General features: G+C 45.2%; 2 protein-coding genes across 2 annotated transcripts; one reads left to right on the top strand and one right to left on the bottom strand.

Annotated features, from left to right (window-relative positions):
* Positions 1 to 37,166: 37,166 nt before the first annotated feature.
* Positions 37,167 to 38,300, top strand: CLAFUR5_06233 (Vegetative catalase; the record flags this gene model as incomplete). Its single annotated transcript, XM_047905381.1, has 2 exons — positions 37,167 to 37,639; positions 37,691 to 38,300. 2 exons carry the CDS (start codon positions 37,167 to 37,169, stop codon positions 38,298 to 38,300), a joined length of 1,083 nt encoding a protein of 360 aa, XP_047761767.1.
* A 957-nt stretch (positions 38,301 to 39,257) lies between these two features.
* On the bottom strand, positions 39,258 to 51,450 carry CLAFUR5_06232 (Hybrid PKS-NRPS synthetase lepA; the record flags this gene model as incomplete). Its single annotated transcript, XM_047905380.1, has 2 exons — positions 39,258 to 43,533; positions 43,631 to 51,450. 2 exons carry the CDS (start codon positions 51,448 to 51,450, stop codon positions 39,258 to 39,260), a joined length of 12,096 nt encoding a protein of 4,031 aa, XP_047761768.1.
* Between the last annotated feature and the right edge of the window lie 20,639 nt (positions 51,451 to 72,089).

Here is a 72,089-nt window from a genome sequence, read left to right as displayed (position 1 = left end):
GACCTTACAGACGTGCTCGCGGTGCTCCTCCTTGGTCTCGCTATAGACTAGGATGTCGTCGATGTAGGCAGTGCAGAACTGATCGAGGAACTCCTGAAGGATGTCGTTAATGAAGTTCTGGAAGGTACTAGGCCCGTTACAAACGCCGAAGGGCATAACGAGCGACTCGAACAGCCCGTAGCGAGTACGGAAGGCTGTGAGATACTCGTGTCCTTCTGCCATTCGTAACTTGTTGAACGCAGCGATGACATCGAGCTTGGTGAAGTACTTGGCCTTAGAGAGGCGCTCGAGCGTCTCCTGAATCAACGGTATTGGGTAGCGGTTCTTCTTTGTAACAGCGTTCAAGCCTCGGTAGTCTACGCAGAAGCGTAGACCACCGCCGGGCTTCTTGACGAACATGACGGGACTGCTAGCGCTGGAACGGCTCGCTCGAATGAACCCCTTCTTTAGGTTCTCTTCGAGGTATCTCTTGAGGACGATAAGCTCTTCTCGGGACATGGAATATAACGGTCCGAACGGTGTCTCTGCACCTTCTTCTAGCTCAATCTTGTGGTCGTGAGGGCGATGAGGAGGCAGCTCGTCTGCGGCTTTAGCATCGAATACGTGGAGGATGTGGTGTGCCCAAGGAGGGACCTTCGTAGCAGGGTCGGTAGGTGTACGCTTCTTGTCGAGCTTCTCGAGGGCGATGTCGATATCGCGGAGAGAGGCGGCGAAGACTTGAGCTTTGGGCTGCTTAGCAGCAGTGGTGAAGGCAGCGGCGTTCACCTAGAAGATCTTGGTATACTCAGGACCGCGCTGAGGCGGCGGAGAAGGCGGAGGTGCCGGAGGAACTTCTGGAGGGAAGCTGACAGTAAGGGAAGTCCAGTCGATGATAGGTCGGTGTCGTCTGAACCAGGGGAGGCCGAGGATAAACTTCTGATGCGGTAGGGACGTAAGGAAGCTGGTGATCGACATACGCTTGCCTCCGAGGGTGATTGACGTGTGTACAACATGAGTAATCTTACCAGTGGTAGTCTCCGTGCCGTCAAAGAGTTCAAGGGTGCGAGGGTACTTCAGTTCCTGGGGTTCGAGGTTGAGAGAGGTCGCGAGTTTATAGTCCATAAAAGACTCGCCTAGTGCGCCAGTGTCCATGAGAGTGAGATTGGAAGAAGAGAGTTTCTTTGAGCCGATATTTACATTCGTGACGAACGGTTTGCAAGCGTGGTCCTTGCCCGTCTCGTCGTACAGGTCTAGCTGTGCTGTATTGATCCTCAACTTCTTTCCTCTCTTCACTTTCGGTAAACGTTGTTCTTGGTCTTCATCGCGTCGATGAGGAAGACCTAGGCTTTTTCCTGCTCAGCGGGAGCAGCAGGAGCAGGCTCGATAGCGCCGACAGCGCCGCGAACCGGGTTGCGGGCGTTACGGGCAGCGAGCTGCGGACAGTTGGCTGCGATGTGGCCTGGACCGCCGCAGTAGGTGCAGAGTCCGGCCTGGCGACGGCGAAGCTTCTCTTCGGGAGTGAGCTTACCGTTGACGAGGCCCTGGACTCGAGGGACGGCGGCACCAGCGCTGAGATCCATAGCGTCACCTACAGAGACGGGAGGGAGAGCCGTAGGAGCGGCGGCGCCTAGTGGAGCAGCGAAGTGGCTTCCGGGACCACGAGGCTGACGACCTTGAGAACGGGAAGCGAGGAGAGAGGCGGTGTGTTTCATGTTGGAGTCGAGGCGCTGGCAGGTCTCGACGAGCTCACGGAAGCTCATAGCACCGACGTCCTTGTCCTCGAGGGCTCGAAGAAGCTCTGCTGACAAACCACGGCGGAGAGTGCTCTTCTTGGTCTCTTCGTTGTAGCCGGTGAACCCGATGTCGCGGTTGAAGGCCGCGAGGTACTCGGCGAAGCTCTTGTTCTTCTGGAGGAGGTTGTGGATGGCGTTCTGGGCGGTGGCTCTACGGTCTGGATCACCAAAGGCAGCACGGAGGTCCTGCATCAAGGTGAGGACGTCCGGGCAGCCGATAGTCTGCGTAGCGTTGTCGATGTAGTGTTGTACCTGAGCCGCGGCGTCTCCCCGAAGGAGGGAGAAGACGTACGTGACTTTGTCCTTCTCTTGCGGAAAGTGGTCGGCATTAGCCAACAGCTTGATGGTGAGCTGTGTCTCAAATGCCTCAAACTTGCTCTTGTTGCCGTCGAACTCGTCTGGGTCGTTGACCTTCTTGGAGAAGTGCTGGCGGCGGTTGTCGTCGGCGTGCGGGGCGAGGTTCTGGAAGGTGTTCACAATACCTTGAAGGTATGTTGCTTGGTTGTTTGCTTGCTCGACCTGCTGGGCGGTCTCGCGGAAAGAGGAGACGGTGCGGTTGATGAGAGCGTAGGCGGTGTCGGGGTTGGCGTTTGCCCAGGCACCGAAGGCAGCGGCGTTCGAGAAGGGGATGTCAGTCCACTCACTGAAGTGGAATGGAGTGTCTTGGTTGTCGAGGTTGACACCTCTATCGGTGGCGTGGTCACCCATGAGGATGACTCGAGTGGTTGACGGTTTGTTGGTCTTTTGTGATGTCAGGGCGAGAGCCTGGCCTGTGAGATGCAAGGGTGAAAGCGAGAATGCAGGTGCGAAGTGCAGATGCAAAAGGGTATGGTATGATTGCTACACAAAACAAAAGACGAAGAAAGCAAGAGAGGCCTGGGGAAGGCCAGATATTTATACGCGACCCTCGCGAGTGCGTGTCCCCGCATCAACAGGGCTAACCCGTGCGAAGCCGCGCTCAGCAGCTTTGCTCAAAACCTTATTCCAACCTGCCCTACGTTCCGAGTCTTCCACGTGCTTCAAGGTTTGGTAGAGGGGTGAATTTGGAGGGCTGGGTCCCGTAGTGAATGTTGCGGGGCATGTGATTCTTGGCGCTCACACACCAAGCTGGACTGTCACTTCTTGACGACTTCTGAGCGCTCTGAGGCTCTTCTGTCCCCACCTTCTGTACACTCTGTGGGGAGACCATGACACCTAATATAGCCTAGCGTTAATCCTTAACCCGCGTATACTAACTATATAAGATAACGGCTTCCCGTTAGCTAAAGGGGAGTTAGTAGCGCTACTTCCTAGAAAGCTAGGCTATAGTTACTATTACTCCGCGACACGTACTATATATAATAGATAAGCTCTTAAAATAAGTAATAATATGTTACGGTTCACTACTACCGTGACGTCGCGCGTCTTAGCGCTTCCTTATATATCTCGCGCGCTTTGCGCTTCTCTTTCGTAGCCTTACCGAACAACGCTTATTTTACGGCAACCCTATACTATCTTATAGATCACTACCCGTAATAGTTTGTTCGGTCTTATAAGCGGCCTATCTAGTTAGGCTAGTAGTTATAATTAACTCGTACTAATAACAACTATAGTCGCGTAAACAAGCGTATTAGTTAAGTTAATAGATCACCTCTCTCCTTTACGTAAAACGCGTTAAGGTAGGTCAAGTTTACTATAGTTACTAACCGTCGAGTTGCGCGTATAGGCGTACTAATAATAACTATAGTCGCGTAAACAAGCGTATTAGTTAAGTCAATAGATCACCTCTCTCCTTCGCGTAAAACGCGCGCCTCCCTACTCTTATAGGGCCCTTATATACCTACTAAGAGAGCAGTCTTATCTACTACGTAATAGTATAAAAATAGCTATACCCGGTAGTACTACTAACGGGGTGCTCTTGCCTAAGCAACCTCTTTATCTAGATCTTAGTAAGTATAAGCGTTAGTCGCTCGTATATGCTAAGCTTTTCCTAACCGTATCTACTAAAACGTAGACACTTAATAACCTAGGTATCGATACCGCCCTAGGTACCTTCCCTTCCGACGACGACTCGAACGCATTCGCCGCCGAATAATAAGAGATCGAGAAGGATCTACTACCTAAAGAATAGTAGTTTGCCTTAACCTCCGACCCTATTAACTTCGTATAATTCCTCGATAAAGAATAGATCTTAGAAGAAGGAGGAATCAAGGTGTATAAGAATAGAGCTAAGAGATGATATATCTACATAAGATAGTGAAACTAATAATATACGCTAACCTAAGGAGTAGGCAATCGCCTTAGAGTATACTACTATTAAGAGCCTAGCCGAGTTCGCGACTCGTACTATAGTATACCCGGAGATTATGTTTCACCTCGTTCGCTAGATATAGTTAGACTTTATTACACTTTTTAACTAGGTCGAGTCCCTTAAGAAGGCTAATAAGGTTATATAGCGTAAGTACGCCGATATAAAGAAGGAATGTAATATTATATCCGAGAGTCTTAGTTAACTCGAAAAGGATAAGGATGTTAAGGGCCTCTTTATATCCTACTTTAATAAATACTAGAAGTATAAGAGTTAGATATAAGACCTTAAGGAAGCTAATTAGCGCCTCCGATAGGACAACGATACGCTCTTTAGATAGGTCGAGGAGTCGTAGGTAGGTATATTACCTAAGGACATTAAAGCCCTGTCTAAGCGTAATTAGGCTCTAAATAAGGAGGAAGTAGAGCTAAAGGCTTAGCTAGTAGCTAAGGACACGAACGGTACTAGCGATACTAGCGGTACTAACGGTAATAATAATAAGAACCGTAGCCGTTAGGTCCGCGTCGACTCCCCTCGTCGTAACGGTGTTTTACGATTACCTACGCCTCCTACTTAGTAGGACCGTATAGGTAGAGGCACCCGACGAGGAGGTAGTAGAGGTAGTAGCGATAACGACGGAGACAACTCTAATAACGATAAGGGTAGAGATAATAGTCGACTACGCCGTTACCTACGCCGTAACTCCTTACGACGAGAACGCTAGGACACACCTAGTAGTACTTCTAGGGTAACTAGTAATACCGCCGTTAGCCAGTTCACTACTATCGAACTCTCCGTTAATGTTATATATACTAATAAGTCAGTTAAGGACCTAGGAAGTAAGTACGATAATAAGAATATAAACTTTAACCGTTAGCTCGATTAGCTAGAGATTAAGCTATCCGTAATATAGTTCTAGACTATCGAGGACGGACTACGCTACATCCTTAACTACCTCGACGGGTACCCGTACTAGCTATACAATCCGCGAGTACCCTCTAAGCGTACTAAGCGTAATTACGTTAACCCCTTTAAGTCTATTAATAGGATAATCCAATTCCTTATCGATCGGTATAGTAAGAAGGACGTCGTAGGCAAGGCCTTCTAGAAGCTTTAGGTCTTATAGTAGGGTAAGAACGAGTCATTTTCTATCTTTATCGCTAAGTACAACGAATAGCGCAACTTATACGACCTATTAGCTAAGACTAATCACCGCCTACTCGAGGGTAAGCTTAACTACAAATATATAGAGGTACTACCTATAGAAACTAAGGACCGCGAAGACTTAGTCGACCTATACTATAAGCTCGAAGCTAAGTTCGAGCGCCTAAAGTCAAAGACCCTAGCTATACTACGACTACCTCGTAGTACTAGCGGTAGTAACGGTACTATATCTACCGCGCCCGGCGTAGCCGAAGGTTTAGGCCTTAGGCTATACGCTTAGATACCGCGCGAATTTAAGGAACTTAAGAAGCTCGAGCCTAAGGAGAAGGCTAGTATTATCGTAGTAGGCGGTTATGTCCGCTACCGCCGTATAGACTATAACTTATACTCGCTAGACTACCCTATTAAGTAGTATAAGCGCCCTCCGCCGCGCGTAAATACTAGCTCTATAATATAGACACCGGCTAATCCTTAGTAATAGGGAAATAGCTAGACTAACGCTTAAGTACGACAACCGTTAGTCCTACTTATAAACATAATACTAAGAAGGAAACATAGCGAGATACGGTAATATAAGGACTAGAGTACGCTTTACGTATATTAGTAAGCTCTCTAATACCGCCTATTATACGAGGGGCACTACGGCCGAGAGTATCCCCCTACCTTATAATGCCTAGTAGTATAGATAGTAATTAAGCTCTTGCCTTCCTTAATTATAGTACTACTTCTTAGTATATAAATTCTATATACGCTCGTATATATAATCTTCCTCGACTCTAGGAAAAACCTCTTTAATTAGGACTAGCTAATAGCGGCTCCGCTAACGAGCTTATTACCGAGTCTACGTACTTTCCTTTTAATGTCGGCGGCTACGTCGAAATCCTTAGCTACTATTTAGTAGAATTACAAGAGTATAACATCGTACTTAGCTCTAGTTAGTTCGTAGACTACGAACTAGAGATATAATAGGAGAAGGGCATTATAATAATAAATCATTTGAAATGCTATACCTATAAGGTAAACTAGAGGTCTAATAAGTACCTAATAGTATAGTCTATTAACTATCTAGCTACGCTAGTACTATTAGGCAATTATCGACCGCCGATAGTAGAAGATAACCCCGATAAAGTCACCGCTCCTACGCTATCGTTACCTAAGTATATACCCTAACTATAGTTCTATACGACGTTCGAGGACGAAGAGGATGACTTCCGTATATATACTCGATAACCGTTACCGGTAGACGGCGTTAAGACGTTAAAGCGACCGTACCGATATACGAAACAAAAGTAACGAGTTGTCGAACTAGAACTAGAGATCGATATCGTAAATATCTCCGCGGCCTACGTAGTAAAACTAGCTCGTAAGAAAGGAGCGGAAGTCTATATAATATAGATTATACTACCTAGTCAGAAGTACTACGCTAACCTATTACGAGCCTACGTAATAGTAGCGACTAGGTAAGACTTCGATCCTACTAGGCTCTACGCTATAAACCTTTAGAAGGTATAGTTAGTAAACCCCTTAACAGTATATACAATAATAGTAAATAGCGACTTCGATAGATTTATAAAAGGCAAAGATAAGGACTAAGATACTAAGGTCTACTTACCCTAGGAACTATACGATTTCGAGGACTATTTTAACCGTTAGGATATATCGAAGATCCTACCTTACCGCCCTAGTAAAGACTATAAAATATATCTTAAAGACGAAACTAAGTCACCTCCTTTTAAGCGGCTATACGTAATATCGTCTCGCGAGAATAACGTAATTAAGATATAGGTCGATAATTAGCTAGAATCTAGAGTAATATAACGAAGTACGAGCCCGACTTCTATACTAGTACTAATTATACGCAAACTAGGCGGCGGTCTACGGGTCGATATCGACTATAGAGCTCTTAATACCCTTATAGTCAAAAGTAGATACCTAATACCGCTATTCTAAGAAACGCTAAACCGCCTAAATAGGAAGAAGTACTTTACTAAACTCGATATTATCTCTACCTTTAACCGTATTCGTATTACGGAGGGCTACGAATAGAAAACTACGTTTAGTACTCGCTATAGTCAATTCGAGTATATAGTAATGCCTTTCGGCCTATATAATACTCTAGGAACATTCTAATTATATATTAACGATACGCTTAGGGAGTATCTCGATAACTTCTGTTTAGTATACCTAGATAATATCCTAATCTTTACCGACACATTCGAGGAACATATATAATACGTACGGTCGACGACGAGAATCACCTGTACGTGGTGTCGGCTACGAACCTCTCGTCTAGCTACGAGAGAGCCAAGTATTCTCACGCTGGAGCGTCGTGGGCGCGACGGGCGCGTAGCGTAGGCGAAGCCGCGGCGAACAGAGGACTACCAGCAAAACGGGTATGAAAACCATCCGACGAGCGTGTACTCGTGTCGGGAGCGAGTCCCTCTTCTTTCTACGTGTAAGAAGGGCGCGGAACCGTGGCCTATACGCTCGACAGGACACCTCTGGTATGAGTGCAGAATTTTCACCTCCGGAGACCGCAAACCGAGCGGGCTAAGCGACGAACATTGGACGAGCGGACTACAGAACAACAACTGAGCGGACTATGCAACGGCGTCGAGCGGACTACGAAACAATCTGGTGTTTGCCAGCGGGCAATGCGGTGGGTAGGTGGACACGCGACGAAGCCTGTAAGGGCCTGTTGAACACCCGGTATGGGAACGAGGGTTTTGCCTGAGGCACTGCCTGTCCCGCTACACAACGCACCTAGTCTGACATGGTAGATTGCGACGAGGAAAAGACGATAGCCTAAGCAAGGAAAAGACGGCTGTTAGGACGGGGAAAAGACGTACAATGCAAGTGGATTAGTTCTGTGATCGGGGAGGATCGAGGGCAGGGTGATAAGGAACTTCATATTGGTTAGTAGGTGGAAACGCAAGGAGTACGCTGCCCGGCGTGGTGTGTGCCCCGAGCAAACCTGCGAGGCATGGACGGCCGCTTTCTAGAGATAGGCTGCGGTAACGCGAAGGGCGTCAAAACCTGGGGCGTGGTGTACACTGGCAGCGACGGCTGACACTGTCTGTACAGCCCGAGAGGACGGATGCGCATGTCGGTCAATAGAGAGCACTAAAGGGCTTAGGCCTATGGAGGTGGATATTGGCTTAAGGAGCAAACAGGGAGGGAGGGCGTAGAGGGAAGCTTTTGCTCCGGGCTAACCTCTCGAAACGAGGCTACACGGTGGTGCTAGATGAGTGGGAAAGCGCGGTTAAGACTTGTCACCTTATCTCGTAGCTAGCTTGCTAAATACGATTCCTTCCTTGCCAGACAGGATACCAAACGTACTGCTAAAAGAGTGTAGAGAAGAGATCGCGCCGAGCCTTGCAAACCTATTTACCGCGTGCCTACGGCTAGGGTATCACCCGAAGCCGTACAGAGAGTCTATGACAGTAGTGCTACGCAAGCCACAGAAGGAAGACTATACTCAGCCCAAGTCGTACAGACCAATAGCACTTCTAAATACGATAGGGAAGGTCCTAGAAAAGATAGTAGCCCAGAGACTTACGCAGCTTGCCGAGGACAACCACGTACTCCCAGCAACACAGATGGGGGGAAGAAGCCAGCGATCGACACTAACAGCAATGGAGCTAATTACGGAGCAAATCCAGACCCTCTGGCACTACGGCAGGAACCGAGCGGCGTCCTTACTATCCCTCGACATCGCAGGGGCCTTCGACAACGTCTCACACCAAAGGCTAATACATATCCTACAGCAGAAAGGCATCCCCCAGTGGGCAACGTCGTTCGTCTTCTCCTTTCTCCAGGAACGGACGACATACCTAGTCCTAGGAAGGTACACGTCCGACCCGGTGAAGGCAGAGACTGGAATACCTCAGGGATCTACTCTCTCCCCTATCCTGTTTCTAATATTTATGTCGGATCTAATCCCCCTACTCACCTCTCCGCAAACCTCAGCATCGGGGTTCGTAGACGATACAAACATCCTAGCCTGGTCAGACTCGACAGAAGAGAACTGTCGCCTCCTTGAAGATAGGCACAAGAAATGCGAGGAGTGGGCAAAGAAGCATGGTGCCCGGTTCGCCCCTGAAAAGTACCAACTTATACACTTCAGTAAAGCGAGAACACACCATAATATGAAGGCGGCGGTAAGAATCCAAGGCTACGAGACCAAGCCATCAGCGGAGCTACGAGTACTAGGGATCTGGCTCGACCCGAAGCTAAGCTGGAATGTACAGATTAAGAAAGCCCAGAGTCGAGCGCAAGTCAATGAAGCCTCGATAAAGAGGCTTACGGCATCTACATGGGGAGCAACATTCGACAAGGCAAGAGTAATGTATAAGGCGATCGTCAGACCAGCTATGTTGTACGGGGCACAGATTTGGGGAACAGGAGGCGCAGGCAAGCCGATCCCGAAACGGATAGAGCAACCCCTAAACAGGACACAGGCAGGCAACCTACGTAGGGTACTAGGCGCATACAAGACAACGTCAACAAGCACGGTAGAAATGGAGACAGGAATACCACCAATCGGCCAGTACATCCGGGGAATGAGAATTCAATACGCGGCAAAGACGACAGGTTACCTAGCACAAACCACGATCCAGGAGGCAAAGAATAAGATAGAAAGCCGCTACCGGAGAGGGGCAGGATATAGGACAAGCCAAAAAGAGGATGACCTTACGACCTTTACGGCCGTACAGACAAGCACCGAATGGCTAGCACGAAAGGAGGAGGAGCGTAGGACTCGCCAGGCCGGCGGGAGCAAGGCTAAGACCCAAAACCTAGCGGAACAGATAGCGAGCTGCCTATGGGAGCAGGACTGGAAAAGGAAGCCCCCTAAGACAACAGGCCCGATAGCGCTCCGAGCCTTCCAGAGACACAATTACCAGCTATATAGGGACCTGACAAGGGCCGAAGCAAGCATAGCGATCCAAATCAGGTCCGAACACATTGGATTAAGGGCCTACCTGTTCAGAAGACGCGCACTAGACATCTATAGCCCAGCCTGCCAGTGTGGCTACCCATCGCAAAACCCAGAACATATGCTACTACGATGCCCGCAGTGGGCGAGAGGCAGGGGAAATTGGAGGCACCAAGCGGGAAGGAGAGACTACAAGTCAATTATTAGGGACAAAGGCAACATTCGCCGAATCTCTCGGTGGATACTACAGCAGGGATACCTCCAGCAGTTTAGCCTCGCGAGCGAGACGGAGGAGTGGATAGACAAGAGGCGGAAGCGAGGGGGGTTGCAGATAGGGTAGTCATCAGGGCAGGCCCATGACACTAGCGTACCCCTAACAAGGGAAATTTAAGACGACAACGAGGAGGAAAAGACAGGCGGGAAGGAGGAGGGGTTTTCACCAACACGGTTTCCCCTCTATATATACAAAAACAAGATAGCATAGCTGCATAGGCCAAAGGGCACTACAACAGCTTAATGAAATATCTATCTATCTATCTATCTATATAATACGTACGTAAAGTGCTATAGCGTATACGTAAAGCCGGCCTATAATTAGATATCGACAAATGCGAGTTCTACTAAACAGAGACGAAGTACCTTAGTATTATTATAGGAGTCGACGGTATCCGTATAGACCTAGAAAAGGTCGACGTAGTTAAGAACTAGCTTACTCTAATATGCCTAAAGGATGTATAAGCATTCCTTAGGTTCGGAAACTTCTATCGAAGGTTTATATAGAACTGCTCTAAAATCTATATACCCCTTACGAATTTAATAAAGACTAGTAAGAATAGTAAGCCGATACTATTCGTTTAGATAATAGAATACGAAGTAGCCTTCTAAGGATTAAAAGATACATTCTTAACGGACACGGTACTCGTATACTTCGTACTAGGGTTAGAAACTATAGTCGAAATAGATGCCTTAGACTTCGTTACTACGGTAGTAATTTTATAGAAACACGGAGACGTCTAGAGACCGGTAGTATATATATCTAAGAAGATGTTACTATAGGAGTATAACTACGAGATTTACGATAAAGAACTATTAGCTATCGTCCTCGCCTTCGAAGAATAGAGACCTAAGCTTACCGTTAACTTAGACGATAATATAGATACCGATTTCGAGAATACGAAGGATATAGACAATAATCCCGTTATTATCTACTCCGATTATAAGAACCTAGAATACTTTATAAGTACGAAACAACTTAATAGACGGTAGGTACGCTAGGTATAGTTCCTAGTACAGTTTGTATTCAAAATTACCTATCGTCTAGGTATATAGGGTATAAAGCCTAATAGTCTTACTAGACGATCGTAAGATCTACCGTCGGATCTAAGCGATCTACGTCTATAGCATTAGAGCTAGGTCATCCTACCGCCCGCTCGCCTCGATATTAAGCTTAATTTAAGCGAGCTACGGGAGGGGGAGGTAGCGTAGTAGGTAGTATAGTAGGATTTACTTATATAAGTCAAGGCTCTATATAACGAAGAGACCGTTTAGGCTACTATATAATAGCTATCCTAGAACTAGTAAGTACCCCTATTACGTAAACATAAGATCGACAATCGTCCGTCTAAAGTAGAAGATAGTATAATCTATATAAAGAACGCCTACGGAGGATATAGCTTATTTGTCCTAGAAGTTACTACCGTAGTAGAACTTTATACTCTAATTACGAAACGTTTCTACGATATACCCGCGGCTAGGCATCCCGGCCGTAAAAAGACGTTCGAGTTGATTAGTAGATACTACCGCTAGCTACGTATAGTATAAACGATTAAGAGATTCGTCCGTAATTATGTTATATATAGAATAACGGTTCCGTTAAATTAGTAGTATTAGGGCCTCCTTATACTATTACCGGTACCCTTCGGAGTATAGGAGGATATCGCTATTAACTTCGTTATAGATTTGCCCGTAAGTAAGAGCTTAACCAATAGATAAACGTATAAGAACGTCCTTATAGTTACGGACAGGCTTAATAAGGAGAGACACCTAATCCTAGTACTATAGATAGACGCCCTATATATCGTATATATCTTTATCCGCTATATCTTCGTACGTTATAGTATTCCTAAGAGTATCGTCTCGGATCGGGGCTCCTAGTAGACGTCTACGTTCTAGAGACGAGTTCGCTCCCTACTCGGTATTTAATAACGACTGTCGACGGCCTTTTACCTAGAATCCGATAGATAGTCTAAAAACATAAATAAGGTTATAGAACGTTACCTTAGGGCCTATATTAACTACGCCTAAGATGATTAGGTTGATTAGTTACTACTTACCGAGTTTGCTACTAACAATTATATATTAGCTACTACTAGAGTGTTACTCTTCTACGCTAATACCGGTCGTAATATAGAATTTACGGATACTAGTCTAACTACCCCTATAAAGCTCATGCCCTATAAGTAACGACTCGATACAGAATCTACGAATACGTTTACTAAGCGTATAAACTAGATATACGTATATCTAAGGTAAGAAATTATGTTAGCCTAAGCGTTATAAGTAGATTTTATAAACGTATATCGCTAGCTACCTCTAAATTATAACATCGGCGACGAAGTTTATACTAATACTACTAATTCTAGGTTGTAGGGCATAGTGGACGCCCTTAGCTAGCGGGACAACCTAAGGAATAGTCAGCTACAAAATCCGCGGTTAAGCACCCCCCGAAGCTTATCTACTACCGCCTTACGAGGGCATAGAGTAGTATAGCAACCTAACTACGAAGCGAACACATCGGCCTCTAGGGGTACCTATTATAGAGAAAGGTTCTAGGATACACAAATACTAGCTACCCCTACGGCTATCGCTCCTAGAACGTACGGCACGTACCCCTCGTCTATCCGAGGTAGTCGCTAGGAAGGGGGGAGTAGATAGTAAAGGCGAGGAACCGGACGATTAGGGCACTTCTTAATAACGCTAAGGACCTACGGCGCATTACGAACTAGATACTAGAGAAGGGCTAGCTAGAACAGTACCGCCTAGTAGGAGTAGTATAGGAAGAGAGGACACGACGTAGCGCGACGAGACCGGCTAGGAGCGGGGGCTAACGGGGTAGTGACATAGACTACGTACGTTTAGAGGGAAAGCTAAACTAGATAAGGAGTAGTCGGGGGCGGGAAGGGTTTTTACCTATTCGGGTTTCCCTTTATACATAACAATAGATATATACCTATATAGGCCGGATAGGGTCCTAGAATAGGGGAATAACAAATCTATCTATCTAATACTACTAACTAGTCAACAATACGCCCGTCTAAGAAGCTCGACATTAAGAACGTAGGGCCGTACGAGATCACCGTAGCACTCCCGTATTAAAATGCTTACCGCGTTATAATACCCGATTAGTTAGGCAATCTCTATAACACTTTCTACGCCTCGCTCCTATAACTAGCTACTAATAACCCCGAACCTAGACAGATCCTAGTACCGCCGCCTCTAATCGAGATCACCCGCGACGACGACGGCGAAATATCCGAAGAGTACTTCGTAGAGGATATACTCGATAGGAAATATTTCAAGCTAAAGGGAAGACTACTAAAACACTTACTACCGAAGTAAGACGAGTATAAGTACCTAGTTAAGTAGAAAGGATACCGCGAGCCGAGCTAGGAGCTACTAGAAGTATTAGTAGGAGTAGCCGCCTCTATTATAGACTTCTACTATAACTTTCCGACGAAGTCTATACCCGCCGACTTTAAGCCGCCGTACGACTAGGTACCTAATAAGGACCGAGTTACTAGTATACTACGATCTTATACTAAGTCTAGGTAGTTACCTACGGAGAACGCGAGTACGTCTATACCGGTAGTTATACCGTAAACTAATACGCCCGTAACGGCGTCTAAGCTATAAGTAAGGACGTTACGCCGCTCGACAAGACTTAATACGAGTACGATAGAGTTTCATCCTATAGCCGCCGTCGATACGCCTATAGTTAACCTATAAAGCTCTATAGAAACGAACGCTATAGATATAGGCTCGGATACTTAATACGCTAGGGCTACTATAGAACCGCGTATACCTACTTCTATAAAGATAATAACGGATAGAAGTCTCTATAATAAGCGTTAGAACAAGGATGTCGCTATATACCCTAAGCCTCTATATAGCCGTACTAGCTTAGCCGCTCGACGGATATAGTGATCGATAGTAAGGAGGATATTAAGGGTTTAGAGGATGCTTAAGCTAAATAAGGTAGACTAGAGGATAATATAGTTTTCGTAGATATACTACTATAGAGACAGAGCCGTCCGAGGACGAATAGCGATCTAAAGGAGGGGGTACTATTACGGTTCACTACTACCGTAACGTCGCGCGCCTTAGCGCTTCCTTATATATCTCGCGCGCTTCGCGCTTCTCTTTCGTAGCCTTACCGAACAACGCTTGTTTTACGGTAACCCTATACTATCTTATAGATCACTACCCGTAATATAATAGTTATACTAGTAATAGTCTACTATACGCTTCGAGTACTAAACGTAGTAGTAACGTTATAGGAGCTCCTTCTTTAAGGAGGGGGGGTACTATTACGAGATAGCCCTTTTACTTACTTTACGTACTACCCCGTAATATATCGACATTATCGGCCGTAACTCCGCGCGCTAGCGCCCTTCCGACTCCTTTATCTATTCGCCTTCCCTTAGACCTCTTAGATAGCTCGCGTAACTATATATATCTTTATCTAACTATAATATAGCCCCCTCGCCCGTAACATTAATATAGATAGAGCTACTAAAGGATTATAGAGCCTATCTACCGATAATAGCCCTAATAATATACCTTAGAAGCCGTAGTAATCGAAGGAGCCTAGTACCGCTACTTAGAAGATTATTAAGGACCTTACGCCTTAATGTATAGTAATTATTAAGTATTTCGTATAGTACGAGAATATCTAGCTCCTCTGCGAGTTGCTATATATCGTTAAGGAGCCTTAATAGAATACTAATAAGAAGAATGTTAAATAGGTACAGATTAATAGTAGCGGAGTAGAGTAAGAGATTAATCTTTAACTAACTAATAGTACAAGTATATAGTAATATATTAGGAACTAATATATTAATTATGTTAGATATCTATCTAAGCTAAATAGGAGAGAAGGTATCTCCCTATAAGCTAAGTAATTATAGATACCTTAGGCTACTAGATCACTTCCTAGTTATTAACTCTCTTTAAGATACTATATCTTAATATATGTTAAGAACATATAGGCCGTAGAACAAGTATATAGGTGTGGGTGTATTATATAACTAGATCACGTAACTAGGGTTTACTAGCCTATAGGCTAGCAAACATCCGGACACCTAGTATCTATCTATATCAACTAGCGATACTATATATAGATACACGCTATCCTATTAGGTCCTTCTTCATTTATATAATCTATAATTCCTATCTTCTACGGCTACGTAATCCGTACCTATTTAATAGGTTATAAGCCCGAGTTAGTAACTCGGTATTTCACCCTCGACAAAGTCGTATTAGAGTTATTCCTCTTTAGAACAAAAGGAAGGTAGACTAGAGGCCGTACCCGCCTTATATAGGAAGCTATAGCCGTGCTATAGGTATATATTAGACGTAAAAGAGCCTAGTAAGGTACTATTAGACTCCGAGTTAGGGAGCCTATACTAATACCTTAGACAAGTAGGCGAGCTTACTAAGAAGAGTCGCTCTCCGGACATCGCGTTCGTATCGACTAACTGTTTATTCTAAGAGAGCCGTAGTGTCTTAGAAACCCCCTCTACTAAGAGAGTTACGCTATAGTGTCTTAGTACTAATACGATCCTTTGACTTTCCTCCTCTTCCCGGCGGATAGCTATCCTCTCCGCTATTAACCTCGCGTTCGGTTTATCCTATTTCGATCCGATCGCGTACGACCGAATATATCCTTCTCCCTAAGGGTAGCTAACCTGTCCCTTAACTTATAAAAAATAGAGAACGAGACTAGGTTCTTAAGAAAGAGAGTAGCACCTATTCTAATAAGAGAGAACCACGAAATTTAGTTCAAGCTAATAAGAATACACCTAGTATTAAAGTAGATTAACAAGGTCCTCGAAGACATTATTACGGACATTCCCGCTACAACCCTATCTATAGCGACACCCTCTATATTATCGGAGTCATCCCTTCCTTTAGATTAAGCGATAAGGAAGACATCGTATAGACGGTACAATATAACGGCCCTATAGAAGATGTATATCTGTCTGTCGATAGTTAACTAAGAGATAATATACGAGATCCGGTATACGAAGGAGTTATAGGAATAGGCTAAAGCTAAATATAAGAGAAGACTTCTCGCTACTAGAAGAAGTTTGCTTTAGTAATATACCAATTTCGTGATAATAGAGGACTAGTCAATAGATGACGCCTAGTAGGAGCTTAGCTCAATTATAAGGAGGGCTGTTTTAATCTCGCCTTAGTTCTAAGATATTAAGACTAAGGATAGAAAGATCTAGTAACTCTTAGTAGCTCTACTAGACTCATTTAGCTCAATTTGCGATACAATTGATACCTAGGTGAATATCTCACTATAAGACATTCTTACGATTCTTAGAGAGAAGCAAGAATCAATGATTTATTAAGGGATAGCTATGTTCGCTAAGAAGGGTTTCTAGGGCAAGCTTACGTACTATCTCTACGGTAGTGACCATTTTATAAGCAAGTGCCTATACCTTTCTATAGCTTAGTAGGCTATTAGGAATAAGGACAAACTAGCTAGGGTTACCTACCCTACTAAGTGACAACCGTTACTACCTCGTAGGAGGTCATTGTTACTAAACCTTCGTAATGTCCTTAAGGTAATAACGGACCTTATAAAGCAGATAAAGGAGAGCCGTAAGCCAAAGGCCTCCTCTAGTAAGAAGCCTATAAGGGCCTATACGACCTAGGAAGACGCATCAGACTCTAAGATACTATTAGAAGATGATAATGTTAATAAGGTTGCCTATTCTACTATAGAAGCTAAAGGCAAGTACCCCTCGTCCGAGTAGTTGCTTAACTCTTATGCTTTATTATATATAACTGACTAAGATTCACTATTTAGGGCACTGAAGCCTCTTAAAAAGAGGAAGTAGATCAAGGTTAGGGGTAGCTATCTATAAGCTATATATATAGGAAGTGTAGTAATAGGTAGTCCTTCTAGAAAGCAAATTGTCTTAGAAAATGTCCTGTTTGTTCCTGGCCTTAGAGTTAGTCTTGTTTCGTAGAATTAGTTTAGCTAACAGTTTGCTATCTAACTACCTAGTTTCACCCTAAAATCCTTGTCTAGTAAACCCGTTGTCTAGACTAAACTTCGAGGAGAAGTACCGTTTATCTACTAGATCTCGGAAATTCTTAAGCTATAGTATACTAGTATACTCTCTTAAGAACGTAACGGTACCGCTATAGCTAACACTAAGTCCGAAGATCAGTAGGAGCTATAGTATAGAAGATATATATACCTTAGTAAGGGACTGCTAAGAAACCTTTAAAGAGTTACTACTAAGAAAGATCCTATCCCTATTCCTTCTAAACACCTAAGTTATAAGGTATGCTCCCTTACTAATATAAGGAAGTTTAAGGGACCTACTATAGAGAGAAAAGGAGAAAGGCTAGCCCTTGTCTCTATTAATATCTATAGGCCTTTTTAGGGCGTAGTCTCTAGACTAGGATATAAATATTGGCTTAAGATTATCGATAATTTCTCTAGGAAGAAGTAGGTAATCCCTTAAAAGGCTAGGAGCGACGCTCCTATAGCCCTCTAGATTAGAAGGTCTAGGTAGAATAGTAGTTAAGGTGCTTTCTATCTACGATCCGTAGTAATAGTATAAAGGAAATTCTCGCCTTACTAAAAGAGTAGGAGAAGGAGTTTAGTACTTAGATAGACACAACTAATGCCTATAACTCCCTTTAAAATGGACCTATAGAAAGGTCAATTTAAGCCTCTAAGAACATAGTCCGGGCTATACTTAAAGACTCTAGTATACTAGTTAAGTTCTAGCTAGAAGCTTTATAAGTATAGACTATAATTAGAAACAGACTGCCTAATAGTCCGATCGTTAATAGTATTACTCTTTTACTAGAAGAAGCCTTTACTAGCTAAGTACCGTTAGTCGACTATTTCCGCGTCTAGGGATATAAAGCTATATGTTAAGATGTAGCATCTCAAAGGGAGTCAACAATCAGGAAGTGATCTGGCAGCCTAAGGCATCCACGATGACTCAGCTTGTAGGGAGATACCTTCTCTCCCCTTTAGCTTAGATAGACATCCAACACAATCAACATATTGGTTCCTGATATATTGCTACATGCTCGTGCTATTAGTCAGTTGAAGATTGATCTCTTACTCCACTCCGCTGCCATCCACCCGTACCTGTTCAACAGGTTATAAGCCCGGGTTTGTGCAGGAATAAGAGCAACCTATATCAGTACAGGTTACTTGTATCCCTTGCTATCGTAGCAGAAAACATCTGGGAATCAGAAGTCTACCCCGTCTATCCTATCAAGGAGCTTAGTTCGATACTAAGTGATAGGTAACCCAGACAAGGACTCTGTACGGCTTACTCAAAGCCAATACCTTGAAGATACTCTATAGGCAGAACTGCATCGAGATACTATCAAGAAGGACTTCAAGTAAGTCATTTGAAGCTCTGCTAGGAGAGACAGACCTGTGTCCTAGCCCCGAGACCTCACACCGCTCCTTTACTTTACTAAGCAGGCCTTGGTATCCACACCTACGAACTTTCCCATTCTACACCAGAAGCCTTAGCAGGATCTGAGCCACCACTTTGGAACATACACACCTTGTTTCATTACATCCAATTTATTATGGATCTATACCAAGAGAAGACAGAGGAGAAGGGAGGCAAAATCCCAATTCTTGGGAGGGACAATTGGAAGAGATGGTTCAACCTTCAGAGATACAAGATAGAGAGCCAATCAGCATTCTTTGCAATTGATGACCTAATGGAAGTGTCTTTTGACAACATCAAGGGCAAGACTCTAAAACTCCAAGAAGAGGCTACAACCAAAGAGATCCTCAATACGCCAACATGGACAAGACACAATGCAGTATGCAACTTCAGTATCCTTAGTAGGATCACAGAAGAAGATGAATTTGAGCTTGAGGGCTCATGTGAATCTGGAAGAGCTGCTGAGAAGTGGGTGTATCTCTGGAACAAGTATAGCCAGGTGCTACCAACCTATGCACATGAGCTCATAAAGCAATTTGTGACCTTTGAGATGAGTGAAGAGTTCACCATCAGATCTGCATGGACACACCTAGTTTCTCTTGGAAAAAGGATTGCTGATGTTGACCTAGAGGGTCAGCATTACAGGAAAGCTGATGTGAGGATGACCCAGCTCTTAAGCTCACTACCACCTGACTACCATGTAGCCAGGGATACTATCATGGCTCAGCCAAAGATGGATCATAAAAGGACCTTAAAGATCCTTGAAGCTCAAGAAGCCAGGTTGGATCCCTCTAAGGCTGAGTATGGCATAGCAGCCACCTGGGTCAAGCCCTTAGGTCTAGCAAGACCACTCTCCTGCCTTCTCTGTGAGAAGGATCATCTAATCAAGGACTGCCCTAGTTTGCCTGAGGCAAGAAAGGTCCTTAGATCTCATTCCTAACTACCATCTTCCTAGAATACAACACATGTCAAGAAGAAGAGAACTCCACCACCCACTTCAAGGAGAACACCAAGAGAGAAGTCCTCTATGGAAGAACTTAAGAAAATGGTGAAGAAACTCAGCTCTGACATGCTGTCACTCCAGAAGAACCAGGCCTAGTCTTATACCTCTAAAGCAAAGAAGACTGGAAAAGGTTTCTCCGCCCAAGAGTCACTATGCAGCTCATCCCCAGAGACAATGTCTGATGATGATGAGTATGATGAAGTGGCTCACTCAACTGCAGAAGTCCAAGGCAAGTTCCCCTCGTCAGAGTGGTTACTTGACTCCTGTGCTTCATCCTATATGACTGACCAAAGCTGCCTCTTTAGATCTATGACTCCCTTGATAAGGAAGAAATGGATCAAAGTGGGAGGTGGGTTTTTATTGGCCACTCATATTAGGAATGTAGAGATGAGTGGGAGAGCTGGCAGAAAAGTTGTGTTGGAAGATGTCCTGCTTGTACCCAAGCTAGGAGTGAACCTGGTTTCATAGAACCAGTTTAGCAAGCAGTTTGGTGTGTAACCTCCATCATTTTCTCTTGTTTCCCCCTCTGGTGAGACTGTTGTCCAGACAAAGCTCCTTGGGGGGGTTCCATTCGTTGATGAGATTTCTCCTCTCCTATAAGAACGGGCACATTACTCATCATGTGCACCACTAATGGAGAATGCCTTTGTGACTGCTCAATCAGAGACCGACCTGAAGCAGTAGGAGCTTTGGCATAGAAGATTTGCACACTTTGGGAAGAATTTGCTCCAGAATCTTCATAAGGTAACAGACTTGAAAGAACCCATTCCTATCCCTAAGGATAGCTTTCACTAGTGCAGAGTATGCTCAATAGCAAAGATGAAGAAGTACAAAGGCAAAGTTACAGAGAGAAGACCTAAAAGACTTGCCCTTGTATCTATTGACATATGTGGCCCACTACCAATCTCAAGACTAGGATTCAAATACTGGCTTGAGATTGTTGACAACTTCTCTAGGAAGAAGTGGACCTTTCCTCTTAGGAAAAGAGAAGATGCTCCAGTTGCTCTCTAGAACTGGAAGATCAAAGCAGAGAGGAAATCATCAGCGCAGCTGAAAGCAGTAAGACTTGACAATGCAAAAGAACTTATTGCATTAGTGAAGCAGTGGGAGAAGGATTTGGGGATTGGGCTCGAGCCGACTGAGGCATACAACTCTCTACAGAATGGACTAGTTGAGAGGTCAATACAAACCTCAGAGGACTCTATAAGGGCAATGCTTGAAGAGGCTAAAATGCCGGTTGAATTTTGGCCTGAAGCACTAGAGGCCCAAACTTATATAAGGAACAAACTGCCAAATGGCCCAGATTACGATAGGTTCAAGGTTTCACCAGATGAGGCTTTTGATGGTATCAAACCGACCATCAACCATTTGAAAGTTTGGGGATGCAAAGCTGTTGTCTATATAGACACAAGATCCCAACCTCAATAGGCAAGAAGTGACAAGCTAATGAATAGGGGTAAAGAAGCAGTGTTTATTAGGTATGTTGAAAACACAGCTAAAGCCTGGCTCTTTTAGGAACCAGACATGAGAGCTGTTAAACAACACACACATGTAGACTTCTTTGAGGACCAGCCTGGAGGTGATATGGGTCTCAATGTTCCAACATTGAATCTACTAAGCAGTACACTAGCTAGGAAGCCCTTAGGAAGGCCGAGGAAGAACGTATCCTTAGGACAATCTACCTACTAATCAGGCGTCCATCAGAGCCCCCCCGAAATAGATCAGCCAATTGAGAGCCCTAAAGTCGCTTAGCCGAGAAAGCTGTTTGTGTAACTTCCCTAGCCTCCGGAGAACGTAGGGGAATTTCAGAAAATCGATCAGCCAATTGAGAGAAGCTCCCTAGATCCCTAGGAAATAGACGTTACTAGGTCACAAGTGACGGTCCCTAAATCATCCCTTGGAAAGAGAAAGGCTGACTATGATGTTGAGGGCTATGACATGAAACAGAAAGCCCCAAAATCCATGGTCCCTAAGCCCGAACTAACCACTGAAGTGGGAGAAGCAATGGACCTCTTAGAGAACCTTGCTGCTTTTCACTAAGCTTTCTCTGTAGCTATGCAATCAGTGGACAGTTCAATACTATGGGATAGCGAATTCCTGGAAGAAGTTGAGGAAATGGCCTTTGCAGCAACTGTAGAAGCTATTGCATGCAAGCAAGAGGTCCCAATTCCAAAATCCTACAAGGATGCTATGAATGACAAGAAATGGGGACATCTTTGGAAGGAAGCAATCCAAAAGGAACTAGATGCTCTACAGAGTAACAACACCTGGGAAAATTCTGTTCCACCAAAAGGAGCAAATCTGGTTACATCAAGATGGGTCTTTGATATTAAGAGAAGCATTAGTGGAGCTATTGAAAAGTTCAAGGCTAGACTAGTTGCAAGGGGCTTCTCACAGAAGTTTGGTGTTGACTTTATGGAGACATTTGCACCTACAGTAAGACAGGACACCCTTAGGGTGTTTATGGCTATTGTGTGTAAGAAGGATCTTCATCTTCACCAAGTGGATGTGAACAATGCATTCACAGAAAGCACCCTCCATGAAGACATCTTCATGTTACCACCACCAGGAGTTGAGCTTCCACCAAACATGGTGTTCAAAATCCTCAAAAGCTTGTATGGACTTAAGCAAGCAGCTAGAGATTGGAATCAACTCTGTGTGTCAAAGCTCAGAGAGATTGGATTCACACAGTCAGAAGTGGATCCATGCCTACTTATCCATAAGAAGAGGGAGATCATAATCCTTATACATGTGGATGACATTCCAATTGCTGCACCAAAGTTGACAGATGTTCTCTGGTTCAAAAGAGAACTTGGCAAGATCTTCAAGATCAAAGATCTAGGTGAACCTGAAAAGATCCTTGGCATGAGAGTCACAAGGGACAGGAAGAGAGGAATCCTGAAACTTGACCAAGGACACTTTGTTAGGGACAGCCTAGCCAAGATGGGAATGAACCATGAGAAGGCAGCACCTACACACTCACCCATGGACAGCTATGAGGCCCTCAAACCTTCAAGCCACATGGATGAGAGGTGTGACAAGGCAGAGTACCAGAGTATTAATGGTACTTGGATGTGGCCAGCAACAATCACAAGGCCAGACATTGCTTTTGCCCTAGGAAGGATGAGCTCATTTGTGAGTGACCCATCCACCTACCACATGAAGGCTTTGAAGAAGATCACTAGGTACCTAAGATCATACCCTGATCTAGGACTTCAGTTCTCAAAGTCTGGAAAAGGACACCTTATTAGATACTGTGATTCTGATTATGCAATGGACAAAGCAGACAGAGTCTCAATCCTTGGGTATGTCTTCTTCCTCTGTAGGGCACCAGTTTCTTGGATGAGCAAGAAGCAAAAGTCTGTAGCAACATCCACAATGGAGGCTGAATACATGGCCATGAATGCATGTGCGAAGCAGTCCCAATTCCTAGCTTCACTGCTAAGGGAAATGGATTGTCCAGAGTTAGTGGAAGACTGTTTCCATCAACCAAGAATCACTGGAAACCAGGAGACTGTATCAAATTTGAGACCAGTCCAATTAAGAGGTGACAATCAAGCTGCCCTCACCCTAGTGAAAGATGCACATGTTCATGACAAGTCGAAGCACATTGACATTGCCTATAACGCTGTTAGGAAACTTTGGTGGAGGAGGCTTATTGCTGTTGAGTACACCCCAACCTCTGAGATGGTTGCAGACGGGTTTACAAAACCAAAGACTGGTCCACACTTCCAGAGGTTTGTAAGCCAGCTGAACCTGTCATAAAAAGGTCCAAGTACTATTGACAGGAAGTGAGCAGACTGTAACCTCCTATACGAGATGAGTGGGAGTGTTAAGATGTAGCATCTCAAAGGGAGTCAACAATCAGGAAGTGATCTGGCAGCCTGAGGCATCCACGATGACTCAGCTTGTAGGGAGATACCTTCTCTCCCCTTTAGCTTAGATAGACATCCAACACAATCAACATATTGGTTCCTAATATATTGCTACATGCTCGTGCTATTAGTCAGTTGAAGATTGATCTCTTACTCCACTCCGCTACTATCTACCCGTACCTGTTCAACACTATAGTCTATATAGACCTAAGAGCCTAACCTTAAGGCTTAAGGAGAGACAAGTTAATAAACCGAGGAAAAGAAGCCGTGTTTATAGGCTACTTAGAAAACACTATAAAATAATAGCTATTCTAGGATCCCGACATAAAAGCTATAAAAGCGTATAGTCACGTCGACTAGTTTAAGAATAAGAAGGGGGGAGATATAGATCTTGGTATTACCTTTACTAACTAGCCAAGTCGAGCGCTATAGCGTAATCCTATTAGGAGGAAGCCCTTTAGAGCGAGATTTTCCGATAGGGGATTATTAGAGACACCGTTACGAAGGCTAGGAGAAAATATTAAGGCGGTTTTAATACTATCGAAGGCCGATAACGGTGGATCTATACAGAACCTACCTAAATCATTAATACTATAGTAACCGCTATTTATATAACTTCCCCCTCCCCTAAAGGACATTAGGGAATACTAGAAGTTTAGAGATTAGGGTACTCTAATAAAAGAAAAAGAAGATGTCGTTTAGTTCGACCTATCTAAACACCTAGCGCTACCTTAGGTTATAGGTAACAAGAGGTTAAGGGGGGACGGAGATAATAACTCTAAAGAGTATAAGGCTAAATACTATAAGGCTCTTATCGCCTAGATGTTCTATCTAGACCCTATAATAAGCTAGGTAGAGGAGATTCTAAACGACGTAGAAGAATATACATTTGCTACTATTAGGTAGGCTATAACCCATTAGTAGGAAGTGCCAATCCCAGAGTCCTATAAGGTACCCGTAGAAGACCCCGAATAGGGATATATATAGAGAGAGGTAATCGAGAACGAACTTATTACCTTAGTAAGCAATAATACCTAGGAAGCAGTTATACCGCTAAAGGGTACGAATCTAATTACTTCTAGGTAGGTCTTTAATATAAAAAGAATGATTAGTAGAGCTATTAAGAAGTTCAAGGCAAGACTAGTTATAAGAGGGTTTTTATAGAAATATAGGGTTAACTTTAAAGAGACCTTTATACCTACTGTTAGACATAATACTCTCCGAGTATTCATAGCAGTAGTGTGTAAGAGAGATCTCGAGATGTACCTAGTAGATGTGAATAATGCTTTTACCTAAAGCAGCCTCCTTGAAGACATCTATATAATCCCACCCCTAGGAGTTGAAACACCTCTAAACATAGTATTTAAGGTCCTACAAAGCCTTTATAGGCTTAAGCAAGTAGCTAGAGACTAGAACAAGCTCTATGTTACGAAGCTAGAGAAGATTAGATTTACCTAGTCCTAGGTAGATCTATGCTTACTTGTCTATACGGATAGAGACCTTATAGTCCTTACCTATATAGATGACATACCTATTGTAGCCCCGAAGCTATTAGATGTTCAGTGGTTTAAGGCTAAGCTTGGAAAAGTGTTTAAGATTAAAGATCTTAGTAAACCTACGAAGATCCTTAGAATAAGGATTATAAGAGACAGGTCCTAAGGCACTTTAAAGCTTGATCAAGGACACTATGTCCACGCTAACTTAGCTAAGATGAACATAGCTAGAGAGAAGGCTACGCTAACCTACTCACCTATAGAGAGCTACGAGCATTTAGTACCTACGGCTCCTATAGATAAGAGGTGTAACAAATAGGATTACTAGAGCTATAATAGTACCTAGATATAGCTAATAATAATGATAAGGCCAGACTTAGTATTCCCCCTTACAAGAATTAGCTTATATATTACTAATCCCTCGTAGTAGTATATAAAGGCTTTAAAGAAGCTCTCCCGATACCTACGGTCGTACCTAGACCTAGGTCTTATATATAGAAAGGGAGGGGGCAATCTCTAGGGATACTCGGACTCTAACTACGCTATAGACAAAGTGGATAGAGTCTTAATTCTAGGATACGTATAGTTCCTTTATAGATAACCTATGTCCTAGATAAGTAGGAAGTAGAAGTCTGTTATAACATTAATAATAGAAGCTGAGTTTATAGCTATAAACGTAGCCGTAAAGTAGTTACAATTTCTCGCTACTGTCCTTAGGGAAATAGGGTGCCTAGAACTAGTAGGAAAGAGCTCTTTCTAGCCGAGTATAAGGACAAGCAAGGGCACTGTTAACGAGCTAAGGCTAGTTAAGCTTATAGGTAACAACTAAGCCGCTTTAATACTTGTTAAAGATGCCTATATATATAAAAGGTCAAAGTATATTAATGTTATATATAACTATATTAGTCATCTCTAGTAGTAGAAGAAGATTATAGTAGACTACTACTATATAAAGGACATAGCTACTAATAGGTTAATAAAGCCCCTTAATAGCTAGTAGTTCCAAAACTTTATAAGGTAGCTCTAGTTTACGTAAAGGGATTGTAGGAGACTTTATAGCCTAATTAGGAGTGTTAAGAACATATAGGCCGTAGGACAAGTATATAGGTATAGGTACGTTATATAACTAGATCACGTGACTAGGGCTTACTAGCCTATAGGCTAGTAAACATCTAGACACCTAGTATCTACCTACATTAACTAGCGATACTATATATAGATACACGCTATCCTATTAGGTCCTTCTTTATTTATATAATCTGTAATTCCTATCTTCTACGGCTACGCAATCCGTACCTATTTAATAATATACTATATTTAAGTAGGAAACTCTAATATAGCTTTTCTATCGATCGGAGATACGTACGACGTACTATTCGTAAGCGCCTATTAAGGCTATTATCTAACGAGAACAAGAGTAGCGCGCCTACGCTAGCGGCCGCGTAATTGCCGCGGAAAGCGATAAGAAAATAGGAATCTACCTCCTATCCGACTAGACCCTAAAATTACGGAGCCGCGGAGGTAAATTGCCTATTTAGGCAACTTCTAACCTTAGCCGTAGCTAAAGTATAGCGATATAGAGACTAGATCCTAAGCCTAACTCGCGAGTATTAAGTAGCTCGCGAGGAACACCTAAATCTCTATAAACGGGGATACGATATAGGAACCTAGCTAGTAGTAACTAACTCTTTAATAGCTAAGCTAACGACTAACCTAGTAATAGTAAGACAACGGCTAACGATAATATACTAAGGGCCTAGGAAAGGCATAACGAACCCTAGCCGCCCCCGGCCCCTCCGCGTAGACAGAATTATATAAAGAAGCCTAGGTAATACTAGACGAAGACGAATACCTAGCCCGAGTATATAAAAATATAATCGCGTAGCTCCTTAGTACACTTAAGGCACTCGAACACTAGACCCTAAGAACGATCTACTAGACTATATAGTACGCAATATAATAGAAGAACCCTACGTAGGCTATAATCGCGGCGGGACACTATCCGGCCTAGCCCTAGAGGACTAACAACGCGATCCGAGTCTACGTTACCGACCCGGAGGAGAAAAGGGAACTCGAGGGCCTTACGAGTAAGGAGCTCGTAGATAGAATCGGCCGGAAGGAGATCGTAGGAGCGAAGGTAGAGCTAAGGGGGGTAGTAAGGCTTTTTACCGTATAGGAGACAGACCGATAAAGACTCGAGACGTATAAGGAATAGATAACTAAAGTAGTAAAGTTAGCAAAGGTCTCCTACTAACAATTTATAGTAATAGCCTACGGGGTCCCTAGAACCTTTAAGGTCGAAAATGACCTCCCCTAGCTACAAATATAGAACTAGAGTACATCCCTAGGAGTACGCTTCTCTAAGGCCGTCTAGCTATATAGAAGCGTCGAACTAATAAAGACATACTCCTCGTTAATCGTCTAGATAGTAAATACGGAACAAGTAAACCTAGTCCTAGACAAAGGACTATACTAGAACTACGAACGTCTTAATACGGAAATCTACTAGAGTAGCTATAGAGTACTCTAATGCTTCAACTACTAATAGTACGGGCATATCGCCCCGAAATATACGGAGAAGACCCCGAAGTACCTATACTACGTAGGCCTATACTAGGGAAAGTAATGCCTACGAGAAGAAGTAAGGTACGTATACTATAGCCGGAAACACCCGGCGTACTCGAGCTAATACCTAACCCGGATCGCCGTAAAAGGGAAGGCTAGCTAAGTACGAATAACGACCCTAGCGAGGTACCCTACCCTATAGTAAGGTAGCGCTTAATATAAAGGCTTTAAGGCGGTAAAAAGAAAGAGAACGGAGGAGGTAATAAGGGGCACCCTACCGAGCACGTACCCGCCGCTAGGACGGCTAAGGGGGCTGAAGAGGGCAGTAAACGAGATAGGATAGATACGGATTTTTAGAACACCCCTACCGGCCGAAGGCCTACTAACCTAAGAGGAAGATACGATAACTGTAGGTACTACCTAAGCCCGGAGCACCCCTATAGACACTATCCTAGCTAGCCCGTAATAGTAGTATAGGACAACCTTACTATTATATAGTATAACGTTAATAAAAGTAAAGATAAGGTCTAACTCTACTTCCTATAAGAACTCGACTACTAAAAGCACTATGTCGTAGCGCTATAGGAACCTTAGACCAACCTATATATAAGCAAACCGGTAACCTATAACGACTAACGATACTATATAGTAATCGGTAGGGGTATAGGACATACCCTAAGAATATACACCTACGTAAGTAAGGCTATTAGTATAGAAGTATAGAAGGTCGTACTATAGCCGGAGGGCTACTAGGGGGACATAACGACAATCGAAATAGCAATAGGCTAGGGAACCGTCCGAATCTATAACGTCTATAACCCTCCTCTATAAGGACGAACTAGTAGAGACCTAGGAACCCTAGCTACGCTAGACTAGATACTCGAACAAGGGGATATATACTAAGTCCTAGTAGGCAACTTTAACCTTCACTACCTATAATAGGGTCTAGACTTCACCCCCCTATACGTATACCTAGGAGGTAAGTTACTAGAAATTACCGCGAGCCGCGATATAGAACTAGTGACCCTAAAGGTTATAGAGACGTAGAAGGCGAGATTAAGCGTAAGTACGATTGACCTATACTTCCTCTCGAGAGAGCTAGTTACGAGACTAGATAAGTACCGCCCGAACCTCTTACTCGAAGTAGGATTAGACTATATCCCGATCTAGACAATAATCGAGGTAGGAGTCGAGGAGGAACCTATAGCGGAGCTACGCCTAAACTAGAAGAAGGCCCCGTAGGAAGAAATCCGAGGTGAACTAGCGGCACGACTATATAATAATAGGGCAAATACGGGACTAGAAGTAGGAACAGAAGTAGAATAAGAAGCCGAGCTCGACAAAGAAGCCGAACGGATAACGATAGTCGTATAGGAGGCAGCTCGTTAGTATATACCCTACATTTGACCTTCTTAAAGATAGAAGCTATTCTAGACCCCGGCGTACGCGGAAAGGGTAAAGGAGGCGAGGAGGGCTAGACGAGAGTAGACGAAGGAGCATATATAAGTAATATAGGACGTATACTAAAGGGCTAGCTAAGCTAAGAAAGCCTAGATACGTCGGGACAAACAGCTAGACTAGAGAACGACGGTAGGGCTTATAATAGAGAATCCTAACTAGATATAGCGACTAGCGAGGTAGGCGAGAGCTAGAGGGACAGAGAAGACGCCTTACTTCCCGCCTATAGTCGATATAACGGGAACGCTAAGGTTAACGCTAGAGGTAAAGGCGAAGGCGTTTACGGACTACTTCTTCTTAATACAAGTCGACGCGGACCTAACGGACATAGTAGGCACGTCGTACCCGGAACTACTAGATATATACTAGACAGTCTAGCTAGGCGGGGTTAAGGCCGTAATAGGACAGCTTAGGGGAAGAAAGGCCCTAGGGCCCGACAAAATCCTAAACCTCCTACTAAAAGAATATAAAGAGGAAATCGCCCCGAGCCTAGCTAAGCTCTTTACTACTTGTCTACGGAAAGGCTACTGTCCGAAGCCGTATAGAGACTCCCTAATAGTAGTTATCCGGAAGCTATAGAAGGAAGACTATAATAGGCTTAAGTTATATAGACCGATTGCGCTCCTAAAGATAGTAGGGAAGATCCTAGAGAAGATAGTAGCCTAGAGACTTATAAAACTAGTCGAGGAGAATAACATCCTCCCGGAGATATAGATAGGAGGGAGAAGTAACCGCTTAACCCTTACGGTAATAGAACTAATAACCGAATAGATCTAAACCCTCTAGTACTATAGACGGAATAGAATAGTATCGCTACTCTCCCTAGACATCTCTAGAGTATTTGATAACGTCTCCTATAAAAGACTACTCTATATACTCCGATAGAAGGGAGTCCCCGTATAGGCCACGAAATTTATATACTCCTTCTTTAAAGAGAGGACTACGAGAATAGTCCTCGGGAGGTATAAATCCGATAGGGTATACGTAGAGACCGGAATCCCTTAAGGATCTACGCTATCCCCGATCCTATTCCTAATCTTTATAGCCGACCTCATCCCCTTACTTACGTCCCCTTAGACTTCGGCGTTAGGCTTCGTAGACGACATAAATATCCTAGCCTAGTCCGTAATAACGGAGGAAAACTATAGACTACTTACGGAGAGATATAGAGTATACGAGGACTAGACTAGACGCTACGGCGTCCGCTTTGCCCTAGAGAAATACTAGCTGATCCACTTTAGTAAAGCGAGGACCTACTACAATATATAGGTAGCTATAACAATCTAGGGATACGAGACGAAGCCCTCCCCCGAACTCCGAGTACTAGGAATCTAGCTAGACCCGAAGCTAAGCTAGAACCTATAGATTAAGAAGGCCTAGAACAGAGTATAAGTAAACGAGGCACTAATAATACGTCTTACTAAGTCAACGTAGGGGGCGACCTTCGATAAAGCAAGAATAATATATAAAGTAATCGTTCGACTAGCGATACTTTACGGGGTATAAATCTAGAGTACGGGGGAAGTTAATAAGCTAGTACCGCGACGGATCGAACAGCCTCTTAATCGAACCTAAGTAGGCAACTTAAGGAGAATTCTCGGAGCGTATAAGACTATACCGACGAGAGTAGCTAAGATAGAGACCGGGACACTACCTATCCGTTACTATATCTAAGGGATAAGGATCTAATATACGGCGAAGACGATAGAGTACCTAGTATAGTAAACTATCTACGATAAGATAGTACGAATCGTATAGAGATATAGCCGGCTATATATAGGACCGTACGTAAGGAGGAGTTAGAAGCGGGACGACTTACGGGTTTTTAGGAAAGTATAAGGAACGCCGGAGTAGCTAGCGAGGGAGGAGATAGAACAAAGAACCCGGGAAAAGAAGGGGAGTAAGGGAAAGTCCTAGAGCCTCGTAGAGTAGGTAGCCGGCTACCTATAGGAATAGGAATAGAATAGTAACCCGCTAGCGAGAATAGGCCCCCTAGCCCTACGAACCTTCTAGAGACATAACTACCTCCTATACCGCGACCTTATAAGGGTAGAAGTAAGCGTAATAATCTAAATCCGGTCCGAATATATCGGGCTTAGGGCTTACTTATATAGGAGGAACGTCCTAGATATAGATAACCTAGCGTACGAGTATAGCTACCCGTCGTAGAACCCGGAATATATAGTCGTACGGTACCTATAGTAGGTAGAAGGGCGGAGTATATAGAGAGCGAGAGCAGCTAGACGCGACTACTAGTCGATCGTTACGAATAAGAGCGACGTATAGAGGATAGTACGTTAGGTCCTAAGATAAGGATGCCTTACCTAGTTTAAACTAGCTAACGAGACGGAGGAGTAGATAGAGAAGAGGAGGGAGACTAAGGGGATATAGACAAGGTAGTCATTAGGGTAGGCCTATAATACTAGTATACCCTCTATAAGGAAAGCGGGAAGGTAAATAACGGATAGTAGTAGTATAGGAGAGGAGAGGGGTTTTTACCGCGAGCGGTTTCCCCTTCGTAAGACAGAAGTACGTAGAATAGCTATATAGGCTAGGAGGTACTATAATAGCTTAATAAATAATATATATATATTTAAGTAGGATCTTATCCTATAGCTCTTTAGCCTATATTGTTGTTACTAAGAGCTGTCGTTAAATAATAAACTCCGTAATTATAGGTATAATAACCGGAGGGTAGCTAGGCTTACCTCTAGATAGACCTCTATTAATAACGTACTTCACTACCGAGTAGGCTATACTACCGAGCGGGCTACTTTTACTAAGAACTATACTACTTCTATAGATATAGCTATATAACCACTATTATAGCGTATATTGTCTTTAAACGAGGCCAAACTGACCTTAGCTGTCTAGGCTACGAAACGCGACGCGATAATCACGAATCGACTTACTATAAAGGTATACGACGCGTCTCGAACTATACTGAGGTATCGACTAAATAGACGACCTCCTCGGGGTGACTACGAGCCTAATTCGAAGAAGCTTAAAGAGCTAGAAGAGAGGGTAATACTTAAGTATATACTCGAGCTAGATCTTAGAGATTTCCCGCTATTAAAGGCTAGTATACGAGTAATGGCCGATTTATTACTATAAGAGAAGGCTCTTAAGCCCGCTAGTCTTAATTAGATAGACAGGTTTATTAGGCGGCGTCGTGAGCTAAAGGTTCGTATAACACGTAGATACGATTGTTAGCAAGCCCTAATAGAAGATCTAGACGTTATCGAGAAGTAGTTCTTACTTATACGTAATATAAAGGAGAAATATAGTATCCTTAACTAGGACACCTATAACTTCGACGAGATAGGGTTTATAATAGGTGTTATTACGTCTTAGAGCGTTGTTATGGGTTTAGAAAGGCGTAGTAGAAAGAGGAAGGTGTTACGGTCTGAAAGGTGGGAGAAGCTCATTTGTCAGACAAGCGAAGAACGAGGGGAGATCACTAGGCAGCCAGTGTATTGGAGTCACTTGGGTCACTCGTGAACGAGGTGACTCAGGGTCACTCGTGAACGAGGTGACTCAGGGTCACTTAGGTCACTCGTGAGCGAGGTGACCGCGCCAAGACATAGTACTATATAGACGACGCTCCTTTGCAAGTAGATAGGAGCCTCGTGCTCAACTCATTTTAAGTATACACCATATACTGTTTGGGACCACTACCTTCTCAACGAGTCAGAGACATCATTGCAAAGATCCAAGCCCGGTTGGGATAACGTACAGCGGTTCCTAACAACTTTGAGCACCACCACCAGGGCCCTTTGCATATGTCTGGGAGAGACGCTACCCGGAGTCCGTCAAGACAAGGAACGCCACAGTCAACTGGCATTACGGAACGAATGAGCGAAATGTCGATTACAGGAAGCAGCAAGAACAACAACGCTCCTATGAGTATGCTGAACTCACAGGACCACCACCGTGCACCTAAGGTGTCTACGCCGGAGACGTTCGACGGGACCAAGGACAAACTGGAGGCTTTTCAACTGCAGGTTCAGTTGTACCTTCACTTCAACGCACACCAGTTTCAAGGCGAGGCCGGCAAGGTCTTGTACGCCGCATCCTTCCTACGAGGAAAAGCAGCTAGAGGATTCCGACCATACCTCAAGGACTGGCTCCACAACCAGGGTGAGGGGGGGACACCGAAGACGGAAACTCGAAAAATTTTCCACGACTACGACGAGTTTGAGACGAAACTCGATGATCTATACGGGATACCGAATGAGGAGGTATACGCCGACCGACATATCCGACAACTTCGACAGACCACTTCTGTAGCGCTGTACGCCTCAGAATTCCAAGGATATGCCGCCGACCTAGAATGGAACGACGCAGCATTGCGATCGCAGTTCTACCTCGGGCTGAAGGACAACGTTAAAGCCGAACTATCCCGAAACGCCAGCGTTGTGACGCTAGGGGCGATGATCAAGGCAGCAAAGGAGATCGACGAAAGGCTCCAGGATTTGAGGTACGACCGACACGTACAGCCTGGATACCAGAGACCCGCCGCGAGCGGAAGAGGGGGCTTCAAGGCCAGAAGTCAGGACCCTAGTTACGGAGACCCAATGGAATTGGACGTAACGGATCGTAGGACAGGAAGGGGGCTGAAGAGCAAAGGTTCCACCTGCTACGTATGTGGCGAGCAAGGCCACTTTGCAAAAAACTGCAAGAAGAAGAATATAGTTAGCCGCGAGTTCAACGCAATGATTCGCGAAGAGAAGACATACCAGGAATGCGAGAACTTCTTCTCGAAATCTGCTTAGCAGAAACGACCTGACGACAAGGCATCAAACAGCGGCTTCTTGATTTGATGACCTAAGGACTAGAAGTTAACACAACGACACGGATAAACGACTACTGGAACACGACTTACGAAGGCGCCTCGGGAGGAGGATCAGAACAAAAACCAGACCAGGAGAAAGGGGACGCTACACCGACGCTTTGGAGGCTCTTCTCCAGCTCGGATGCGGACAGGTGGACGACCCGAGTATCGTCTCCCTCGGCGGCGAGCTCACGATCCAAGCAACGGAGTTTTTCTTCTTCACGGGCACGGTTCTGCTCGAGTACTTGGCGCTTCCTGGTGAGGATCGCCCGGACCTGCTCCAGTTGCTGCAGGAGCGATTCCTGTTGTTGCTCCGCCAGCTCGATTTCTCTTTTTATGGATGCTTCGGTCCGATCTATGGCGGCCCACGACGTACGGACACAGGCGCGACCTCTACGGACACACTCGGAACACCGCGAGTCGGAGCCAGGCATGACGAAACACAGACGCAACTTCGAACAACAGTTCTCGCAGGGGGACTCGGCCAGGTGATTCTGTCGCTCGATGCGGGAGGCACGAAGTTCGCGTTTCTGTGACGAGGAGGAAGACATTTTGGACAAGCTGAGGAATGAAAATGATGGGACATTCGCTTATATCATCATGACACGTGATCGTTGGGACACCGATCCTGGGGAGGGGGATGGTGTTACGGTCTGAAAGGTGGGAGAAGCTCATTTGTCAGACAAGCGAAGAACGAGGGAAGATCACTAGGCAGCCAGTGTATTGGAGTCACTTGGGTCACTCGTGAACGAGGTGACTCAGGGTCACTTAGGTCACTCGTGAGCGAGGTGACCGCGCCAAGACATAGTACTATATAGACGACGCTCCTTTGCAAGTAGATAGGAGCCTCGTGCTCAACTCATTTTAAGTATACACCATATACTGTTTGGGACCACTACCTTCTCAACGAGTCAGAGACATCATTGCAAAGATCCAAGCCCGGTTGGGATAACGTACAGCGGTTCCTAACAGAAGGTCGTTTAATAGGGTGATAGAGAGGGAGTAGAGAGTTAGCGTATTAGATAGCTCTTATATAAAGCAAGATGAGTGAGCTACACAAGTCTAACGAGGCCCTTATATAGCGGAAAGCACGAAAGCGCAAGTATATTTAGTCTAGAGGGTCTCTGACCTTCGATAAGGCGTCGTAATTAATACCTCTAGAGGGTACTAGGAGGCAGGAAGTAAGTAGAGAGTCGCTAGATAGTATTTGGCTAGTACTAAGGCTACGGCGCTATAAGCGATATAGTAAGTCGGGGCATAACGTACGTACCTATTAAGTAGACTTACTAGATAGCGAAGAATCTAAAGAGGAATTGTCCTCCTAGTAACGATTCTATAGGATGTCGTCGTATTAAGATACCGTAGTGATTAAAGTAGAAGTAGTATAGTTCTTAGTAAAAGTGGCCCGCTTAGTAGTATAGCCCGCTCGGTAGTAAAGTACGTTACTACTAGTATCTCTATATTACTTTATAAGTCTACTAGTTATAGCTCTTAAACCCCTATCGAGTAGACAGAAGTAACACTATATAGCATTAAGCGATAAGCCCTCGTCGATAAGTAATACGATATAGGTATCGTCTTTAGGGGTAAGCGGAGCTATAGTAATAGTAAGGGTAAAGCTATAGCGCTAATAATACCTAGGATTGCGATACAAGGCTATATATCGTAAACACGGCGATGGTAAGGTATATAGAGCGTGTAGGAAGGTAGAATACGGTTACTATAGGAATGCACTGCAAAGCCGTAATCTGAGATCCCACCCTTGTCAGGTCTCACCCTTTTTAGAAATAAGAATAAGGTTCGCCCTGGCTCGATGAGTCTCGAACGTCACCCAGCTTGACTCTTCGTCCATAGAGCCAAGACCTGCTGCGAAGATGCGATCTCGTCGTTGGAGAGGCATGGATACAGAGCAGTCGCGTGAGAAGAGGTGAGGTCGCAGATGTTGGAAGGCAAAGCGTGCATGTGTTTCAGAAATGCTCATCGCCGCCAATGCGCCGAGGCTGCACGGCTTTCTTCCACCGTCCTCCCTTCTTCATTCTGCACTCTCGGGTGACAATGACAAGCTTTTCTCTCATGGAGTCCTCAGGTCCTGCAAGATCCCTTCAAATATCGAATTCGCCCTTCTCTTCAAGACATCGAAGCTTCGGCCGAGATGCGGCCGTGCCTGGTCCTCGTCGCCCATTCTACCGCTACGAGCATGTGTTCCCGCGAACCACCTTGCGACGAACGAGTTTAATTCTTCAACCGTGCGACATGCATTCTTCAGCATGGGTCAAGAGATGTGCAAACGCTTGGGAATGCTGCACCAGCCGGGTGGAGCTTGAGAGATGTCACGGCATGCCGGTCGGGCCAAATGTGGCATTGTCCGGCCATAGCATCATGTTGACCGTATCCAAGCACGCATCCCGTCACCACGACGATGCCATGACATACCAATCACGCCCGACGCATTCATCAGCGGCACGCGTTGTGCTAGATGGTCGGGCAAAGACGAGCGTCTCATTGGTATACACTGCAGCGATGTTCACCTGCTTCAGAAGCAGCAGCACTTCAACCGCTCCAAGAACCTCGAGCGGATGGTGCACCCTTGCGGATCTGGTGCTTTCGGCTACTTTGAGCCCACGGCCGATGTTTCCGACCTCACCAAGGCCGACTTCTTGCAGAAGCCATTGGCGAAGACTCCCATCTTCATCCGATTCTCGACTGTCACGCTTGGTCGCGAGTTTCCTGCCGAGGCACGTAGCCCTCGTGGCTTTGCTATCAAGTTCTACACCCGAGAGGGCAACTATGATATCGTTGGACTGGTAAGATGTGCACCTGGACTCCACCATGTGACTTTGCTAACACTTCCTAGAACTTTCCTGGTAGGGCATGCTTTTGTGTCCACTGTATGACTCTGCTGACTCCCACGGATAGTGTTCTTCTGCAGGGATCCAATCCAAGGTCCTGATGTGATCAGATCACAGGCTAGAAACCCCAAGAATTTCCTTCTAGACTACGATGCCACCTTCGACCTTCTTGGCAACACCCCGGAAGGCAACCATGCAGGACTGATGTTCTTTATCGACCACGGTACACCAGACGGCTGGACAAACCTCCACGGCTACGGCTGTCACATTTTCAAGTGGGTAAACAAGGAGGGCAAGTTTGTCTATATCAAGTATCACTTCCTAGCAGAGCATGGCCGTCACGATTTGACGCAACCCGAGGCCATCCGCATCTCTGGCGAGAACCCCGACTACTCCAAGCAGCAGCTTTGGGAGGGTATCGAGGCTGGTAAAGAGTTCAAGTGGAAGGCTTATATCCAGGTCATGAAGCCCGAGGATGCAGATGCCGAGAAGCTTGGATTTGATCCGTTCGATGTCACAGAGGTGTGGCCCAAGGGACAGTTCCCTCTCCAGGAATTTGGCAACTTGGTTCTCAACAAGAACCCGGAGAACTTCCATCGTGATGTGGAACAGGCTGCATTCTCGCCTGGAAGCATGATCCCGGGTGTTGAGGACTCTCCAGATCCGCTCTTGCAATTGTAAGTTCAACTCATGACTTTCGTAACATTTTACACTGACATATACATAAGCCGCATGTTCTTCTACCGCGATGCCCAGTATCACCGTATCGGAGTCAATCTTCATCAAATTCCAGTCAATTGCCCCTTCGCCGCATCATCGCTCTCATCAATCAATTTCGACGGACAGATTCGTGTCGACGCCAATCACGCCGGCAACAAACAATACACACCAAACTCCTTCACCGACAAGTTCCGCCCAGACGTTGCAGAAGCGCCCTACAAAGTTTCTGACAACGTGGTATCCCGCAAATCACACTACTACCACAAGGGCAAGTTGTCCGAGTACGATCAACCGCGGGAGCTGTACAGGCGGGTCATGTCGGAGCAGGACCGTGCGAATCTTCACAGCAACACGGCGAAGATGCTTTCGCACGTCAATTACCCGATCATCGCCAAGCGATATCTGTCCCAGATCTATAATGTCGCTCCAGAGTATGCGACGGCTGTGTATGACCTGACGAACTTCAAGTTCAAGGAGAAGGAGGGTGTGTTTGAGTTCACAGAGGTTGAGGAGCTCGCAAAGGAGGCGCACACCTTGAGCAAAACGAAGAAGTTCAGACCGGAGGATGGCAATCGCCTTACTGGCTATGCCCCGGAAAAGCCTTTCTACCAGTTGTGAGGCGGATACACCAGCTGAGCGTTGCTCAACAAGTAATATACCCAGTCAAAACAGTATGCTTTGACAAAGTCATGAGATCTTAATCACAGACTTCACCACTTCGTGAGCGCTTTTGCCATTCTAAATTGGCGGCGTAGATAGTTGTCGCAACGTTGCGACATCGATTTTCTTAGCCATTCGATTAATCTAGGCATCTTGTCCGATCTTACACAAGCTGACCTTGACAAGATCCTAGGAATGGCACGTGGCGAGCCTGTCAACGTTTGCCTTACGGACGATAACAGGGTAGCTCATTGATCAACATACTAGACCTTGCAGGGAGACAAGATCTGGTATGAGGAGTAGGCTGTTTGCAAGGTCTGATTACGGACAATCAACTCCACGTTAGCCACCGAGCCGCATGGTGAACTTCCAGAAAGTATGCACTTTCGCTGAAGAAAGCTATCACATAGTACCTGCACCTTGTCCCACGATCGACCAACAGCCTGGAACATACCAGCAATTAGAAACGAGCGCACATCAGTACACCAGTGGACCTCCATCCGGCATCAGCGTGAGCCCATTCCCAGTCCTCAGCATCATCCTATCAATAGCCACAGAAGCGCCCAGTCCTGATGGCGCTACATGCGTGAGCCTCTCCACCGTGTCGAATTCGCTCCTCGTGCTGACTGAATACTCTCAAGTGCGTCTCAACTTACCTCTCCATGGACGGCAAAGGACTATGCTGTACGCAGGAGCACAAGTGCTTTTGCTGCATGCCGAGCACGACGAGGACGTGCGGGAAGAAACACTCTCCGAATTGGGACAAAAGGGGGAAGAGTGGTGGCGGTGAGGAGGTTATGGGTGCTTATGGAGAGATCGATGGATGGGCCGATATGATGGGTGAGGTAGCGCCTTGCGGCGGTGAAATCTGCCATCGCGCTGAGGAGTTGCGGCGACCAACCTTGGTGCTCTTGACTAAGGGCTCGGCTCTCCCATGAATGGGAACTTAATCTCCTGTCCATTCGCGAAGACAGCGCGCAGATAGACCCCAATGATCGGCTCCATTCCCAACTTTTGGGCGTTAGCGACCCATTCTTCCAGCTCGATCTCGGCGAAGTCTCTGCCATACATCTTCTCAAAATGCCCTTTGAGGTCATTTGGCTGTATCTTGACACCTCCACTATGATGGCGGAAGCGAAGGTATGGTGGCTGCTCTACATCGCTTGTCATGTTGGCGATATCTTGCGCGACGGCTTCAATGGGTGCAAAGTCGAAGTATCCGGAAATGGGTAGCCTGGAGATCTGCGGCACAGTGCTCATGAGTGCTGAGAATCTCAGGATCGAGTTGAGAGCATCTTCCAAGGGAGCTTCGTCACCGATCAATGCGCAAGGTCGGTGGATGGTGATGGGTAAATCAAGCCCAGATTTGGCAGCTTCCTTGAACAGACGCTCCAAGAACACTTCGCCAACCCATTTGGCCGCTGTGAGGCCCTCAGCTCCATCGCTGTGGGGCTGATGCTTTCTCAAGCTAACAGGTGGCAATGCGGCTTCTGAGTCCTTCGCAAGAAGTGTGACTCGACCAGAGGATATGAAGTGCAGTGGGGTGCGGCGGCGAATCGCGCAAGCTGCCAGAAACTTGAGACTCGCCACATTGGATTGGCGAAGAGAGGCGTAGCTGTGCAAACAATGACCGTGGCCGCCAGCTATTATGATGCGGTCGACACTTCTGGTGATGTTCGCGACGATCTCATCATCTAGACCGAAGTTTGGAAGATGAAGAGTGCTGCCCTCATGAATAACGATACGCGCCGCATCGAGACCGGCAGGGAGTTTGCTCGGCGAGGCTACTGCGAGGCAGTGGACCTTTCGAACATGATCATTGCGGAGCATAGCTCGAAGGATATGCCCACCCAAGAAGGTGTCAGCACCTGTTAGCAGGACTTCGTCACACGATGTCACAGCCGTGCGATCCGCGGCGTTGGGTGCTACCAGAGCATTCTTGAGATCCGCTGGAAGTCTAGTCTCCCGATCCCAGTCTATTGCTACACGAGTAAAAGATTCTGCAGTGCGTTTGGATAGCAAGTCGGCCATCTCCCCAAGAGTGCTATGCTTGAACATGTCTCGAATGGACAATTTGACCTGCATATCTGTGGCAATAGCCGCCTGCAATCTAGCCAGATCCAGAGACGAGCCTCCCATTGCCCAGAAGTCAACATTTGAGCTTCTCGGAATGTCGGCACGATCGAGGATGCGCTGCCATATGATGTGTAGCTCAAGCTGCTCGAGCGTGGTCATGCCGCCGTCCTCCACTTGATGGACCATGGCGCTTCTTTCAGGCAGTGGAGTACCCCCTAGCAAACGGCGATTCACTTTGCCATTGGCGTTCATCGGCAATCTCTCATGGACGACGACTCGAGTGGGCTTCATGTGCTGTGGTGAAGGGAGTCCCTGCATGAAGTCTTCGAGCGACGCTTCGTTGAGGTGATCTTGCGCGGTCTGGTTTTCATCACAATGCTGTCTTGTCTTGCCTGAGTCGTGGAGTACGACGTGGGCGACTAGGTGTACATCGTCATTATGCCGCCAGGGAGTAACGATCACATCCGATATCAGATGCGACGCTTCACACAAGATCGTGTTTTCCACATCGGTCAAGTCGGTCCTCAAACCACGTATCTTGATGGTTGTGTCCCCATCTATTCGACCAAGAAAGCCGAGGGTCCCGTCCACTCGCCAGACAGCCTTGTCTCCGGTCTTATACATTCTACCAGCGGGAATGTTGGTGCCAGCCATCCCTTGGATCATCGAGGTCTCTACAAATGATCTGGATGTTGCGCTAGAGTCCACATAACCAAGGGCCACCCCACTGCCTGCGATGTATACTTCTCCAGGAATACCAGGTGCGCAGATGTGACCTTCAGAGTCCAGGACGAAAATGCCGACATTGGCCAGCGGACGGCCCACTGATGTTGCGCTTTTTGCCAAGGGGTCTTCTACTAATTCATCGTCAAGTTCCATAGTCGCGCAGATGGTGGCCTCGGTTGGGCCATACACATCGTAATGCAGCGGTTGACAAGACACTTGCCGCATTTCTCTGCGAAGCGCTTCGGGGACTTTCTCTCCGCCAGAGTAAGCTAGCCGCCACTTGCTGAGACGAGAAAGATTCTCACGGCCCAAACGCAGCCACATCAAGTACTCCGTAGGACAAGCAAATGTAAGACTCACGTCCTCCTGGACCATCAGCTCCGTAATAGCCACAGGATCTCCCCTGAGCGGCTGCGGAGCGATGACTAGCGTGGCGCCATGTGTCAAAGCAAGCAGAGCCTGGGCGATGGCCATATCAAAGCCAAGACTGCTCTGTTGTAGGATCACTTCGCCTGCTTGCATGCCGTGAGTATGGGCCTGGTGCGCAAGATAGTTGAGAAAGCCATGTGACGAAAGCAAGATCGCTTTTGGAACACCAGTCGTCCCACTAGTGCACAGGATAAGCGATGCTCTGCTTGGATCTTCAAGGTTTTCCATGGTAGACCCACTGGCAAGTATCGGAGTCTCATCAATGGACAAGACCTGAACTACTGATGTCTCTGATACGATCTCAGTTGCCAAATCTTCGGTCTTGTTATGACAAAGAAGAACGTCGCATTCGCACGCTTTGATCATAGCCGTGAGTCGTGCAGGAGGCAGGGTTGCATCCAGTGATACAAACGTGCCACCAACTCTCAGAACAGCGAGCATGCTAATAATCCACGCTCGTTGCGGCTCGCAAAGGACAGCGATTCGAGAGCCTTGATGAGTTTTGAGGTGGAAGGACAGCGACATGGCAGCAGAGGACAATTGTTCATATGTCGACGAGCCAGAATTATCCTTGACGGCGATCATGTTTGGGTGTTGTCGAAACACGCGCTCGAATCTCTCCGTAAGTGTTGATGGCCATCCGGCGAAGTCCACATGTTTCGGTCTACCAAAGTCTAGTGCTCTCTGAACCCCGGCTTGAGGATGTATCCGGAGTTCGTCGATCGCATCGGCAGCGGATGCTTGTACAGCACTCTCCAGAAGAGTCACATACATCGATGTCATCAACGCCGTAGCCTCTTGCGAGTACAAGTCCGCTCGAGTGATGATTTGTACGTAGGACGGCCCAGACTCGGGCATCGGAGTGACACAAAAGGTAATGTCGTATGGCAGCGTGGAGTCAATGAGATCACGGACACGCAGCTGACAATTTCCAAGAGGGATGTTGAAAGTCTGCCCTGGGCGAAGATCGAAGCCAACTTGAAAGATCGGCGTGCATGTAGGGTCCCGGTCGATCGCAAGAGTTTCCAAGATGCTGTCGAAAGGAACATCTGAATGCTTCCGTGCTTCGCCATAGGCGCTGTTTACTTCCTTTACCAATCCTTCGAAAGATCGAGGGTGGTCCCTTCCGAGTCGCAGAGGAAGCATGTTGATGAAGAAACCTGGTGTGTCCACAGTCTCCGCGTCCCGCCCGGAGTCTGTCACGCCCAGACAGATCTGCTCCACACTTGTCAATCGTGAGACCAGACATTGGACAGCGGCCAGATAGAAGTTCACAAGTGTGACGCCGAGTGATCGAGCAATGCCGTTGATGCGATGCACGACGGTACCGTCCACCTCTGCTAAGCTCTTGTGGTTACCACAGCCATCAAGATTTGGTCGTATCTTCGTCGAGGCAAAATCGAGAAGTGGCAGAGGCTCAGAAGCCGATGAGAACTGCACTTGCCAGAAGGTATCGGATGCGTTGGCTGAGCGAGTAGCCTGTTGCTTGGCTATATCGATCAATGACTTGGCAGGAGCTTGAAGAGCCACGCCTTGGTAAGCCAAGTCAAGATCTCGGAAGAAGACCGGCCAACTCGATCCGTCCATGGCGATGTGGTGGAACCCGATCAGCAGCGTGTGCTCATCGCTTGTGTGGGATATAAGGATGGTCTCGAGCGCTTCGCCTCGATCAAGCCGCCATCTTCGAGAGCTCAGCTCTTCTCGCATTCTTTCAACAGTCTGTATGCTGTCACTACTGGATGGGATGTGCTTGAAGCGGTCTGATGAAGCTTCAAGTACGCCTTGTCGGGGTGCATTGGTAGTGTCCTGGAAGAAGCAGGTGTGCAACCCTGGGTGATGGGAAACAACAGTCGCGACTGCTCGACGGAGACGGGCAACGTGTACAAGACCATGCAAGTCGTAGGTGAGCACGTTATTGTTTTGGGCGTGATTTGATGTCATTTGGTCGGCAACCCACATTCTACGGCAGATCAAACATCAGATCAGCAGAGGCGCTAGTAGTGCAGGTAATGATGGCAATGCTATCGCTGACAAAACGACGCTATGGCAGGACTCACCTCGCCTGAGCTCGCGTCATGGGCCCGGTCTCTTGCATACTAAGAGGCATGTGTGTCTGTTCTTCGTGATTGTTCTCCTTATCCTTGACTTCCATTGTACTGACGCTCGTTGCCAGAGCAGAGTCTCCCGCATCGCTTGCACCCGAGGTGGATGAAGGCAAGCCATCTTCGGAGGACGAAGTATCTTGTCCTGCCACTTCTTGGTGCACGCCCGTGCCCGCATCTGCAGCTCCAGAAGACGTTCCAGTGCCGACTTTACTTTTCTCTGCGAGATACTGACTTGCTGCAAATATGCAAACGGCCTCACCACTGTCTCCGCTGAGGATTTTCAGGACGGGCACATCAACGTGTACCTGTTTCAAGAACCAGGTACGTAGCTCAACTGCCAGGAGTGAGTCGATTCCCACATCAAGCAAAGATACCCCGACATTGAAGCTGCCAGAGGCCATCTGTAGCATTGTCTCGATTCTGGACGCCAAGGCTCTCGTGAGCACGGCTGCCGCTTCGCCATCAGAAGTCGCCGCATCCAGTTGGGCGACTACTGACATGTTATCACCGTCTGCTGCACTGGCTATCGTGTTGGAAGCACGATCTTCTCTTACGAAGTGAGAGGTGAGCTGATTGTTGAACCACGGAGGGTGTGCTTCACTGGGAGTGTTAGGGCTGTAATTGTAGTATCCCATTCCGGTCACGAGTTCAGCAGTAGTGGAATCAACAACTTCCCCTTCCCTTACAGGACTAGCCGCCACGGCTTCAGCAAAGATCTGATGCATATCTGCCTCAGCCAATGGTAGCTTCATGGTGCGCGCAAGCTTGTCAAAAAGTGCTTGGCCCCTTTCTGCAACGTATCCAACATCTGCGACACACCCCAAATCCATGACGGATGCAGGAAGTCCTTTCAGTCGCCGCTGCTTCGCAAGCATGACCTGGTAGAGAGAAGCTGCGTCGTAATTGGATTGACCGGCATTGCCGATGACACAAGATAAAGTCGAAAAGAGTATGAAGAAGTCAAGCTCAGGATCTTGGAACTCCTCGTGCAAATTGAATGACCCGTCGACCTTGGGTGCTAACACTTCGGTCATGTCGGCGAGCTCCATGTCCAAGAACTGGCGATCTCGAAGGACGAGTGCGGCGTTCGCTACGCCTACGATGGGCGGCATTTCAGCACGAATAGTGGCGACTGTGCTCTGAACCGACTTCTTGTCAGTAACGTCCATTCGGTAGACACGGATGTTTGCTCCAAGGTGAGCCATCTCTTCCAGCCATTGTGGATCAACGTTGGCACTACGACTTGCTAAGGCGATGTGGCGCGCACCATTTTCAACCATCCACCTACAGATCGACCTGCCCAAAGTCGATACTAAGCTGACCATGAGGTAGGACTTGTCAGGCGAGAACATCCCATGGCCATGGATAGGATTAACAGTGATCTGCAGTGAATGTTCAACGTCGACAGACCAGTCTACCACGGCAGGGAAGCTCAGCGAGGAGGCTGGAGTATGAGGCAAGACATGGGCAGGCACGATGGCTTCGATGCCTGTCATCTCAGTGTTGTGGTCGTTGTGCTGGTCGGAAGCGTATATGTCCATTAGGAGACTTTCCAGTCCTGCAAGCGGCAGTGCCTCGCCCTTTGAAACCGTGCCGTCCAGATTCAGTGTATCACCAGGGAACATGGACAGCAGCTTCTTTGCCACGCCATCACGATTGCCAACAGCCACTACGTAGCTGATGTCTGACGGGAGGCTGCGTCGCAAGATGTGATCTGACGATCGCGGGTGCAGACGAATGGCGTTGGGAATGATTGACTCGGCACTGGCGCTTGACTCAGTGAAGATAATGCGCTTCTGTCCTTTAGCCAATTGTGCTACTTTGCTGGCCAGAGTTGCCTCGACGCCGTGTATGATGACCCTACGCTCTTGCGGCGAGGCTTCAGGTGGGATCGCTGCCAGAATGTGTTTGGCCACGACCAAGTCCGCACTGGCTCGCAGCTGCTGTGTGGTGCCAGGGATGCCGGTCTTGAGATGTATGACAGAGTCGGCCCGAACGGGAGCATTTGTTGTGTGCGCATGCGTCAGTGCTAGGACCTGCCGCTGCTCTTGATCGTATCCAATGAGAAGCACTGCTGATGTGCAATGAGGCAACGAGACTGACAAGGCCGTCTGGATCATGGTGTACTCGGATTGAAGTAGACGTTGTCGCTTTGCAGCAGTCACCCACGGCGCGACTTCTTGGATTTGGACGAGGCCATCGTGAGGAACAGCTGTATACTGCGGGCCCCACTTGTCGATGGTAGTCACAGTCTTAGTAATGTGACGCTCAGCGGAGTTGAGTCGGTCGTTGCGCTCGGAGTCTGGCTTCAAACGTGGGATTAAGACCTGGTCTTCAGCTGAGACTGTCAACTCAGGCTCATTCGACCACAACATGGGCGATTTGGAGAATCCTTCCGAGGCACCAAGTCTTAGGCGGACGAAAGCTTCCAGAATGAGGCGAGCGTCAGATGGCCGTGTGCCTTTGGTGGTGGTATTCAAGAATTGGAGATTGATGTGCTCCAACTCGACGACCAGAGTTCGACAAAGGCCGACCATCATAGCAGCAGAGGGATCCTGGACGTCTAAATGGCCGGTCGTGACCCATAGCATATCAGTGGCGTTGGCGAAAAGTGCCTGGAGCCTTTTTAGTCGTGTCTCAGTCACAGGATCGGCGAAGAATGTCTTCTCCAGTTCGCAGAGCGCGATGACAGCAGTCGGGCGCGAGAGGTGAATATCTGGGTCAATATCATCAACGCTCGAAACAGCCTGGACCCGTCCAGCAAAGCGTGATACGGATGTAGAGATAGTACGGATCGTCTTCGACAAGGCTAGGGATCGTCCTCCGATGATCAACACTTGATCGGCAACAGGAATCTCATCCAGGAACTCCAGAGGCTCGCGCAGCATTTCGACACGCAAATCCGAGGCTTGTGAGACGATCACTGAGACGGCATGCTGCACAGAATCCGGAATATCACTTTGGTGCATGTCCACACCGGTGAAACCAGTCTCCCGGAGTATCTGATCCCATGCTTGGAGCTTCAAACCAGGCTGATTAGCGGCTCCCTCACGGTTACCCAGCCACCAGCCTTCTAGTGGGCCCATGAGTAGCGTACCCTCAAGATACTCGCTGGTCACCTCCATCATGAAAAGCCATCCTCCAGGCTTCAGCAGACGCCGCACGTTCTGTATCGACTTCTTGATGTCAGCTGTGGCATGCAAGACGTTGATCGCAATGAGAACATCCTGAGACTCTGCTTCAAACCCCTGCTCCATAGGGTCGGCCTCGAGATCCAGGACCTTGTACACCACTCGATCTGCAGCGGCAGCAGATGTCTGAGCCAGTCGTTCTCGCGCCTTCTCGAAGAAGCCGGCGGAGATGTCGGTGAACGTGTATTGACCAAGCGCATCCTCAAGCTTGTTCAGGACACCTAGGGTGGTGCCAGCGCTACCTCCACCCACCTCTAAAAAGTGTGCGCGTGGATATCGGTGGGCGAAGTCCCGCACTAGGCCGGCAATGGTGTGATTCAACTGCGATTGGAAGCGACCGTGAGAGTACAACGGAGCCCACACGCCTTCGCGGATATATAGCTCCAAGGCACGCTCCTCTCCAGACATGATCTTCGCCAGGTGCTCACCCGCTATGTGGATTGCCATCATGTCCGGTTGGTTTTTGAAGGCCGGATCCTGTTTATAGCCCTCTATCAGCGCAGCACTGTCATTCAACCATGATTTGAGCGCCACTGGGTGCTGACCGTCTGCTGTCTGCTGCAGTAATCTCCTTGCAACTTTGCAGAAGGCTTGACGATCCCAGCTCCACTCAGCTATGTGAGCTTCGGATACCGTGGAGAAGAAGCTCCGTAAATAGTAGACACATGATCGATTGATGGCCTCAATAAGTCGTAGCTCAGCATCGTCGGGTATCAGTTCAGGGAGACCACTGCTGACTGCATAGAACAAGTCTGAACTATATTCGATGCGTGAGAAGACAGGTCGATCCTTCTCAGCACTTGAACCAATCCAGTTGTCCATTCTGAAGCCCTCAGTCTGAAGTATGCATTGACCGGAAGGCCCAAACACATGGATGTCGCCTTCCACTGACCGAGCTGTGTTCTTTGTGAGGAAGCAGTCTGATTCGATGGCTACGTTCTTGCCGTCGGCTGTGACAAAGCTTGCGCGAGGGTCGAATGTGAGACGTGAACATGCAGAAGGTAACCATGAGCCTCGAATTGGAATCCGTGTCGGGTTGACAACAGTGGCCAGGATTGCCTGTAGAGCCACGTCCAAGACGCCCGGATGGGCAAGGTAGCGGTTACCAACATCTTCGGCCGGCCAAGACGCTGCTGCGCTGGAGAAGCCTTGGGTCCGACGAATCTGCTTCATGCCCCTGAATAGGCCGGTATAGTCCAGTCCTGTTGTCCTGAGAATAGCCTGGTAATATGCTTCTCCGTCGATGTATGTCGTGCCCGAGCGCGAAGGACATCGTGCTGGCATCAGAGGAGCGTCCTCATTGTTATCTGTGGTAGGAGAAAGAAGTTCAATGACGAGGCGCCCACTGCAATTCGTCTCCAAAGCGCCTCCGTTCACGCTGCTGGAGCAGGTAAAGTCAGCCTCAACGGTGATACCATCGCTGACTGCTTGACGCCGCCGTACGGCGAAAACCATCTCTACACCATTGTTGTTATCCTCTAAGACCAAAGCGCGAGGTATTACCATGTCATAGACCTCGATGAGCTTGATTCGATTGAGTCCCACAATCTCAACGGCCGCTTCCAGAGCGAGGGCGATGTAACTCGTAGTGGGAAACAGAAGAGCTTTTCCGAATACGTGCCCACGAGTCCATGGCAGCTCATTCACCTTCAATACGTTGCGCCAGCGCATGTCGTATTCCGAATCGTCAGCTGCACGTCTGCCCAGCAGCTCATGCGGTGGCTTTTCTGCCAGTCTATAGCGACTGGAAGTTCGACCTTCTTTCCAGAAGATGTTTTCATGAGACCAGCTATAGCTTGGCAGGCCTTTGAGAACCTTAGCCTCGTGCGGCGAGTCTGGTCCGAGATATGCTTTCCTCCAGCCGTTGAAGTCGACCCAAGTGCCCAAGCTTGTCCAGATTGATCCCAAAGAGGCAGAGAACGATTGTACGTCATTGTGACCTCTCTGTAGCGTCGCAGTGTACGGGACGGATGAGTTGACACCTAGAGCGGCTGTAATGGTCTGTGTAACAGGTCCCTTGAGAGCAGGATGAGCACCGACGTCCACAGCTAGATCGAAGGGTCCGGCCCGCCACAGCGCGCATTGCACGGCTTCGGAGAACAGAACTGGTTGGCACATGTTGTCCACCCAATATTGACCTGCAAGCACTGCAAGATCTTCTGGGTCATCAAGCAGCTCAGCATGACCATGGACTGATGAGATCCAGATACATTCGTTGTTTGCGGGCTGTACTTGGATGTTGCATGCCTCCAATGATCGAAGGTAGGGTTCAGCGCAAGGAAGCATATGAACTGAATGATAAGCTGTGTCGACTTTCAACAACCTAGCAAATGTGCCCTTTTCATCCAAAGATGTCTTTGCAGACTTGATGGCCTCCTCATCGCCGGAAAGTGTAGTAGAGGTTGGGGAGTTGCTGGCGGCTACACTTAGTCGACCCTCAAAAGATTTGCAGAAAGCCTCCGCATCATCGATGCCGAGTCCGACGGCCAGCATCCCTCCTCGTTGCCCTTGCTCTCCTTTAGCCAGGCGAGCGTGGACACCGCGGTAGTACGCAACGCGCATTGCGTCCTCCTTTGTCAATAGACCAGCAGCATATGTGGCAGCTATTTCTCCGGAAGAATGTCCTACAACACCTCGGAACAATATGCCAGCAGTTGCGAGAGTGTCCACCAAGGCGATTTGGATGGCCGTGCAGAGGGGTTGCGATAGTGCAGCTTCGTGGAGCCGCGAATTCGATTGCTCTTTCAGCAGCTCTTCCCTCATTGACCAAGAAGGGGCGTCAGGAAGACTCTGGAGCGCAGCTTCGCAGATCTCCAGGCTTGCACGAAAAGCATGACATCGGTGGATCATGTCCCGCCCCATGGCGGCCCATTGCGCTCCTTGGCCAGTAAATATCCCGAGAATTCCGGGATCATGCCATTTGAGTTTAGTAGGTGCCCGCATTCCAACCTCAGAGGGAGGCATCGAGCAAGTCGCTCGTAGGGCTTCGACGAGTTCCTCTTGGGATCCTCCTGGGAAGAATTTGCGGTGGGGAAACGTGGTACGACGCGTCTGTGTAAGGAAGGCGAGGTCGTCGAGGTGAACGTTATGCGCTTTGTTGTCCAGCATCTCGGCCAATTGGGCAACGTTCTCTGCCAGCGACGATCCAGTGCATGCTGATAGCAGTAATGGTCCAGCAAAGATGTCCCCATCGTCAGATGGCGGCTTGATGATCTCTGGAGCTGACGCAGGTTGAGGAATGTACTGCTCGATTATAACATGAACGTTGGTGCCGCCGAACCCGAAGCTGTTCACACTTGCGCGTCGTGGCGACATTGTTGACGGCCACGGGAGTGCCTCTGTGGGTATCTGGAGTCGGTCATAGTACGGCTGAATGTCTGGATTTAACTGTTCGAACAACAGATTCGGCGGAACAATTCCATGCTGCACTGCGAGTGAAGCCTTGAGTAGCCCGGCGAGACCAGCGCAGCCTTCCAAATGTCCGATCACGGTCTTGATCGAGCCACAAAATAGTTTCTCGTCGTCCTCGTCTGCAACATCGTCGTCTGAGGCGTCCGCGAAGAACGCATTGTAGATACCACGGGCCTCCTGAGGATCGCCAGCCATAGTGCCTGTACCATGCGCCTCGAAGTATTGAGGTCGCTGGCTTTTTGATCGCAGATCGAGGCCGGCACGTGCATAAGTTTGTCGAATGAGGGTGGCCTGAGCGTCTCCACTGGGCATAGTCATGCCAGTCGTTCTGCCATCTGAGTTCATGCCAGTTTCCCGAACGATGCATTCGATATGGTCGCCGTCCTTCAGCGCTTGAGAAAGTGTCTTCAGCATTAGGGCCGAGACACCTTCACCGCGAGCGTATCCATCCGCTGAGGCGTCCCACATACGTGATCGTGATGTTGGAGAGAGCATATGTAATTTGCTCTCGGAAACGTACGGCGCTGTATCAAATATCAGATTGACGCCACCAACAATTGAGAACGACGACTCTCCACTACGAAGGGATTGCACCGCGAAATGCAGCGCCGCCAGGGATGATGAGCAGGCGGTGTCCATCGTTACTGACGGCCCTTGAAAGTCGAAGAAGTAGCTGATGCGGTTTGAGAGAATGCTCGGAGTTGCACCAGTACCGTGATATCGGTTGATTATCTCCAAGTCTCGCGTCTGGATATTGCTGTAGTCGTTTGTCATGCAGCCGACATACACCGATGTAGCGCTTCCTTGCATTCTGTCAATGGGATACCCAGCGCTTTCCACGCATTCGTAGACACACTCGAGGAGCAGGCGTTGCTGTGGGTCCATTGCATCTGCTTCCATTGGGTTTGCATTGAAAAATGATGCGTCAAATAATCGAGGATCCTCTTCCAGCAGGTAGGCCTTGGCGATGACATTAGTAGAGCCATGGTGTTCGCCATCTTCATGGTAAAAAGCGCCAAGTCCCAGGCGCTCCTTGGGGATATCGCGAAGGACGTCACGCGGCTGCTTGAGGAGCGTCCATAACTTTGATGGGGACGAAGCACCTCCTGGAAAACGACAGGAAGATCCAACAACAGCGATAGGTTCTCTGATATTCGACCCGGCTTCCATATTGGTGTTGACTGGGCAATATCTGGGTAAGTAGTAGCTGTCGCTGATGCGAGAAGGAGGCAGAGTCAGTGTCCAGAAGGTTCAACGCAAGCCTTCACCATCGTCCGTCCGGTCACGACGTTATCGGCTCCCGTCATCGAGCTCTTCGGACTGAGACTGGCCTGCCATCTAGCCATTTGAGGGCACTCGTCGTCGCTGATCCGTTAGCCAAAAGTGTGTTCAGGCGACTCCCCGGCGCGTGTGGAGAGATGCCTGTCACGAACGCCTTATCGGCATATCTGCCCTACCCACACGACCCAGACTGCCGTTAGTGATAGCACCACACCATCTGAGGCTAGCAATCGTTTGCCATCAAGTAGGCCACAGCACCATCTTGCAGCAATGTGCGTATCGCATCGCCGTTCACGACTACATATGTAGTCGCTGGCCCGAATGCTCTCGTATCTCGAGACTACAGCGTCTGTCCGCATCAGAGTTACAAGTGCCTTTAGTTGCCGCGCTCGGAGCACAAACCAATTCGCTGCGATGCTGGATTTGGCTGGGATGTTCGGCAACGCTTGTGACTCTTATCATTCATGCGGACAGACGCTGTAGAGACTTTGCGGGTGTATGTCGGCAGTGGCATCCGCTCGCGGGCACATGTCCGGTGGGTAAACGCCAAGGTTTCATGGTCCCCTGTCACTGTCAAACATGTGCGAAGTGTCGCGATCTAAGCGTGCATATAGGCAGCAGCCCATCAAGACTTAAGGCCACATAAGCCAAGAATCAGGTAACTAATTAGTTACCTATAGCCTCTTTGAGAGCAATACTAGTCTATTCCAGATATATATATATAGTATATAGTCTACTATTAAAACAATTTTTATAAACCCGTATAGTAACTTTCTATACTTCTAACGTAATAGTTATAAGCCCGGCTAGCGCTTACTAATACTTGCTACGATAAGGAAGCCCTAAGGTAGATTTTATATTGTTATAAAATACTATTATAACTAGTATAGTAGTACCTCCTAGGCCTAGTAAACCCGTATAGAACTTTTACTAGCCTACCTCTAACCTATCTATAGTTATAGCTACTACTAAAACTAGAGTAGCTAGTACCCTACCGTAGCGTACTATAGTTCTAAAGAGATATAACTAATAGAATAAATTCAACTATTAGCTAGAGCTCTATATAGAGTCTCTAAATATCTAGAAGTATATAGACTCTTACTAACTAGGTAACGAGCTAATAGGGCCTACTTACTTAATATTTAAGGAAATCTAAGAAGCGTATATAGTAGAAGCCGCTATAGCGAGAGACTTTATTAAGCTACGGTAAATAGATATAGACTAAGGATAATAGATATATAATATACTTTACTACCGAGCGGGCTATACCACCGGTCGGGCCACTTTTACTAAGAGCTATACCACTTCTACTTTGATTACGACGGTATCTGAATACGACGACATCCTATAGAATTGTTACTAGGAGGACAATTCCTCTTTAGATTCTTCGCTATCTAGCGAGTCTACTTAATAGGTACGTACGTTATGCCCCGACTCGCTATATCGCTTATAGCGTCGTAGCCTTAGTACTAGCCAAACACTATCTAGCAACTCTCTACTCACTTCCTACCTCCTAGTATCCTCTAGAGGTATTAATTACGACGCCTTATCGAAGGTTAGAGACCCTCTAGACTAAATGTACTTACGCTTTCGTACTTTCCGCTATATAAGGGCCTCGTTAGACTTACGTAGCTTACTAATCTCGCTTCGTATAAGAGCTATCTAATGCGCTATCTCTCTACTCCCTTTTATAAGCTAATACACCCCTTCCTATAACGAGTTTAGTAATAAACCTACCCGGGCACGCATTTTGTTCGTTACTAGTGTCGATTAAGAGTCTAATTCTTTTATAGTTCGTAGTGTCTTCGACTCCTAAGGGGTAGAGTCCGGAGCTAGAGGGGTTAGCGTACGTAGCTTAATATTAAGCTTGTCTATTACTATCTATAGATTAAAGGGAACCAAACTAGCGCCTCTAAAGCTCGATAGGATGTTCTCCTATCTAAATATAGCGTTATAGGCTACCCGGAAGGCGCGTAGGAACTCTATTTTATCGATATAAGTAATACGCTAGCGTACTAAGCCCGAGAGCTAAGTACCGTATACCTTCTTTAAAGGCGAATAGTAACCTATATCTAATAGCTAGAGTAAGTACGAGGTGTACGATAGCATATATAGGGCCAAGATCTTGTATTCCTTACACAGATTCTAGAATACCTTCGAGTTATAGCTCTCGTAGCTATCGATAATAAGTAGTCTCTATGCCCTAGTTATACGAGCTATAGTATACTTCTAGAAATGCTCTAGCTACCGTATACCGAACTTATTATTAGTCTAGCCGTTCTCTATTAGCCCGATTGTCTAGTCTAGACCTAAGTTACCGTCTTAGTACTAGGTACTAATATGCCATTTGCCTATAAGGATGACGTAGGGTAGGAGCGCTATTCCGTCTAAATAGATAGTCTTAATTACTAATACCTATTCTTTATTGCCCTATTAAACGACCTTCCTCTTTCTACTACGCCTTTCTAAACCCGTAACGACGCTCTAAGACGTAATAACACCTATTATAAGCCCTATCTCGTCGAAGTTGTAGGTGTTCTAGTCAAGGATACTATACTTCTCCTTTATATTACGTATAAGTAAGAACTACTTCTCGATAACGTCTAGATCTTCTATTAGGGCTCGCTAACAATCGTATCTACGTGTTATACTAACCTTTAGCTCACGACGCCGCCTAATAAACCTGTCTATCTAATTGAGACTAGCGGGCTTAAGACCCTTCTCTTATAGTAATAAATCGGCTATTACTCGTATACTAGCCTTTAATAGCGGGAAACCTCTAAGATCTAGCTCGAGTATATACTTAAGTATCACCCTCTCTTCTAGCTCTTTAAGCTTCTTCGAATTAGGCTCGTAGTCACCCCGAGGAGGTCGTCTATTCAATCGATACCCGAGTATAGTTCGAGACGCGTCGTATACTTTTATAGCAAGTCGATTCGTAATTGTCGCGTCGCGTTTCGTAGCCTAGACAGCTAAGGTCAGTTTGGCCTCGTTTAAAGATAATATACGCTATAATAGTAGTTATATAGCTATATCTATAGAAGTGGTATAGTTCTTAGTAAAAGTGGCCCGCTCGGTAGTAAAGTACGTTACTATAACTAGTACAGTAGTACTCCCTAGGCCTAGTAAACCCGCGTAGAACTTTCACTAGCCTATAACCTATTTTATAGTTATAGCTACTACCGAGACCCCGGTAACTACCGGTACTCTACCTTAGGTACCGTAGTTCTAAAGAGCTATAACTAATAGGACAAGTTTGACCGTTAGCTAGAGCTCTACGTAGAGTCTTTAAATGTCTAGAAGTATATAGATCCTTACTAACTAAGTAACGAGCTAATAGAGCCTACTTACCTAAAGTTTAAGGAAATCTAATAAGCGTATACGGTAGGAGACGCTATATTAAGAGACCTTATTAAGCTACGATAAATAGACGTAGACCGAAGGTAACGGATATACAATGTCTTTACTACTACGCGATTAAAGCTTATTACCTACCTTATCCGTACGACGATAGAGCTAGGGTAAGAGCTAATATACGGCTAGAACACCCTTAGAGCGAAATACTAGGCTCTTAAGGATTAGTATAGTCTAGACGATATACTACGTAATCGGTAGCTTACGCTTAAGCTATCTAGGCTTTAGAAGGCTAGCGTACGTAGAATCGATAACTAGTACTTAGACTAGTTAGTTTTATAGACTAAGATACTTAAGTATAACTACCCCGAGTACGACGACCTTAGTAGACACTTCCTACTTACTATTTACTAGAAGTAGGCTCTAGCCTACGGTGCTTCTCTATATAACGAGTAGAAGCGTAATAAAATGTTACTATAAAAGCTTACTAAGCGTTATATCGAATAGATACGTAATACCGTACTAGTAATAACTAACGGTCGATTAGTCTTCGTAACCTTCTCCGGAAAAACCTTAGTAGAGGATGAAATAGCACCTATAGGTACTAGTTAAAAGGAGGGTGACCGTAGTAGTAGCCGTAGTAATAACCGTAGTAATAGCCGCGGTAATAAGGGTCGTAGTAGTAGCCGCGGCGATAAGAATAAAGATAAAGATAATAATAGGCTAAGCGGCTACTAGAATATTACCGGCGAGCCTAAGGATACCTATTATAAGGGCCTGTTCTTATACGATTTAATTAACCCTAATAAGCGCCTAGTAAAGGATTAGCGCTTAGAGTAGTAGAAGAAGTACTAGAAAAACTTTATTAACTACTACTTAAGCGACAACGGCGAGCGTCTACTTAGCGTATTAAATCGTAATAATCGTAAGGACTAGGAACGTAACAAGGCTATTACTAATACGAAGAAGGTATTACTAAGCGATAAGGGCTTTATTAGTCTTACTATTCTTTCTAGCTTAATTAGTAAGTTAAGCGTTAACTATAGGGATTAATAGGTATAGAATAACTGTTTAGACACTTATATAATCAATTATTATAACTAGGAGGGTGTAGAGTTTATTATAGAGCGCCTTAATACCTTAGAAATCTAGGCTAGAACAACTACCTTTCTAATTATAGCGTTAGGGCGTATTTATATATTAATTGGGGGCGATTTATTCACCTTACTAGATATAGCTTACTACCTAGGCTTTTATATAAACGTTATCTCTTATATATATATAGAAGTAGCCGGACTCTAGTAGTACGGACGTAGTAATTTAATATAGTATAACAACACTAAACTGATAGATCTATACCGCCCTACTAGTATAATCTCTTTCTTTAAGGTAGTTATACTACCTAAGTCACCTATTATTTACTAATAGCCTATAAAAGAGGGCCTAGTACTACCGAAGGTTACTAAAAAGATACGTAACGCGCACTTTATTAGCACTATTAGTAGGGGTACAAACATTAGCGATGAACCTACTAATAGCGTAGTATCGCTAACTACTTAAGAGGATAGTAACCGTACCGTTCTTATAGTTATAAATAGTACTAGGGGCACTAAAGGTGTAGCTACGTCTAGTAGGACCCCTATTAAACACTAAAAGCTCTCTAGCCGCGAGTAGTATCAAATCTTTAGTTATATTAGCGCTAAATGTATTAAGTAGTTACCGCTTAGAGTTAAGGGGGTAATTATTAATAATAGTCTAAGCGTACCCCTTGCTATATATTATAGAGTATATAGGCTTAGTAAAGCTTATAAGGTATATAATCGGTCTTAGCCTATTAGGGTAATGACTATATACGGCTATATAGCTATAGACTTAGTAGAATTCACTATTGCCTATAACGGTAATAGGTACCTCGTCTACTTCTACGATCTAGATACCTATAGACACTTCTAGTTTACTATTAAGAATAGGGATTAGTAATCGGTATTAGCTTACTTTAATAGCCTACTAAGCTTTATTAACTTTATTAGTCGTAGGTTCGTATACTTCTATAGTAATAACAAGCCCGCTATTAGGAAGGTGTTTCGCTTAGTCATTAATAATAACAAGATTAAATAGTACGTAACCGCGGAATACGCGCCTACGTAGGACCTAGTAGAAAGAGCTAGAGCTCTAATTATTACTATAAGTAGAACTATTCATATCTACGTACGATTACCGGAAAAGCTTTAGCTAGAATATACTATAGTAGTAGTATATATCCTCTAGCGATCTCCTATCTAGTTAAAGGGCTAGAAGATCCTATTCGAATTAGTAATAGGACGAATTCCGAACGTAGGTTATATAGTAGTATATAGCTCCCTTATATACGTATTTATCTATAGACTAGATTAGCCTAGTAAGAGCGAGAAACTCTAAGAGAGAGCGCTTATAGGCTACCTTATAGGATACGACTCTACTAATATCTACCGCGTATAGGACCTATTAAAAGATAGGGTTATACGAGTTAAGGACGTCCTCTTCGATAAGACTACGTTCTATAACCTATTACGCCTAATAGTAGGGTATACGACCCCTATCGAGAACATCGTAATAGCGGAACCGGCTAAAGAGCCTAAATAATACTACGACCTATATATCGCTTGTTACAAGTAAGATATAGTATAGGCCGAGGGGGTAGAAGAATAGGCTTAGTAGCCGTATACCTAATAACCTCGAGACGCTTACTAAAAGCTCCTTAGGTAAGAACTATACTAGCCGTAACACCGCGAGTTAGTAATATATAACTAAAAGGACCGGTAAATCGAGTACGTAACAGATCACGTAACTTAAGACAATATATAGTAGTTAGTATATAATACTACTAACTACTACGACACCCTATAGTAGTAGATAATAGATACTCTTACCGTAGAAGACCGTAAGGAGATTATAGGTAATACGGACCCTAATTGCGAGCTATATCTATTTATATTTATACTACTAGAAGACGCGTTAATAAATAACGCGTCTAATATACTACTATTCCCCCTAGAGCTAGAGCTCTATATACTAGAGGAGTCTAACTATATAGTTATAGAGAATAGAAAGCGCCTACGAACGGCCTACTTCTACTATATACTATACTAGATTATAGTCGATAATATAATTATCGGCTAGATATCCGGTATATGACCTAGAATACGCGCCTATCGCGATAAGAGCGATCGAAGCCCTATACGAAGAGGCAATAGCCCTCTAAGGCGTATTAATACTACTACCTCTATATACCGCGATAACCTTCCGCCCGAACCTTCTAACTACCGAGCCGCTATAAAACACCGCTTCTCCTAATAGTAGATCGAAGCTATAGCTAAGGAGTTTGCTAAAGCCCTAGTAACAGGCACATTTAGATAGGTAATAAAGGAAGAGAAGGATTAGGATACTTAGTAAGAGGAGGGACTTTAGCTACTACTACCGCTAAAGTAGGTATATAAATATAAACTAGACGAGTACGGTATACTAAAGAGCTTTAAGGCTAGGCTATATATAAGAGGCGATTTATAAGGAACACACTTAGATATATACGCCGCTATACTACTAGTAAGTATATTCCGCCTCTACTATACTATAGCCGCGAGCTTCGACCTAGAAGCTAAACAATTCGATATTATTAACGCCTTCCTAAACTCGGACCTACTATATACTATATATCTATAACCACCTCCTAGAATCGATAGGCCATCCTATAGACACGCCCTTAAGCTAGTTAAGGCCCTCTACGGTCTAAAGGAGTCCCCTTTATTATAGTATAACTCCCTAACCGAGACGCTAGCCTCCCTTAGACTAGTACCCCTATCGGACTCCGAATATATCTACTATAATAACAAGGTTATGTTCTTCTTTTACGTTAACGACCTAGTTATACTCTACTACCGTAAGTATAAGGCCTATACTACTAATATTAAGTAGCGGCTATTTACTAAGTACGAGATATACGAGCTCGGTGATCTCTCCTAGTTCCTAGGAATAAAGGTTACGCGTAATAGAAACAAGCGCTTACTATAGCTCTCTTAAGAAGACTATATTAAGAAGCTAGCCGCTAAATTTAGTATATCTACGAATATATATAAAACAATAGTACTAGTAGATTAATACCTTAATTAGACCGTTCTAGAGGGCTATTAACCTACCTCTATTACTATCCTTACGTACTAATAACGTATAGGATCCCGTAACTTCGCCGCTATATATACGCGGCCTAATATCGCCTTTTCCTTATCTATACTATCGCAGTATCTAACTAAGCTAACTAAGACATACCTTAAGCTTATAGATTAGTACTTACGCTATCTCCTAGAGACTAAGAACCTCTGCCTTATATATAGCGCTAGTAAACATATTACTAGCCTATATAGCTAACTAGAACACCTCGGTAGTAACTACGAGTTCTTTAGAGTGTCGGACGCGTCCTACGGCATAAATAATAATAGGACTAGCTTAAATAGCTAGGTCTTTATACTGTTCGGTAGACTAGTAGATTATAAGGTATCTAAACAAATCACTATTACTAAGTTCTTAATAGAGGCTAAGCTACTCGGGCTTTCGTAAGCCGCCTTAGAGCTTATATAGATAGATAGATAGATGATTCATTTACCCGTTGTGGTGCCCTCCGGCCCATGCGGGTTTATGTCTATATATGTTACTACATAAGGTAGGAAACCTATTCCTAGGTAAAAACCTCCTCTCCTTCTCTAATAGCTTCCTTGCCATGAGTTCTCAGTTTTCCTTCCATTAGGGTGCACTAGTGTCATGGTGGTCAGCCTCTGACTACCTTGTCTGCAACCCTAGAGTTGTCCCCCTCTTCCTGCTCTCCTCCTCCTTCTTTCTCTCCTCAATCCATCTCTCTGTTTCCCTAGTAAGAGAGAACTGCTCCAAAAATCCTTGGTGGATGATCCACCTTGTAATTCTCTGGAGGTCTCCCTTATTGCTGATCATGGCTTGGAAGTTTCTGTTCCTTGCCCTTGCCCTCCATTCACCTCTCCCTGTACTCCATTCTTTGCAAACCAGAAGTCTATGTTCGACATTCTGGGACAGGTAGCCGCATGGGCAACTCTTGTCTTCGATACCTGGGACTTTTCTCTGATGCAGGTATGCCCTGACTCCGATGTGTTCAGAGCGGATTTGTATTGCTATGCTTGCTTCTGACCTGGTCAGGTCTGAGTACAGTAGGTAGTTGTGGCTACCAAACTGTTGGAGTGCCTTTGGGGTTCCTGGCCTCTGTGGGGTTCTTGTCCATTCAGTCTTCCAGAGGAGTCCTGCCATCCTTTCAGCTAGAGACTGTTGCTTCTTCCCTTGGCTGGCTGCTGATCCTCTCCCTTGAGCCCTTCTGTCCTGTTCCTGCTGGGCTAGGTGCAGCTGTTCTGTTAGTTCTTTGAACTTCTGCAGGTCCTGCTGCTTCTGTGGGGCTGGATTGGGTCTTGCTTGTCTGTGCCTTCTTGTGCACTGGCTCCTGATTTTGTTGACTGCCTTCTGGATTACTAGCTGGGCTGGGTATGCAGACGTCTTTCCTGCATACTGGTATCTCAACCCTTGAAGGTAGAGCTTGGCTGGTGGGGAAGCTATTTATATAACTTCCCTAACCTCCGGAGAACGTAGGGGAATTTCAGAAAATTAATTAGCCAATTGAGACAAGCTCCCTAGATCCCTAGGAAATAGACGTTACTAGGTTATAAGTGACGGTCCCTAAATCATCCCTTAGAAAGAGAAAGGCTGACTATAATGTTAAGGGCTATAACATAAAACAGAAAGCCCTAAAATCTTTAGTCCCTAAGCCCGAACTAACTACTAAAGTAGGAGAAGTAATAGACCTCTTAGAGAACCTTGCTACTTTTTACTAAGCTTTCTTTATAGCTATATAATCAGTAGACAGTTCAATACTATAGGATAGCGAATTCCTAGAAGAAGTTAAGGAAATGGCCTTTATAGTAACTATAGAAGCTATTATATATAAGTAAGAGGTCCTAATTCCGAAATCCTATAAGGATACTATAAATGATAAGAAGTGGGGACATCTTTAGAAGGAAGCAATCCAAAAGGAACTAGATGCTCTATAGAGTAACAACACCTAGGAAAATTCTATTCTACTAAAAGGAGCAAATCTAGTTATATTAAGATAGGTCTTTGATATTAAGAGAAGTATCAGTAGAGCTATTAAAAAGTTCAAGGCTAGACTAGTTATAAGGGGCTTCTTATAGAAGTTTAGTGTTGACTTTACAGAGACATTTATACCTATAGTAAGATAGGACACCCTTAGGGTGTTTATAGCTATTATGTATAAGGTGGATCTTTATCTTTACTAAGTGGATATGAACAATGTATTTATAGAAAGTAGCCTCTATAAAGACATCTTTATGTTACTACTACTAGGAGTTGAGCTTCTACTAAACATAGTGTTTAAAATCCTTAAAAGCTTATATAGACTTAAGTAAGTAGCTAGAGATTGGAATTAACTCTATATGTTAAAGCTTAGAGAGATTAGATTCATATAGTTAGAAGTGGATCTGTACCTACTTATTTATAAGAAGAGGGAGATCATAATCCTTATATATAGATGACATTCTAATTACTATACCAAAGTTAATAGATGTTCTCTAGTTCAAAAGAGAACTTAGTAAGATCTTCAAGATTAAAGATCTAGGTGAACCTAAAAAGATCCTTAGTATAAGAGTTATAAGGGATAGGAAGAGAGGAATCCTAAAACTTGACTAAGGACACTTTATTAGGGATAGCCTAGCTAAGATAGGAATGAACTATAAGAAGGCAGCACCTACACACTCACCTATAGACAGCTATAAGGCCCTTAAACCTTTAAGCCATATAGATGAGAGGTGTAACAAGGCAGAGTACTAGAGTATCAATAGTATTTAGATGTGGCTAGCAACAATCACAAGGCTAGACATTGCTTTTACCCTAGGAAGGATGAGCTCATTTGTGAGTGACCTATCCACCTACCACATAAAGGCTTTAAAGAAGATCACTAGGTACCTAAGATCATACTATGATCTAGGACTTCAGTTCTCAAAGTCTAGAAAAGGACACCTTATTAGATACTATAATTCTGATTATGTAATAGACAAAGCAGACAGAGTCTCAATCCTTAGGTATGTCTTCTCCCTCTATAGGGTACTAGTTTCTTAGATGAGTAAGAAGCAAAAGTCTGTAGCAATATCTATAATAGAGGCTGAATATATAGCTATAAATGTATATACGAAGCAGTCCTAATTCCTAGCTTTACTACTAAGAGAAATGGATTGTCTAGAGTTAGTAGGAGACTGTTCCTATTAACTAAGAATCACTAGAAACTAGGAGACTATATCAAATTTAAGACCAGTCTAATTAAGAGGTGACAATCAAGCTGCCCTCACCCTAGTAAAAGATATATATGTTCATAACAAGTCGAAGCACATTGACATTGCCTATAACGCTGTTAGGAAACTTTAGTAGAGGAGGCTTATTGCTGTTAAGTACACCCTAACCTCTGAGATGGTTGCAGACGGGTTTACAAAACCAAAGACTGGTCTATACTTCTAGAGGTTTGTAAGCTAGCTAAACCTGTTATAAAAAGGTCTAAGTACTATTAATAGGAAGTGAGCAGACTATAACCTCCTATACGAGATAAGTAGGAGTGTTAAGATATAGCATCTCAAAGGGAGTCAACAATTAGGAAGTGATCTAGTAGCCTAAGGCATCCATAATAACTTAGCTTGTAGGGAGATACCTTCTCTCCCCTTTAGCTTAAAAAGACATCTAACATAATCAACATATTAGTTCCTAATATATTGCTATATACTCGTGCTATTAGTTAGTTAAAGATTGATCTCTTACTCTACTCCGCTACTATCTACCCGTACCTGTTTAATAGTAACGAAGATAATACTCCGGAGGCTTTAAGCTCTAATAATAAGGGTTAGGAAAGAGTACGACTAATGACTAAGAAGAAGATAACTTAAATAAAGGTACTATAACGTTAGGAATACCCTATAGTATAGATATAATAGTAGCCTTATTTAGCCGTCTTACTATTACTATAGAGAATATAGGACCGCGCTTCTCTACTCCTAGAAGTCCGGAAAACGCCTTCTTTAATAGTAGGAACGCTACTAAGTTCTAGGAGAAGTTTAATAATCTTATAGACTAGTATCTACTAAGGCTATTAATTAAGAAAGATAACTTCTAGGGTCGTTTCGAGCGTAACTACGAGACTACTATCCGATATTTAGTAATAAGATTAGAGGAATAGTAAGTAAGGCGGAGTACCTTTAGAAGGTCCTTCTTAGCTAAATCTCGAGATTTGATACCTATTCGATATTAGGAAGTCGAGAATACCTTAAAAAGATAGTCCGGGCTAAGAAAGGAAAAAGCCCAAGGAGTAGGATATAAAGGAGTTTATCCGTCTCTTCGTAGCCTCTAGTAACCTAATTAATCCCAAGGATCTTAATAATAGCTCCCGTAGTCGTCTTCTACTTTAGAAGCTTCTATAATTAGTTACTAAGATAGTTTATATGAAATATAGATAGATATTTCATTTCAGCTATTATAATGCCCTTTGGCCTATATAGCTATACTATCTTGTTTTTATATATATAGAGGGGAAACCGTGTTAGTAAAAACCCCTCCTCCTTCCCGCCTGTCTTTTCTCCCTCGTTATCGACTTATATTTCCCTTATTAAGGGTACGCTAGTGTTATAGGCCTGCCCTAATAACTACCCTATCTATAACCCCTCTAGCTTCCGCCTCTTATCTATCTACTCCTCCGTCTCGCTAGCAAGGCTAAACTACTAGAGGCATCCCTACTATAGTATCTACCGAGCGATTCGGCGAATATTACCTTTGTCCCTAATAATTAACTTATAGTCCCTCCTTCCCGCTTAATACCTCCAATTTTCCCTATAACTCGCCTACTACGAGTATCGTAGTAGTATATATTCTAGGTTTTACGATAGGTAGCTATACTAGTAGGCTAGGCTTTATATATCTAGTACGTGTCTCCTAAATAGGTAGGCACTTAGTCTAATATGTTCGGACCTGATTTGGATCGCTATACTTACTTCGGCCCTTATTAGGTCCCTATATAGCTAGTAATTATGTCTCTAGAAAGCTCGGAGTACGATCGGGCCTATTGTCTTAGGGGGCTTCCTTTCCTAGTCCTACTCCTATAGATAGCTCGCTATCTATTCCGCTAGACTTTAGGTCTTAGCCTTGCCCCCGCCGGCCTAGCGAGTCCTACGCTCCTCCTTCTTTCGTGCTAGCTATTCGGTACTTGTCTATACGGCCGTAAAGGTAGTAAGGTCATCCTCTTTTTAGCTTGTCCTATATCTAGCCCCTCTCCGGTAGCGGCTTTCTATCTTATTCTTTACCTCCTAGATTATAGTTTGTACTAGGTAATCTATCGTCTTTACCGCGTATTAAATTCTTATTCCCCGGATATATTAGTCGATTAGAGGTATTCCCGTCCCTATTTCTACCGTGCTTATTAGCGTTATCTTATATACCCCTAGTATTCTACGTAGGTTACCTACCTAAGTCCTATTTAGGGGTTACTCTATCCGTTTCGGGATCGGCTTACCTACGCCTCCTATACTCTAGATCTATACCCTGTATAATATAGCTAGTCTAACGATCGCCTTATATATTACCCTTACCTTATCGAATGTTACTCTCTATATAGACGCCGTAAGCCTCTTTATCGAGGCTTTGTTAACTTACGCTCGACTCTAGGCTTTCTTAATCTATACGTTCTAGCTTAGCTTCGGGTCGAGCTAGATCCCTAGTACTTATAGCTCCGCTAATAGCTTAGTCTCGTAGCCTTAGATTCTTACCGCCGCCTTTATATTATAGTATATTCTCGCTTTACTAAAGTGTATAAGCTAGTACTTTTTAGAGGCGAATCGGGCACTATACTTCTTTACCTACTTATCGTATTTCTTATACCTATCTATAAGGAGGCGATAGTTCTCCTCTATCGAGTCTAACTAGGCTAGAATATTTATGTCGTCTACGAATCCCGATACTAAGGTTTACGGAGAGGTAAGTAGGGGAATTAGATCAGATATAAATATTAGAAATAGGATAGGGGAGAGAGTAGATCTCTAAGGTATTCTAGCCTCTACTTTTACCGGGTCGGACGTATACCTCCCTAGGACTAGTATAGACGACTAACCACCCTAGTAAGTAAGGGCGCGCCTAGTGACCTTAGGATAGCCTACGCGTAGGTATATATATTTACTAGTCCGCGGGCCGTAGAATATATACTAAGATCCTAAAAAATAATAAATCTGAAATTTTTAGATTTCCGTATTTTGCCTTATAGAGAGATTCTTCGTAAATCCTAGCTTCCTACTAAGGTCGCCTCCTAACTATATATATCTTAGTAGAATCCCTATATACCCCCGCCTCGTAATTAACCGTTAAAGGTTAATAAGATTCGACGCGCAAATTTTAGGGTCTAAAGGGGGCCCTTAGCTTGTTAATATATCCTCCCCTATTACAAAACCGTCCCTAGTTTCACCTCCGCTACGCTAATATAAACTAAGAAACTATACCCACAAGTTATATATAAGAAAGGCGGATCCGGCGTCTAGTTAAGTAGTTAGTCTAGAGATATTAAGGATATCGTAAGTTTATTCTATAAGGGCTAAGGAGGCTAAGTTAAGATCTAGTCTTTGTAGTAAGCCTACTCTTAAATCAAGGATATAGCCTAGAAATTAGTTAAGCACGCTAGAAACTAGGTACTAGGACTAGAAGCTAGTCAAATCAAGGTTAGAAACTAAAACTACTAAGTGAACTCCTTACGCCTAAGAAAAAGAAATAATGAAGTCCTATCCCTCCTTTAACCTAAATCCTAGTCGATTTGGCCATCTCCTCCGTAGTAAGGTTATAAGGCCGTACCTATAGTCTCGTCGGCTTAGATTCTAGTTCCGAAAGTATAGCAGCTCTATTAATACCTATTAGAAGTATATCGTTATCCTCTTCGTCGTTAGATTCGGACGTAGTAGGTCTGTTCTTGTTCGGAAGATCGCCGCAGTTCTCAATCGGACGGAAGAGTCGTAGACGCCCGTCCGCGCCACGAATCAGTTTGAGCCCTTCGAAAGATTGTGTGGCGTAGTGCAATCCTGAGGCGGCTGGCGGGATGGGGATCGGCCCATATGGTTGGAGGATTGGAGACGACCAGCCATTGCTCACATTCCAGGACGCGATGATGATATGATCAGTATGATATTCCAGCAGGCGTACCGCGAGGTCGTCCGGCGAGGGTAAAGACCGCGGATCGTCGTTCAATGTTCTTGTAAGCCGGCTGGCGTCCAGCTTTGCGAAGTTTGTGCCTTCCGCCATGGTAGCCACTCAGTATCGTCGTTCAGAGAGGGGTTGTTTGTTCTAGAGCACTCTTCATCAGTTGTTCGGTCCAGTCGCTATCGATGACCAAGTAACTTTGCCGGGGCCAGCCCCGACTCGGTAACCCGCTTTCCATCAACTGTTGCCGGTATCTCGCGCTATCCCACGCTGTATCGATTGTACAGCGTCTGTCCGCATAAGAGTCACAAGTGCCTTTGGTTGCCGCGCTCGGAGCACAAACCAATTCGCTGCGATCCTGGATTTGGCTGGGATGTTCGGCAACGCTTGTGACTCTTATGCGGACAGACGCTGTACTTGTCTGGACCCGCCGTACGAGGGCGACAGCAGATGGTGCGGCTGCCATTTGAGAACAGTCCAGTCCATGAAGCCTCGCCCCCTCTTCGGTATGATGGTTGGTTTGGTTGGTATATCATAGAGCCTTCTAGAAACCCAGTGGGTTACGCGGCTATTACATCAATGCGGGTGGAAAACATGCTTAACTTATTGATAGAAGTTTAGTGCACCTCTAAATTAAATACTTATTAAAACGCTATCTATCTAAAGCTTAGTCCGGCCCTATTTATTACGTTATAAATTAGAAGTTATTATATAGGCTTATAAAGGGTATTTTAAAAGCAGACTATATATTATATAACGTACTTTACTACCGAGCGGGCTATACTACCGAGCGGGCTATACTACCGAGCGGGCTACTTTTACTAAGAACTATACTACTTCTATAGATATAGCTATATAACCACTATTATAGCATGTATTGTCTTTAAACGAGGCCAAACTGACCTTAGCTGTCTAGGCTACGAAACGCGACGCGACAATCTCGAATCGACTTACTATAAAGGTACACGACGCGTCTCGAACTATACTAGGGTATCGATTAAATAGACGACCTTCTCGGGGTGACTACGAGCCTAATTTAAAGAAGCTTATAGAGCTAGAAGAGAGGGTGATACTTAAGTATATACTCGAGCTAGATCTTAGAGGTTTCCCGCTATTAAAGGCTAGTATACGAGCAATAGCCGATTTATTACTATAAGAGAAGGGTCTTAAGCCCGCTAGTCTTAATTAGATAGACAGGTTTGTTAGGCGGTATTGTAAGCTAAAGGTTCGTATAATACGTAGATACGATCGTTAGCGAGCCCTAATAGAAGATCTAGACGTTATCGAGAAGTAGTTCTTACTTATACGTAATATAAAGGAGAAGTATAGTATCCTTAACTAGGACACCTATAACTTCGACGAGATAGGGTTTATAATAGGTGTTATTACGTCTTAGAGCGTCGTTATGGGTTTAGAAAGGCGTAGTAGAAAGAGGAAGGTCGTTTAATAGGGTGATAGAGAGGGAGTAGAGAGTTAGCGTATTAGATAGCTCTTATATAAAGCAAGATTAGTAAGCTACACAAGTCTAACGAGGCCCTTGTATAGCGGAAAGCACGAAAGCGTAAGTACATTTAGTCTAGAGGGTCTCTAACCTTCGATAAGGCGTCGCAATTAATATCTCTAGAGGATACTAGGAGGTAGGAAGTAAGTAGAGAGTCGCTAGATAGTATTCGGCTAGTACTAAGGCTACGACGGTATAAGCGATATAGCGAGTCGGGGCATAACGTACGTACCTATTAAGTAGACTTACTAGATAGCGAAGAATCTAAAGAGAAATTGTCCTCCTAGTAACGATTCTATAGAATGTCGTCGTATTAAGATACCGTTATAATTAAAGTAGAAGTAGTATAGTTCTTAGTAAAAGTGGCCCGGTCGGTAGTATAGCCCGCTCGGTAGTAAAGCACGTTATCTCTATCTAGAATAGATAAGTGTTGCTCTTAAAGAGGCTATAGGTAACTAATTAGTTACCTAATTCTTAGCGTACGTAGCCTTAAGTTTTAATAATAGGCTATTACCTATATATACGCTTAAATTACGATATATATATATTATTCATTAAGCTGTTATAGTGCCTCCTAGCCTATATAGCTGTTCTATATACTTCTGTCTTTCGAAAGGGAAACCGCTCGCGGTAAAAACCCCTCTCCTCTCCTATACTACTATTGTCCGTTATTTACCTTCCCGCTTTCCTTATAGAGGGTATACTAGTGTCATAGGCCTACCCTAATAACTACCTTGTCTACATCCCCTTAGTCTCCCTCTTCTTCTCTATCTACTCCTCCGTCTTATTAGCTAGTTTAAACTAGGTAAGGTATCCTTATCTTAGGACCTAACGTACTATCCTCTATATGTCGTACTTGTTCGTAACGATCGACTAGTAGTCGCGTCTAGCTACTCTCGCTCTCTATATACTCCGCCCTTCTACCTACTATAGGTACCGTACGACTATATATTCCGGGTTCTACGACGGGTAGCTATACTCGTACGCTAGGTTGTCTATGTCTAGAACGTTCCTCCTATATAAGTAAGCCCGAAGCCCGATATATTCGGACCGGATTTAGATTGTTATGCTTGCTTCTGCCCTTATAAGGTCGCGGTATAGGAGGTAGTTATGTCTCTAGAAGGTTCGTAGGGCTAGGGGGCCTATTCTCGCTAGCGGGTTACTATTCTATTCCTATTCCTATAGGCAGCCGGCTACCTACTCTACGAGGCTCTAGGACTTTCCCTTATTCCCCTTCCTTTCCTAGGTTCTTCGTCCCTCCTCCTCCCTCGCTAGCTACTCCGGCGTTCCTTATATTTTCCTAAAAACCCGTAAGTCGTCCCGCTTCTAACTCCTCCTTACGTACGGTCCTATATATAGCCGGCTATATCTCTATACAATTCGTGCTGTCTTATTATAGATGGTTTGCTATACTAGGTACCCTATCGTCTTCGCCGCGTATTAGATCCTTATCCTATAGATATAGTAACGGATAGGTAGTGTCCCGGTCTCTATCTCGGCTACTCTCGTCGGTATAGTCTTATACGCTCCGAGAATTCTTCTTAAGTTGCCTACTTAGATTCGATTAAGAGGCTGTTCGATCCGTCGCGGTACTAGCTTATCGACTCCCCCCGTACCCTAGATTTGTGCCCCGTAAAGTATCGCTAGTCGAACGATTACTTTATATATTATTCTTGCTTTATCGAAGGTCGCCCCCTATATTGACTTAGTAAGACGTATTATTAGTGCCTCGTTTACTTATACTCTGTTCTAGGCCTTCTTAATCTATAGGTTCTAGCTTAGCTTCGGGTCTAGCTAGATTCCTAGTACTCGGAGTTCGGGGGAGGGCTTCGTCTCGTATCCCTAGATTGTTATAGCTACCTATATATTGTAGTAGGTCCTCGCTTTACTAAAGTGGATCAGCTAGTATTTCTCTAGGGCAAAGCGGACGCCGTAGCGTCTAGTCTAGTCCTCGTATACTCTATATCTCTCCGTAAGTAGTCTATAGTTTTCCTCCGTTATCGCGGACTAGGCTAGGATGTGTATGTCGTCTACGAAGCCTAACGCCGAAGTCTAAGGGGACGTAAGTAAGGGGATGAGGTCGGCTATAAAGATTAGGAATAGGATCGGGGATAGCGTAGATCCTTAGGGGATTCCGGTCTCTACGTATACCCTATCGGATTTATACCTCCCGAGGACTATTCTCGTAGTCCTCTCTTTAAAGAAGGAGTATATAAATTTCGTGGCCTATACGGGGACTCCCTTCTATCGGAGTATATAGAGTAGTCTTTTATAGGAGACGTTATCGAATACTCTAGAGATGTCTAGGGAGAGTAGCGATACTATTCTATTCCGTCTATAGTACTAGAGGGTTTAGATCTATTCGGTTATTAGTTCTATTACCGTAAGGGTTAAGCGGTTACTTCTCCCTCCTATCTATATCTCCGGGAGGATGTTATTCTCTTCGACTAGTTTTATAAGTCTCTAGGCTACTATCTTCTCTAGGATCTTCCCTACTATCTTTATGAGCGCAATCGGTCTATATAACTTAAGCCTATTATAGTCTTCCTTCTATAGCTTCCGGATAACTACTATTAGGGAGTCTCTATACGGCTTCGGACAGTAGCCTTTCCGTAGACAAGTAGTAAAGAGCTTAGCTAGGCTCGGGGCGATTTCCTCTTTATATTCTTTTAGTAGGAGGTTTAGGATTTTGTCGGGCCCTAGGGCCTTTCTTCCCCTAAGCTGTCCTATTACGGCCTTAACCCCGCCTAGCTAGACTGTCTAGTATATATCTAGTAGTTCCGGGTACGACGTGCCTACTATGTCCGTTAGGTCCGCGTCGACTTGTATTAAGAAGAAGTAGTCCGTAAACGCCTTCGCCTTTACCTCTAGCGTTAACCTTAGCGTTCCCGTTATATCGACTATAGGCGGGAAGTAAGGCGTCTTCTCTGTCCCTCTAGCTCTCGCCTACCTCGCTAGTCGCTATATCTAGTTAGGATTCTCTATTATAAGCCCTACCGTCGTTCTCTAGTCTAGCTGTTTGTCCCGACGTATCTAGGCTTTCTTAGCTTAGCTAGCCCTTTAGTATACGTCCTATATTACTTATATATACTCCTTCGTCTACTCTCGTCTAGCCCTCCTCGCCTCCTTTACCCTTTCCGCGTACGCCGGGGTCTAGAATAGCTTCTATCTTTAAGAAGGTCGAATGTAGGGTATATACTAACGAGCTGCCTCCTATACGACTATCGTTATCCGTTCGGCTTCTTTGTCGAGCTCGGCTTCTTATTCTACTTCTGTTCCTACTTCTAGTCCCGTATTTGCCCTATTATCGTATAGTCGTGCCGCTAGTTCACCTCGGATTTCTTCCTACGGGGCCTTCTTCTAGTTTAGGCGTAGCTCCGCTATAGGTTCCTCCTCGACTCCTACCTCGATTGTTGTCTAGATCGGGATATAGTCTAATCCTACTTCGAGTAAGAGGTTTGGGCGGTACTTATCTAGTCTCGTAACTAGCTCTCTCGAGAGGAAGTATAGGTCAATTGTACTTACGCTTAATCTCGCCTTCTACGTCTCTATAACCTTTAGGGTCACTAGTTCTATATCGCGGCTCGCGGTAATTTCTAGTAACTTACCTCCTAGGTATACGTATAGGGGGGTGAAGTCTAGACCCTATTATAGGTAGTGAAGGTTAAAGTCGCCTACTAGGACTTAGTATATATCCCCTTGTTCGAGTATCTAGTCTAGCGTAGCTAGGGTTCCTAGGTCTCTACTCGTTCGTCCTTATAGAGGAGGGTTATAGACGTTATAGATTCGGACGGTTCCCTAGCCTATTGCTATTTCGATTGTCGTTATGTCCCCCTAGTAGCCCTCCGGCTATAGTACGACCTTCTATACTTCTATACTAATAGCCTTACTTACGTAGGTGTATATTCTTAGGGTATGTCCTATACCCCTACCGATTACTATATAGTATCGTTAGTCGTTATAGGTTACCGGTTTGCTTATATATAGGTTGGTCTAAGGTTCCTATAGCGCTACGACATAGTGCTTTTAGTAGTCGAGTTCTTATAGGAAGTAGAGTTAGACCTTATCTTTGCTTTTATTAACGTTATACTATATAATAGTAAGGTTGTCCTATACTACTATTACGGGCTAGCTAGGATAGTGTCTATAGGGGTGCTCCGGGCTTAGGTAGTACCTACAGTTATCGTATCTTCCTCTTAGGTTAGTAGGCCTTCGGCCGGTAGGGGTGTTCTAAAAATCCGTATCTGTCCTATCTTGTTTACTACTCTATTTAGCCCCCTTAGCCGTCCTAGCGGCGGGTACGTACTCGGTAGGGTGCCCCTTATTACCTCCTCCATTCTCTTTCTTTTTGCCGCCTTAAGGCCTTTATATTAAGCGCTACCTTACTACGGGGTAGGGTACC

Source organism: Fulvia fulva, chromosome 5 (assembly GCF_020509005.1).
Source record: "Fulvia fulva chromosome 5, complete sequence".
NCBI classification, from domain to species: Eukaryota; Fungi; Ascomycota; class Dothideomycetes; order Mycosphaerellales; family Mycosphaerellaceae; genus Fulvia; species Fulvia fulva.
The sequence above is the reverse complement of the archived record's forward strand: the minus strand, read 5'-3'. Positions and strand labels throughout refer to the sequence as shown.